Source organism: Enhydra lutris, unplaced genomic scaffold, assembly GCF_002288905.1.
Source record: "Enhydra lutris kenyoni isolate GAN:26980312 unplaced genomic scaffold, ASM228890v2 scaffoldscaffold16, whole genome shotgun sequence".
Taxonomy (NCBI): Eukaryota; Metazoa; Chordata; class Mammalia; order Carnivora; family Mustelidae; genus Enhydra; species Enhydra lutris.
In genome coordinates this window covers 9,720,779-9,781,507 of record NW_019154100.1, presented here as the reverse complement: position 1 = coordinate 9,781,507, position 60,729 = coordinate 9,720,779, and the positions used below count along the sequence as shown (strand labels likewise).

Below are 60,729 nucleotides of genomic sequence, written 5' to 3'. Positions count from 1 at the left end.
TACCCTTAACTTCCATCAAAGGGAGGATATATGAAAATGATCACATACCACTCAGCTAAAGAAAAATAAAATAGGTGTATATGGGCTAATGAAAGTCTGCAAGATATATTTTTAGGTTAAAAAAAAGCAACTTGAGAGAGAATTTATATAGATTTTATCCATGTGAAGACAGAGAGACAAAGACTGACATACAGAGATGCAGTCTATGTAAAATACATTTCTACGTATGTATATGAACTTTAAAGCAGTTTCTCCCGGGAAGTAAAAGTTGGAACTTTGGAAAGTACACAGAGATAATGGGTGTAATAGAGCAAAGGCCCGAGATAAATACTTCTACATTACACTTGTTCTAACTTTTGATTTTCTTTTACCATTACCCTGCATTATATTTATAACAATTAGCTTTAAAAAAAAAATCACTGAAAGTTTATATAATTACATTGTACTAGGAAGGAAGAATTCATCTGGTCCATTTCATCAGTCTGGAAAACACTAGACTTCACTCAAGAGATCTGAGATCTAGTTCCAGCTTTATTACAGTTAGAGCACCTCTCTGAATGACCCTTTAGTTTTCTTCCAGTCTACCTTTCATGATTTTAAGAAGGAGTAATGTAATATATAGAGTAATATATATTTTTAAATACACTCCATGCCCAGCATGGGGCTTGATGAGGGGCATGAACTCATTACCCTGAGAGCAAGACCTGAACAGAGATCAAGAGTTGGACACTTAATGGACTGAGCCACTCAGGTGCCCCCCCCCTTTTTTTTTTAAGATTTATGATTTTAGATAGTTTGAGTAACATTCCAAATCAGTGGTGAAGTGAAAAATGGCCAACTGAGGTATGTTGACCAGTTGGTAGCTAATACCTTGAATACTAAGCTGAAAAGTGTTTGGAAGGAAAGCAGGTGATTGATAAACAATTTGTGTCAAGGGTCTTAAAGAAGGGTGGGTCCGTTCACTCACACCAGATCAGGCACAGCTTGGCCAAACCGGTTCACTCAAAATCACTTAAGAGAGTTATTTGTCAGTGAAGAATTTTAACATATTAAAGTAAGTCTGTTAATGGTCTACTTGTGGAACTCTTGTTTCCATCTGCTTGTTTTTTTTTTTTTTTTTTTCATATCACTGCAGTGCTTCCTCTTAACCATATTCTGCCCACTTTCTAAAACAAAGGTCTCTGCCCATCTATGTGCTGCCTAGAGAGGCTCACTTCAGATTTAAAGACACATGCAGAATGAAAATGAAGGGACAGGAAAACATTTACCATGCAGATGGAAGTGAAAAGAAAGCTGGGGTAAGAATTCATATTGGACAAAATGGACTTTAAAACAAAGACTGTAATGAGCCAAAGAGGGACACTACAAAAAAATAAGAACAATCCAACAAAAGGCTATAACAATTGTAAATATTTATGCATGCAACATGTGAGAACCCAAGCACATAAAGCAACTATCAACAGATAATAAAGGAAGAAGTTAATAGTAATACAGTAATAGTAGGGACCTTAACGTCTCATTTACATCAAGAGATAGACCATCCAGACAGAAAATCAATAAGGAAAAAAGGGCTTTGAATGACACATTAAGACCAGATGGACCTAACAGATAAATTCAGAACACTGATGAAAGATATTGAAGATGACACAACAAATGGAACAATATTCCATATTCATGGATTGGAAGAACTAATATTGTTAAAATGTCCATACTACTTAAAGTAATCCACAGACTTGATGTAATCCCTATCAAAATATCCCTATCAAAACCAACATTTTTCACAGAACTAGAATAAATAATCCTAAAATGTGTATGAAAAAACAAAAGACAAATAGCCAAAAGACCCCAAATAGCCAAAGCCGTCTTGAAAAAGAAGAACAAAGCTGGAGGTATCACAATCCCAGATTTCACGGTTTACTTTAAAGCTACAGTAATCAAAATAGTATGGTACTGGCACAAAAACAGACACATAGATCAATGGAACAAAATAGAGAATCCAGAAATAAACCAATGTTTTATGGTCAATTAATCTACAACAATGGAGGTAAGAATATACAATAGGGATGCCTGGTGGCTGTCAGTTAAGCATCTGCCTTCTGCTCAGGTCATGACCCCAGGGTCCTGGGATCGAGTCCCATAGTGGGCTCCTTGCTTAGCAGGGAGGCTGCTTCTCCCTCTGTCACTCCCTCTGCTTATGCTCACTCTCTCTACCTCTGACAAATATATAAATAAAATATTGAAAAAAAGAATATTCAAGAGAAAAAAGACAGTTTCTTCAACAAATGGTGTTGGGAAAACCGGACAGCTACATGAAAAGAATTAAACCGAACCATTTTCTTACACCATACACAAACATAAACTCAAAGTGGATTAAAGACCTAAATGTGAGACATAAAATTCTTAGAAGAAAATATTAAGCAGTAATCTCTTTGACATCAGCCATAGAAACATTTTTCTAGATAGGTCTCCTCTGGCAAGGGAAACAAAAGCAAAATTAAACTACTGGGACTACACCAAAATAAAAAGCTATTGTACCACAAAGAAAACCATCAACAAAACAAAAATGCAGCCTACTGAATGGGAGATGTTGGCAAATGATGTATCTGATAAGGAGTTAATATCCAAAATACATAAGTAACTTATATAACCCAACACCAAAAAACCAAATAAACCAATTAAAAATGGGCATTAAGACTTTAATAGACATTTTTCCAAAGATGACACACAGATGGCCATCAAAAGATGCTCACTGGGTGCCTGGGTGGCTCAGTGGGTTAAGCCTCTGCCTTCAGCTCAGGTCATGATCTCAGGGTCGTGGGATCAAGTTCCACATCGGGCTCTCTGCTTGGCAGGGAGTCTGCTTCCTCCTCTCTCTCTGCCTGCCTCTCTGCCTACTTGTGATCTCTGTCAAATAAATAAATAAAAAAATCTTAAAAAAAAAAAGATGCTATCACTAATCATCAGGCAAATGCAAATTAAAACATCACTTTACACCTGTCAGAATGGCTAAAGTAAAACACACACACACACACACACACACACACACACAAATACACAGAATAACAAGCGGTAGCAAAGATGGGGAGAAAAATAAACCCTTGTATGCTGTTTGTGGGAATGCAAACTGGTGCAGCCATTGTAGAAAAAAGGCTCCTCAAAAAATGAAAACATTATTATGGAATGATCTAGTAATTCTACTACTGGGCCTTTACCAAAGAAAATGAAAACACTAATTTGAAAAGATAATATGTACCCCTATGTTTACTGCAGCATTATTTACAATAGCAAAGATATACAAACAACCCGAGTGTTTACTGATAGATGAGTGGATGAAGAAGAGGTGATATATATATACATATATATATGTGTGTGTGTGAAATGGAATATTGTGTGTGAAATGGAATATATAATATGTATTATTATATTATTATATTAATTATATTATTATATATGTATGTGATGGAATATTAGTCTTAAAAAATGAAATCTTGCATTTGTAGCAATACAGATGAACGTGGTATTATTTTTACTAATAAAAGTGAAATAAGTGAAATAAGTCAGGCAGAGAAAGACAAATAGGATACAATTTCACTCATATGTGGAATCTAAGACAAAAAAAGAAAAGAAGAGACAAACAAAATTAAAATAAATAAATAAATAAATACGGAGAACAAACTGGTGGTTGCAGAGAGGAAGTGGGTGGGGGGATAGGAGAAATAAAGGGTATAGAGTACACTAATCTTGATGAGAACTGAGAAATGTACAGAATTCTTCAATCACTATATTGCACACCTCAAACTACTATATATTAACTATACTTGAATAACAAAACAAAAAACAAAACAGTCTCAGTTATCTACATTAATCATTTTTGGATAAAAATGTCCACTACTTAGCAGTCCTCAAAGCAACCTTTTCTAGCTTTTTAAAATATACACAAACCAAAAAAATGAAAACTCACAATAACATCACCAACACACTACAATCTAGAAAGAAGTTTAACCAAGTGTAGGGCAGAAGGAGCTGGACTGAGAAAAAGCTGTGACGGCTGCTTCTCTGTATAACCAGTTGTAGCTCTGAAAAAAACGCACAAGTACTTTTACTGGGAAACCAATATAATGTAGTTCAGACAGTTGTCTTAATTTAGAGGTGGACTAAACAGTTGCTCTTACGAAATTCAGAAGAAAGCAGAGAAAGGAAACAATGGGAGAATATATGGAGAATGCACAGAAGAGTGTCATAGGCTAGAAAACAAATGTAGATGGGGAAGGAGTTTAAGTTCAGTGACAGTGAGACCTCTTGAAAGGAATCCCAATAGCAAAATGCTAAAAAAGAAGGTCCAGGTTCAAGCTCTTTTTCTTTGGGTGTATCACTTTACCCAAAGTGCAGTTTTCTGAAGGCCTGTGCAGACCCTCACTGGCTGCCATCTGTTTTAAAAGTGCAGCCCACATCACCAAGACATCTGAATGATACTCTTCCTCCTCCTTCTCACATCTGCTTGCTGAAAAGCAAGTTTCATTTCACTGTAACTGAGTACCATTTGTCAATCTAGATCCTCAAACTTCTCTCCTTTCTGATTAATTCTGGCCTTTCAAAATTGTCTAACTCTACCCTTTTACTGTTTCTCTAAAGTCAGTAATTTGGCAACTTCATTGCTCATCATTGCAGGCAAGTTGCACAATTTCGCTTACATTTCATACAATGTGACAGTGATTAATAAACAGAATCAGAAGTTTGGGAATCTTAGCGGGTTCCACTTAAAACAAGAACTGAATTTTGATGCCTACCATGTTTCCTTCCTCAATCTAAGATTCTATGATGCTGACTGATAAGCAAAGCAAAACAAAAGAAAATAACCTTACCAGGTGTGACAGAGAGGCTCAGATGGGATGATTTTGTGTTATTTTTAATGCCATAACTTAATTCCTTTATCTAAATGCTAATCGATTGTCCAAGCACAACCTTCTAGTGGCAGAATCAATTTCAATAATGATGCTGATAGCTGCAATATGATCAACTGAAGCTTCTGCCACTTGGTACAAAAGAAGTTGAAATGATAGGCAGCTCATTAATCATTTATCCCAGAGATGAATGTGTTCAGTTGCTGATATGGGGCTGTGGGTGAATGCTGCCAAAATGAGAAATGTCAATTGTCAGGCCTCATGCATAATAACAGTGGAGCTATTTTTAAGCTTCTTTGAAGATTAAAGTTATGCTCTTTTCCCCTACAGTTCCGTCACATATGCTTGGCAATTTTTTTCTATGAGAATTCATTTTCATTCTGCTCAGATGTCTCTGCTTCAGAAAATATATACCACTCAAAATCTAGCATGAGGTATTTGAAAAGTTATTTAGAAATCTGTAGAATTCCACACATCGGGAATGAACTCTAAAAGAATAGATAAGCACAAGAGGCAAACCAAGAGTTATTGAGTAACTTTTTGGCTATTTTTTTTCCCCATAGCATATTTTTTATCAGCAAGGATGATATATGATTTTAATTTCTCAGCTCCCCAGAAGGAACATATTCTATAACTGATATGCTTCTGAAGACAGAGATAACAGGATTCAATAAACTAGACTTAAAAAAGTATTTGTTTACTAAGTTAGGTGAACAATGTTACCAAAAGAATTGTCCTACTGAATGACCTGAAGAATCTGCCCCAGTTTATTAGTCTTCAATCTGTCTAATCCTTCCAGGGGAAAAAAATGTTCCCAGCTTGGAGTAGTATTCTTTTCTGGAAGCCAGCAGTATCTTAGCATTTGCTGAGAGAGTCATGCTCACTTTTCCAAGAGGAATTTTACATATTTCAGAACTCTATCCATCTTTAAAAAAAATGGTAATTTGTTTGAAGAGTCCCAACTGACCCTACATTCCATTTTTGAAGACTGGGAGGGAAAGATAAGATTTAAGATGCAAAAATGTATTACATTTAAAAGAGACACTGTTCTCACATCTATCAGGTTGCTGAATGTTTTGCTCCATTAATTACATATCTTCATCTATTTGGGGAACATTTATTTATCATAAAGATACATACCCCTAGTTTAGCTAACAAATATTAAGTGTAGCTGCTTAATACATAAAACAAATTTCCAAACTGATAGAGAAAATAATATACATAGTACAAGAACTTCGTACCATTCAAATTTTTACTATGAGATATTTATCAAATTACTTGCTGATAAAAAGGACAATACTAAAAAGGAGAGTTTCACATTTGACAGTGGCAACTTCTTAAACTGTCATCTGCAAAATATGTGGCTGCAATAAGCATGATTTTTGGCATTTGCTATTTCCGACTCCAGACTTTCTTGCATATACATGCATGCACATCCCCACCTCACACCTATGTTTGTATATGTAAATGAAATAAAAAGATGTACATCCAAATAAAAAGATGTAAGACCAATAGAGTTCTTGAGTTCTTACACAAATGTCTTTTCAAGTTTCCGAGACATTAATTTCTTCAAATGCTCCAGACTGCCCTGTCTTTATGACTTCATATTTTAAGAGCCCAACTAGTTAGATTCCTACATCTGAATTTGCAGTTATGAAATTATGTCAAGGCCACGTGCTCTTCATAAATTGTACTGAATTACCATTATTGTTGTTACCTCTGACACATCACAAAATTACATACATTATCAAACTATAAGAACTTAGAAAAAATGCAAGGTGTGTTTCCTTTCTATGTGCGGAACCAGCAGTTACAGTATCCTTGTTTTATTCCTGTTTATAACTTTAATCCTAAAGTTATGTTTTTAGTAGGCATTTCAAAACTTTGGACTATTAACAGATCAGTAAGAAAATTACATTTTTAAAAAATGCTGTATAGACAAACTCTACTTCATTAAATTATTTCTAACTAGACAACAGTTTTTGAAAGTCCAAAATTGGAAAACTAAGTAAACTTTTTTTTTTTTTTTGGCTTGTAGAAAGAGATATTAAAATGATAGTTTCCAGCAATGATAAATATTAACCTGAATAGATTTGCATCTGTTGAAAACTATGTTTATGTCTATCTCTTTCATTAGACATACAGCTCCTCCAAGGCAACTTATGGTGTCCATCAATCCTTTGAAATCATAACCTTTCACAGTGTCTGGTACACTGAGGCACACAAATTCTTGCTAGTTAGAAGCATGGACAAGCAGGTGGTTCAGAATTATCGCTTAAATATAGGTTATTTGTTAAATTACTGGATATGAGTAAAATGTACTCTACACTGAATTGGAAAATAACCAAGTTCTAAACATAGAGGATAGGTTTCCTACCACAGGCCCAGAGCCAAAAAAAGGAGTTAGGAAATTTCATGAGAAAGATCTAGGAAGGAAAATACTGAAATAGTTATTAATTATGTATCACTACCTCAGGGAAATCAGAATTATTTTATGGGTCTATTTCCCAATGTGTTAAACGGAGGGCAAAATGCACTATTTTCAAATATTATGAGAGAGAAATTAAGAGAAATGTCCACATCTTAATATTCCTAAATAATTACTATAAAATAGGAAATCTAGAAAAATGCTTTCTAACTAGATTTCAGTACTAATTTTCCTAATATCTTGTAGCAAGTTTCTTTACCTCACAGAATAATTCCCAACATTTGATTGTTCATTATCATAACAAGATACCACATTATGGGTAACTTTTATAAAAGTCAGTAGTGTGGGGGCGCCTGGGTGGCTCAGTGGGTTAAAGCCTCTGCCTTCAGCTCAGGTCATGATTCCAGGGTCCTGGGATCGAGCCCCATATGGGGCTCTCTGCTCCGCGGGGAGCCTGCTTCCTCCTCTCTCTCTGCCTGCCTCTCTGCCTACTTGTGATCTCTCTCTGTCAAAAAAAAAAAAAAAAAAAGTCAGTAGTGTGTGATATGCACATCCATTTATTTGTACATTTATCATTATTACAGGGAAACTAGGGGATACAGGTAAGTGTCACTTAAAATCTCACTCTTGAATGATGACCACTGTTAAAATATTTGTAAATATTCCAGTGTTCCATGCAAATATGTTTATATGCTATACATAACCTGCTTTTTCCTCCATTCATTAATATATCATGAATCTTCCTTTGTCAATAAAAATATCTATACTTTTTGAAGTTTGTTAGTATTCCACTGGAAATAACCATTTCTTTACTCTTATTTACTAGTATTTAGGTTTCCAAGTTTTCATTATAAACAATGCTGTGATGAATCACTTCCTAGAAACCTGCATTTTTGTGGACTCATCCGTCTCTCAGAAAATAATACCAATATACTGTGTCAAAGGGTCTGAACCTTTTTAAGGGTTTTGATACGTATTGCTCCCAAGTCTTCAAGGACTCCTGTACTGATATATACTCTCACTAGTCGTTATCTCAGCAAGCTTCTTTCCAACATCCATGAAAATGCGTATTATTCTTTTTAATCTACGCAGGCAGGTGAACAGTATCCTATTGTTTTAATCAGCATTAGTTACTGATTTAACATTTATTCTAATTGGCCATTTTAGTTTATTTTCTCTCTACAATTCCTGATCAATATTATCTATTGGTTGTGACTTTTCTTTATGGATTTGAGAATGCTCTTTATGAGTTAAGGGTATTTGTCATGCATGTTGTAGGTCATCAGTTTATTTGCCTTTAATTGTTAATGGCATTTTTGCCGCATGAAACTTTAAGGACTTGGAAAAGAAGCAAGGTGTGTCTCCTGCTTTCCTTTTCTGCATTGCTGTGTGCAAAACCAGTGCTAACAAAGGATCGTTGTTTTATTCTTGCCCATAAATAAGAAGGATTTTACTATTTCTCCACTAGGCACCATGCCAACTGTTTGAGAGTGATAGTGAAATAGGAGCGATATGACGGAGGAAAGACACTTCCTTTGCATAGTAACTGAATCTAAAAAACAAATTCAAACGCCTTTTACATCCAGTGAGCTATTAACATAGTTTTTCTCTTTTGATGTATTAGTACTAAATACAGTAAACCTTTCTTTGTCATAGTGGATTTTCTAATATACAACCCATAAACTAGTACACTTAAGTATAAAACAGTAATTAAAAGTACAGACTGGGAAGTCAGATGACTGGTAGCTCAATCTTTCTCCTGGTATTGGTTAGCTATGTAACACAGCACAGTGATGTCATGTCCCTACACCTCGACTGCCTCATGTACAGAATGGGAATGGGAATGGTATACCTGCCCCACAGGGCTACTGTGGGCATCAAATGGGATACTGTGCATGGTACTTGGCACATAATAAGCACCAACAGTAACTATTATTTTTTTTTTAAGATTTTATTTATTCATTTGACAGAGAGAGATCACAAGTAGGCGGAGAGGCAGGCAGAGAGAGAGGAGGAAGCAGGCTCCCCGCTGAGCAGAAAGCCCAATGCGGGGCTCGATCCCAGGACCCTGGCATCATGACCTGAGCCAAAGGCAGAGGCTTTAACCCACTGAGCCACCCAGGTGCCCCCAACAGTAACTATTATTAAAACACTGTTGGGCTTGATATTCATTTTACTTATGAATTTGCCATGTATATTCCCAAGTGAAATCAGTTCTTTGTTTTGGCAATCCATGTTATTTGGTATTTGGATTACATTAGCTTTTAGAACTTTTGGGAGGCTTTCTTTCTCTCCAGATACCTGGAAAAATGTATATTTTACAGAAACTAATATTTTTGTAAAGTACTGCTTTTTATAATCAGCCAAAAGATCTACAAAATTTTCAGGCAAGAGGGAGAACAAGCAGGTGATGTGATGGGAGAAGTTAGAGGGGTAGACAGATCAGCTGTCCAGGGAGCCCCAGCTCTGCTACAGCCATGTGGATCACAAGCACTTAATGTGAGGACGCTGAACTAAAACTAACATGTCTCTCCCAACTCTACGATGCCTCTGAGCGATGTTTGACATGTAGAACTAATTTGTGTCCAAGTTGTTTTACTTACAGCTATGCCAAGGGAGAAAAAACTCACAGGATGCTTCCTTTTTATTATTACTACTACCACTCCAACATTTTAACTGAAGATGAACACCTAGTGTAATGAAACTTAAAAAAAGGATTACATAGCAATAATGTTGGATATGTTCTCCTAGAAAAAGTAATGACCTGGATTTAAGAGTTGAGTATGGATACGAAAACCTCAAGTTTTCAAGAGTTACTATTCAACTGTCCAGATGCACTGAAAATTTAATTTTAATCCTTGTGTTCACTCCTCTATCACATTAAACTCCTAGATGGTTGTTTGGAGGATTTCAACATAAAGCAAAAAGTAAGTATTATTCTAAAATTAGGATAAACAAGGTAGTTAAGTCCTACCTCAAAAACAAAACAAAACAAAACAAACCCGTAATTTATCCAGATTTCGGAAAATAAGCTCTTGGGAAATTTTCACTCCTTGGACAAATGTAAATCCTTTGTTTAAATTATAACATATTCAATTAGAAAGTACTAACAGATGAACACCAATAAAGATTAAGGCAACAACTAATAACCACTACATTACTTATTATGTGATAGGGATATAGTACTTCCTGTTTATTTCATCACTTAACACTTCTTACCACCCTCTGAGGTATTTCTGTACCTTTTAACATATAAGGAAATTGAAGCCCACAAAGGTCAGATCACTTGGCCATTGTACTGGGGCTAAGATTACAATTTAAATTTCAAAGCCCATACTTCTAATATTTGCAGTCAAATCAGTAGCTGAAACTAAATGTGGCCATATAATTACATTCAGAACTTTATCCCTTCTAACTCTAATATCACCGACAATGGAAAATTACTTCTAAAATATACCATTTTAAAGAATAACCATTCTGGAAAGCATATTAAACTGAAAAAGAGCCTTAAAAATGTTACTTAGATGTCAAATTTGTCATCAAAATAAGTATTAATATTATTTTACTGGATTATTTGTAGAGGAGTCAAAGATAATTTCTAAATCAGACATGTGACTGCAACCCAAATTTATTCAATTTTTTAAAAAGTAATAAAAACACTTTTATCAAACACTTCTATTGAACATGTTTAGGTAAAACATCTTGAGTTCATAATCCCAAATATCAGACTAGTAATAAAAATGGAAAAATAATTTGAATCTATTTTCATGGTCCACATACACTGAAATGTGAAACAAAACAGACATCTTATACGACTATTTGGGCTTCAGAGAAAATATCAGGAGGCTAACACATAGGCATAAACAATCTTAAAAATGTCACCCTTTATGAATACAAACAAGCAGATTATATTCTAGACTTCGTTTTTATTATTTCCTAAATTATAAATATTTTAGATATAACCCTATTATAAATATAAATTCAATAATTTTATCAAACTTCAGCTAAGGAGAAATGAGAATGTATTATAATAGTCTGACATTACTTAAAGCTGAGTTTTCATATTTAGAACATAGAAAATTTGAAAGGAACACTTTAACTGAAGCAATTTTAAAAGTAAAGATAAAGGTTCTATTTTAGTAAAATGAAGTCAGGAAGATTCACTTAAAAGAAAACTGGAAAAAAGTCCTCTTTATAGCAATCTTTGTTAAAAAGAAAAAAAAAAATTCTAACTACTCCAAATTCTTTCAACTTAAAAGAAGACTGCCATCTAGGTGAGATGTTTACAGTAGATATGCAATAGATAGATACACAATGTTTTCCCTGAAAAGTGCTTTTCGCATCAGATCTCAAAGTAAAAATAAATTGAATCCACTTTTGCATTTAGGTCACACCTCAAACTAATGTAATTGATATTAATTCCACCGAGTAAAACTGCTAACACGAAAGCTCTTAAAATTATTTAGCTTAAGATATTTCTTTCTCCAAAATCTACACAATAATTTTTATGCTTCCTTTTATTTTATCTATAAATACAACTTCAACTATGAAATTCAGTTCAATACTCTATATATGTCAGGTAACAGAGAAGCATGCCACAAATCCTTTGTATTTCTCTCCTACTTAGCTGTGAAAAGGGAAAAGAATACAATTTTTAAACAAAGTTCCTGAATTGGCCCAAATATACTTACTTTTAGAAACGTACATTTAAAGCATAACTGTCTCCAAAGTGACCCTGTTCTCCCCAACAGCTCCCAGGTTACCTTCGAAAACAGAGTATTCCACACTACGAGGGAATCTGAGAGTAGGACACACTGATGCAGGTTCGGCTGAATGGTTAGTCCCCTATAATCTTGCATAGGCTTTGTGTTCAGGAAGATGCTCTGAGATGACGAGTGTAAGATGATGAATTAATGGGGAGAGAGAGCTTTGAAGACAAATGAAGACACTGGAAAACAAAAGGCTGAAAAACTGAAAATTTTATAACATGTTCCCCTGAAATGATACATAGTTCTCTCCTCAGAATAGAAGAATTATTAAGATACATTCTCAATTTTGGCTTTTCTTAGGAAGACAATAATGATCTGTGCTAAAAGATTTCTCATCTTGAAATGAAAGTGTATGAAGGAAAAGACTCCTTAACAAATATATACCAACCATACCTTGATGAAATTTATTGCAGTGTGGGGTAGAGGTTCTCCAATTCTAAAAGTAAAAAATTGGTCATTTTATTCTACTTTAAAAGGCATACAGATTTTACTGAAAAGATAGCCAATTTCAGCTTAGAAGATACAGGTTCAAGGTCTGTTCTTGGTTATTCCAGAAACTCTGCTTGCACAGTGTTCATAATTTCAACAAGCCCTATAAAACTCTTCCAAAATGAACTTTTCAACCTACTGAACAGAATTCATGCCCACACGCTGATGTTCACTTCAGCAGCATTTGTCTCTGTGAAGCACATCAAAATCACTCAAACATCAAATTGCTGATTTGATAGAATGATTTATTTTCCCATTACAGGAAAGTCATGAGTGACTTGCTCTGAGGTACGTTTTTGAGCTATGAAGGACATCTATTAGAAAGCTCCACACTTGAAGGTTTCTCTTTAGATGATAACATTTTATGGCTGGACAGTCTCTGCAGGTACCAGATTTCCTGTCGTATCCAACTGCATACATTTACAAGTGCATGCAGAAACGGGACACTCTGCATGGTCCCTAAAAAAAATAGGTCAAGTAACAGTTAAAAATCTAAATTAAGCATATACATACATACATTTACCTATATCCTATCTCTATGCAGAATGCAATGTTCAAAATGGTATTTGAAAAAATACAGGAATTAAAACCCAAAGACAAAAAGCATGAAGAGAATTAAATAAAAAATGACTGACAAACTGAATTGGGGAGAAAGTTACTGAAAGGTAAATAGCTTTACCTTTTATACATAACAAGATACCTGATCTACAGCTAGGAAAGGGACAGGGATGTGCTTGGAGTTTTAAATAAAACCAACATGACAAACTGGGCATAAAAGTTATAGCAACAAGGAGTAAAGGACCACCAGCACTACTTAAAATAGAACTAAATATGGCTTGAGTCTCTATTGCATGAAGTGCTTACTTACTATATAAGAAGTTTATTTAGATGATAACTGATACAGTTGTTTGATAAGTATACTCCATCAATTAATTTCTAATTTCAATTACATACTATGATAGGCTATTAGGATAGTTGTAAAAAAACAAAACTATAAACATATCCTCTCTCCAAATAAAGCTATTCAAACATTTAGCCCATACATAATATTTAAACTATTTCTTTTATATAAGTATTAATTTTATACTTTAAGATTACATAGGATATTTAATGACAGAAATGGTGACACCACCTTTGTTAACTCAAGTGACAGGAAAAAAAAATTTATTCTTTGGCTATATACACCTGAACTATTTAAAAGACCATCTGCTCTACCTCCTCCAACTCCAAGCCTATTAAAGAAGAAATGTACTGATTACCTGAACCAACTAAGCATATGACCAGCATGTCCACCATGCCTGCAATTGTGACACCATGTGAACCAGTTGTTAAATTGAGCTAATTTTTTATCCTTGCTCAAGTCTACTTTTTCATCTGATTTGGATCCTCCTATGGGTTAAAGAAAATTATCTTCATTAACTGTCAAAATATTTTATTCAAAGCTTCTTAAAAGGTATTTCTAAAACTACATCAAAATACAAATCACACATCATACTGAAATAGCAATGTTAATGCCATGATCTAGTTTAGTTTGAAAAACTACTGGATAACAGGAGTTTCCTTACATTTTTAAGTCAATAAAAAATGGAAAAATCTCAGTTATCAAATCCAATAAGAAGCAATCTGAATTAACAACCTTGGAAAAACAATCAGTTTAAAATCTTCCCACAGAGAAAATACCACGTCCAGTTTATAGCTGAGTTCTACCAAACCCTGAAGGAACAGGCAATTTTCATCTATAAAAACTTTTCCAAAAAACATTGGGAAAAATGCCCCAATGCACTTCCTAAGGCTGGCATAACTTGAATAACAAAAGCAGACAAAGAAAATATGAGAAAGGCAGATTATAGGCCAATCTCTCTCCTTGACACAGACATAAAAATCCAAAGGAAAACATGAGCAAACAGTATTATTTAGTAATTTTACTTCTAGGTACATACACTAGAGAAACTTTTATACATGCTAAAAGGATTCATATGCAGAAATGTTCACAACAATATTGTTCATAACATTAAAAATCTGGAAACAACCAAAGTGTCCACAACCATAGCAGAGTGGAAAAAACTGTGTTACAGCCCTGAATGGAATACCAAATACTGGGGTGCCTGGATGGCTCAGTCGTTAAGCATCTGCCTTTGGCTCAGGTCACAATCCCAGGGTCCTGGGATCAAGTCCTACATCGGACTCCCTGCTCAGTGGGAAGCCTGCTTCTCCCTCTCCCACTCCCCCAGCTTGTGTTCCCTCTCTCCATGTCTCTGTCAAATAAATAAATAAATAAAATCTTTTAAAAAAGGGGGGGATACCAAATACTAATGAAATATGAATAAACTACAGCTACGTTCATCAGCATCATTAAAAGTAAAAGAACCCAAAATCAATGTTGAGCAAAAAAAGGTAAGCCAAAGGATATATTCAATAAGATTCATTCATATGAAACTTAAAACACAGACAAAACTAAATATGTGATAGAACTATACAGATAATCAAGGAACCAAATAACACACAATTTAGGGCAGTAATTACCTCTGGGAAAGAGGAAAGAGGTAGTAGTAGGCAGGGAATAATGAGCAAAGGCACTGGTATAGCCAATGTCAATCTTAACCAGGACAGAGGCTTCATTGAGGTTTGATTTATCATAGTACCTGATATATATATTCCTGTCTGTATTACAGTTCACCAAGAAATTAAAGAAAAATGTATTATTACACATTCATGTTTATATGTGTGTATCTTCACATATATATTTACATAACTTTTAGTGCTCAAAAAATGCTCATTCTATTAATTATGGCTATCTTAATGTTTTCTTTTGTTCTAAAACAGACCAAATTAAAATAATTTAAGATCATATGTAATTAGGGACAGGAATAGAAAAATGAGTAAGTAAAAATATTAAGTTTAATTAAACAGTTGTATGCCTATTAACACATGATGCTGTGTTCAAAATTTTACCTAGCCCATTCCTGGTCATAATTTAATGACTACAAGGATAGTCTTACAAACAGCTTTTTTTAAAATACCCATCTGTTTTTGCTAATGATAGTGAAGGATTTATGGGTGATGGAAGATGTAATATGTATAGGTGGTTAAGACATAAATACACTGAAATTCTTATTAAAAGCTTCATAAAAATGATTCACAATGAAAGGGAAGAGGAAGAAAACCAACAGAAAGAAAATACAGACCTTTTAAAGAGGAACTATTTTATATTGTATAGAACTCATTAAGTGATTTTCACTTTGTTTTTGTAACTTCTAACACACGGAAAACAGACTGGATCAAGGACAGTTTACTCCTTATGTTTCTCTGATGAAGCTGAAAATATTAAGGTCTACCTGACTGCCACATCAAAAAGGCTTTTTAAAGATCAAAGAGCTTTAGCACATGATATATCTGATAAGGAGCTAATAACCAAAATATTATATAAAGAACTTATATAACTCAACAAAAGAAAACACACAATCCTATTAAAAAATGGACAATCTGAGTAGATGTTTTTCTGAAGACATACAAATGGCTCACAGACACACAAAAAGATATACATCACGAATCATCATGGAAATACAAGTCAACACCATAATGAGATATCACCTGACCCCTGTCAGAATGGGTAGAATCAAAAAGACAAGAAACAACACATGTTGGCAAGGATATGGAGAAAAAGGAACTCTTATGAAGTGTGGGGAATGCAAACAGAGCAGTCACTGTGGAAAACAATGTGAAGGTTCCTCAAGAAATTATAAACAGAATTACTATATGATTCAGTAATTCCAATATTGGGTATTTACTCAGAGAAAATGAAAACACTAACTCAAAAAGGTGTATGCACCCCTATGTTTATTGCAGCATTATTTACAATAGCCACGACATGGAAGCAACCTAAGTCTTCATCAATAGACAAATGGATAAGGAAAATGTGGTATACATATACAAGTAATATTACAAAGCCATAAAAAGGATGAGATTGTGTCATTGGAGACAACATGGATGGACCTAGAGGGTATCATGCTAAATGAAATTAGTCAGACTGAAAAGGACAAATACCATACAATTCCATTCGTAAATGGAATTTTAAAAAAATAGACAAAAAGCAGATCAGACCCATAAATACAGAGAACAAACTGACTGATGGTTGCCGGAGGGAAGATGTTGGGGGTTAAGCAAAATGGGTGAAGGGGAGAGGGAAATACAGGACTCCAATTACAGAATGAGTAAGTAACAAAAGGCAGAGCATAAGGAATACAGTCAATGATACTGTAATAGTGATGTAATAGGACAAATGGTAGCTACACTTGTGGTGAACAAGGCATAGTATATCAACTTGTCAAATTACTAAGATGTACACCTGAAACTTATGTAACATTGTGTGTCAACTATACTCAAAAAAGATTAAATAGTTTTAACTTTCATTTTTTTAATTTTAGATAGTTTTAACTTTTAAAAGATTCGTACTGAATTACAAAGGTAAGTGCTATAGAACAGTTGAAGGAAACTAGGGTTTCATGTAGTCAGTACCTACTACTATACTACTACTACTACTATTACTGGTACTACTACTACTACAAGTAAGAAGGAAACCAGTACATTATCTAACTCTAAAAAAGGAATCACTCCTTTATATTAAGGGCAGGAATTTTTGTCTGTTTTGTTCACTGTAACATTCCTAGCACTTAGAACAACAGGTGCTAGATACTTGTTGAATAAATAATGTATAAAATGCTAAATATGTTGGGCGCCTGGGTGGCTCAGTTGGTTAAGCAACTGCCTTCGGCTCAGGTCATGATCCTGAAGTCCTGGGATCAAGTTCCACTTCTGGCTCCCTGCTCAGGAGGGAGATTGCTTCTCCCACTGACCTCTCTCCTCTCATGCTCTCTCTCATTCTCTCTCTCTCAAATAAATAAATAAAATCTTTAAAAAAACAAAAATGAACAAAGATTTAAAATGCTAAATATTTATAACAAACATTATAGTTATAATTATTTATAAATAATTACAAACATTAATAATTATAAACATTATTTTCAATAGAATTCCAATCTTTAAAGCACAACTGAGTATAAAAATATGCAACCCTCAGTTAAATAAGCTTATGGAAATCCTGGCCATTAGGATCATGAACCATGATGGATGGATGACATCTCTAATTGCAGACAAAGAATGAGGGGGGTTTGTACACCTCAATCTTTAAACTGCTTCAAGCTAGCATTTTATTTCTATTAGGTCCTGTCTTATTTTGGAACTCAGAACCTTCTGATTTTATATATTAAAAAAGAATACGTTTATTACAGCTAACCATTGAAAAACGAGTTTGAACTGTGTGGATCTACTTGCGTGTGGATTTTCTGCAGTATGGTACTGTTAAATATATTTTCTTTTCCTTATGGTTTTCTTAACATTTTATTTTTCCTAGCTTACTTTACCACAAGAATATAGTATTTAAATACACAAAGTAGGGCGCCTGGGTGGCTCAGTGGGTTAAGCCGCTGCCTTCAGCTCAGGTCATGATCTCAGGGTCCTGGGATTGAGTCCCGCATCTGGCTCTCTGCTCAGCAGGGAGCCTGCTTCCCTCTCTCTCTCTGCCTGCTTCTCTGTCTACTTGTGATCTCTGTCAAATAAATAAATAAAATCTTTAAAAAAAAAATAAAAATAAATAAATACACAAAGTATACATGTTAATCAACTGTTTATGTTATTAGTAAGGCTTCCAGTAAACAGCAAACTACTAGTAGTTAAATTTTGGAGAGGTCAAGAGTTATACCTAGATTTCTGACTATTCAGAGGTTGGTGCCACCAATCCTCATGTTATTCAAGGGTAACTGTATTTCACAATTAACTCAGCTCAGCAATCCTTTAAAGATTATACACAGGTTTCCCCAATTTTCCTAATAAATTTATTTCCTGATAGTCTACTTTCCTAGGCCCTTGTCATACAGATGTACCTGGTAGTTCCCATACACTCTCTGTACTTACATTCACCAATCTCTACCCTAGTTCATGCCTTTTATTCCTTGTCCACACCTAGAAAGGCTTCTCTAAAATCTTCACTCCCAAACTTTTTTAAAGGACCTGCTTAAACAGCATCTTCTTTCTGAAGTTTTCCAGATCTCCTTCAAAAAGAAGTAACGTTTCCCTCTTTCAAATTTCCTGCTACTTTCTTTATACAATATTCCTTATTCACCTCAGGGAGCTAACCATGTTTCAGAATACAGAATGTTTGGGATTTTAGAGAAATAAAGAGCAAACATGACAATTCCAGGAAAGTCTGAGGCAGCATTCTGTAATCAATGGCCTTAATAGCCTCATGTCAATTCTGACCAGGTTTTTTGTTTGTTTTTGATCATAGGATTTTCAGATCTTTTTAGAGATTTTGGAATGGCAGGTTAGGGGATTCCAGACCACTATTTATTTTCTTAAACATATCATTTCTTATTTTATCCATGCTCACTTTATACTATAAGCTTCACAAGGATCTTTGATTCATCTCAGCATTTCAGTCTTATCTTAACAAGCATTCATATACACAAAAAATTATTACTGAAGCAAATTTCAATAAAATTTCTGAAGCAAATATGAAAAAATGTTAACACTTTATAAACCTGCGTATTGAATATTCATTCATTAACAGCCTCTATAACAGAGAGGTTGAAATGTTTTGCTTTTTCTTCAAATTTTAGAAAACTGATTTTCTCTTTTTTTTTTAACCTATTTCAAAAATAAAAAAGATTGAAAAGTTAATATCTAGCAAAAAAAGAATAGCACTCAGGCCACTATAGCTTCCTGGGGCTTATGGTCTGAAAGATGTATTGAATCCAACTATTTTTATGTATCCCAATACATAAAATATATATATATATATAACTTATTTATGCAATATTTTGTCTTGTTCTTTTCCTGTAGCAGATTTTTATTCCAAATTATTTTTTATATACTAGTATCAGGACCATAAAAGTGATCAACATGCAATATATAAAATGCAAATGAAAATCCTTGATTAAAATTTAAATGAAAACTAATATATAAATTTGAAAACATTACAAATTGCCTTTGTTAAAAAAGGGCATCAAACTTGAAAAATAATTATTCAGGCATAATTATATAATTATATATAATACACAGTATAGTATTATATTACAGTGTATAATATATATTATATAACAAATGTTCAGGTGTAATTATTCAGGTATCCAATGATACCAGCAAACCTCCTTCACAGATGTTAATATAATAAAACAAACTATTGATATGAACCAACTGCAGAATAGAATTATAAAATTTCATAAGTAAAAAGAATCTCCCTCTAACACCTTATATAAACAAGTGCTAAAGTAACCCTCAGTGTTACAGACTGAATGTCACAGAGCTAGAACTAATACAATAGGCATTCTCACACCATATCCAGTTCTTGATTATACCAGTATGCTAAATTCTCAAATGTTTTTAATTAAAATTTCTGCCACAGTGTAATTTTCAAGTTAAATAAATAACTCAAATATTTCTAGCCACTGGATACATTATATTCAATTATCTACTGTTCTCAGAATTTTTTTCTATATGTACCATAAGCAGTAAACAATAATCCTAATATTTCTAACCATTAAAAAAATACGTATATTCACTACATAACTGACAAATATAGCAAAAGCAGCACCAAAACTTGGAAGGTAAAGGCATGTGATTTCTAGACTAACACTTTCTGTACATATTCACAGGTAGATTTTGAAGATTAAAAAAGAGAATATGAAAGTGCTTTGAGAACCAAAAGCTCTTTATGCGTACAAGGTATTTGTTAATAAATGAGGGTGCAATGACTTTTAAACAAAAAACCTGAGGGATCTCCTCTTAGAAAAAGTGGTAAGAGGGACGCCTGGGTGGCTCAGTTGGTTAAGCAGCTGCCTTCGGCTCAGGTCATGATCCCAGCGTCCTGGGATCGAGTCCCACATCGGGCTCCTTGCTCATCAGGGAGCCTGCTTCTCCCTCTGCCTCTGCCTGCCATTCTGTCTGCCTGTGCTTACTCTCTCTCCCTCTCTCTCTCTCTGACAAATAAATAAATAAAATCTTTAAAAAAAAAAAAAAAAGTGGTAAGAAAATAGTGTAGTATAGGATTACTTCATATTTAAGATCTTTTCACAAACTTTAAATGGACTATCATTGTGAGGTTATTTGTGATATCATCAATACAGATTTTACTTTTAATGTATAGATTTTTACAAATTCCAGGAAATACAAAATCTCTGAGCCAGCAGAGTGGCTTATTCTTAGAAATAATATAAACCCAACCTTGTAAGTCTTCTATTGACAATATTAAATCAGTTATGTCGGAACAATTTCAGCTCAGAAAATATATTATAGAATTATGTCATACCGGGACAGCTAGAAACAGGTGTTCCCATATTAATGAGGCAAAGTGCACATCGAGGAAGGGGTTTTCGACAGCCAGGGCAACTTGTGACTTTAGATTTTGTTGGTGACCCACTGACACCATACTGACTAAAACCTCTGCCCTGATGAGGCACAGTTGAACAGCTGTAGGAGATCGACTTGCCACAAAAATTGCAACTCACAAACACCTATACAACAAATAAAAGGAGGAGTAAGAATAATGCAAACTTTATAAATAAAATTCAAAGTCTGATCCTAACAAACTATTCTTAAATAATTTTTAAGGTTTACTTTATATTATAAAATAATTTGTTATCTGCTAAATTTGACTAGCTTTCATCTAGGATTTCCACTTAGCAGTGACATTGAGTACTTCTTCTCTGTTACCTCAGTTTAGTTATATCCTTTCTAACACGACTGACATCTGTAGAAAAACTTGGAAACATTAGATAACAACATTTTAGAAATAACAAAGACTTTAGAATTCACATTGGAATATTACAAAATAACCCAGTGTAAGTTCTGATCCAAAGTTCAATGATTACATCTCCTCGACAAAATTTTCTTATAAAGAAAGCATTCATTTCCTAAGACAAAAAGGAGTTAAGGATCCTATAATGTCAAACAGCTAGAATTTTAGAATAATACTAATAGAAAATGTTCATTTTGCTTTTATATTAAATTCCTGGGCTCTTAAACACATACAGATTAATAACAAATATTATCATGTAACGCTATTTTACGAAAACTCAGGTTGTTTTAAAATAATCACTAATTCCTCAACTTTCTAAAACAAGAAAACAGCACCATCCAGTGCTCACATTGAGGATATACTCGGTATTTAACGTCCAAATTTAGATACAGTGATCTCATGTTGTGTTTCATGTGATAACTGAGCTCATGTTTTTTAAATAGTAAAACAATTTCCATATTTAATTAGACAGTTAGTTAGTTAGAGAAAAAAACCAAATCCTGTCTTATTACACCTAAATAATGCAGAAAATTTTAATATATAAATGGAATTTATAAGATAGTATAATAGTTTGGATTTGGAAAGGGCTTGGAATAAACTAGAAAAGAACTCTAGGATTGATTTGGTTTGCCGAAGACCCTCTAGGCCTGCTGTTGTTTGCTCTAGCTCAGACTCAAGTGCAAGCCACTGAGATGACTGTTAGGAAGTGGCAGGACTGAAAAAAAAAGATGGTCAAGGATGGAATGACGTCTGGGATAAATAAAGACATTAACAGCTACTCATAACCAAAAGGATGAGCTCATAATAATTTATTAAATTGAGCTCTAAATTTACCCAATATAACATGCTGTGAACACTTCTCTTTGAGCTACATTAAACATATGTTACAATTTGATTCTCTCCAAAATAATGTATTTACTTACCTGTGCTAAAGGCTTAGAACTGGGATCCAACTTACTCCTATGAATATCAAACTCAGCTCGTTTGTGCCAAAACCTCCAGGCATCTAATAAATTTCTATAATTCTCAATCCAGTACTGAACTCTTTCATCTTTAAGAACATCTAAAGGAGAACCCTAAAAAAGAAAATATGAATTAATACAGTTGTTTAAAAACTTTCTGGCTAAGCCACAGGATTCCAGGTAACATATGAGTATGAGTCACACAGAAGAAATAGGCTCCCTTTTTGCCAAAAGCTGATGAGGGTAAAGATAAAATAATGAAGGTAAAAGATAAAATCATGAGGGTAAAGATAAAATAATTGATGGAAGCTTCTTTAATTTCTTTAAACTGGCCTCTACTAATGACCTAAATATGTACTATATATATTATCATTAATCCTGGCCAGGAAAGTGTAATTCTCTTTCCCTTATTTATTTATTTTTTAATATATATTTTTTAAGATTTTATTTATTTATTTGTCAGAGAGAGAGAGAGCGAGAGAGAGAGAGTGCGTGAGCGAGCACAGGCAGGCAGAGTGGCAGCAGAAGCAGAGGGAGAAGCAGGCTCCCTGCCGAGCAAGGAGCCCAATGTGGGACTCGATCCCAGGATGCTGGGATCATGACCTGAGCCGAAGGCAGCGCTTAACTGCCTGAGCCACCCAGGCGTCCCTCTTTCCCTTATTTAAATTAAGGACCCAAGAGTAAACGATTCACTTTCCTACTTGAATACAACAAAAAGTAATGTGAATACTTTGTCCCCAAAATTAAAAACCCTGCATTCATAAAATCTGGTTACTATTTAATAAAAATGCATACCAAAATTACTTCATCACATTTAAAATAATACTGAACCTCATCCTTTGTGTCTAGCATGTACTGTGAATGGAGATGCTCTTTTTGTATACATATTTATCTGAAAGTTAAACCTGTTTATTCTCTCTTTTGCCCTCAATTAAAACATATATTTATTACCTTAAAAATTAAAATAAAAACAAAAGCAAAAAACAACCCCAAAACCAAACCAAAAATGTTCTTTCATTTTCCTATCCCTAGGCCACAATGAAAAGCAACAATTTCTTTACCTTAAGCTTACTTTAGATTTCTTCTCAATAAGAACTTTAATTTCTTGCCAGTAAGGCTCTTCCTAAAGGTGTATTTTCCCTGGCAGCTGGGACATTTCACATTTCACCTGCACTTGCTTTGGGTTTTCATAGAATGCTTTTAGCCCTGTCCAAGATATCTTCCTTAAGTTCACATGATAAAAAAAGTAGAGAAAGTCTCAACTCCCAATGATGTCATGGGCATCAATCTGAAGCCCAGTTTTAGGGAACCAGACAGAAAAGTAAAATGTTAGAGAAAACTTAATGTATACCACTTACGGAAAAAGGGAAGAAACCTGTAATAGCTAACAGACAATCTATCTTTAGACATTCTATCAAAACAGAAGCTTATCTTTCCCCTATTAATTAGGTATTCATTTCTGTTATCAGAGGTAAATCAAGCTAAAAGAACATGTGGAAAACTCATAGCTGATAATTTCACCTCTTAAAAAAATAAACATCTCTTCTAGTTCTGATAATGACCAACTAGCCAGAACTAAGTACTGAAGTGGAATATAACCCCCAGTTTAAAAATTCACAGAAAAAAAGAGGAAATCTTCATATCCCACTCTTTCTCCTTCCATGGCAGTAAGGATAAACTCAGAAAGAATTTGGTCAATTCATATTTGATAAATCTTCTCTAGATCTGCCCCTAAATAAACCTAAAATTAAGCTGCAACAAAATCTACAGAGGAAAACAGTTCAGAGATTAAGATTGGAAAGGCTTGGGAAATAACTTGGGCTGCCCATAGATCCACAGTAACAAAACTTTAAGACCAAAGTGAGCAGCAAGTAACTGAACTTCCAAAAGCATTAACCAACATTCTTCAGAAAAAGGTAAAAGAACCTAGATCTCTATAATGTACTATACATAACATCCAATATTCAAATGAAAAACTATGAGATACAAACAGGTAAATATAGTTGATAGTCAAGGAAAAAAGGCAGTCAACAGAAACTAAGCCTAAAATAGCCCATGTTAGAGTTAGCAGGTAAAATCCTGAATGCAGCTATTGACATATGCTCAATTAGTGTGCAGATAGGGATCTGAGTGAAAAATGTAAACTATAAAAAAAAAAACTGAGATTCTAAAACTAAATTGTACAAGAGCTGAAATTAAGAATGTGCTGAGGGGCGCGTGGGTGGCTCAGTGGGTTAAAGCCTCTGCCTTTGGCTCAGGTCATGATCTCAGGGTTCTGGGATTGAGCCCCACATCGGGCTCTCTGCTCGGTGGGGAGCCCGCTTCCCTCTCACTCTCTGCCTGCCTCTCTGCCTACCTGTGATCTCTCTGTCAAATAAATAAATAAAATCTTAAAAAAAAAAAAAGAATGCGCTGAAAAACTTAACGTCATATGATGTAAGAGTCAATGAACAAATCAACAGCATTTAACCAATTTGAAGAACAGAGGAAAAAAGGATGGAAAGAAAATGAACAAAACCTCAGATACCTATGAACACTATTAAATGGTTTAATATATATGTAATATGAGCCCAAAAAAGAGAAGAGAATGAGATTGAAACAGAAAATATATATATAAAGAAATAATACACCCAAACTTTGCAAAACTAATGAAAAACACTGACTTGCAGATCCAAGAAGCTCCGTGAACCACAAACAGGGCAGAAAGAAGTACAACTAGGCCTTGAGGGTAAACTGCTGAAAATCAAAAGCAGCCAAAGGTAAAATGAAACATTACATAGGGAGACAATAATTATAATAGCTGACTTCTCTCCATAAACAATATAAGGCCACTTGCACTCTGTAGCCACATATCCACAGTTTGATTTAATAGATGCAACCTCATTTCAGTAAGAAAAAAATGATATATTTTATTATAGAATGGGCAGTGGCCTGGTAAGTTGCTAGGTTTATACTGTGGTTCATGGATCAGGATCTACATTTATTCATAAGAAGGTAGGGTTGGAGGGGGCATTTTACTATGTTTACCCAGTACAGAGCATGCTATCAAGTGTTTGAAAGGAAGGGGATAGGAAAGAGGATACCATGAAAGGATAAGATTAGCTGGAGGTCTATAGGAAATCTCAGGGAAATGTTCTAAATTTTCACCATATTTCTATCAAAAATAAAGAAGGGAACCTTTGCCAGAAATCTCTTTTTAACTGCTGAACAGTAAGAACTAAGAGTAAATTGATGAACTGGTTACCCCAATTCATAAAAAGGGAAAATGAGAGTGAAGAGAATTGTGGTATAACTTGCTTTCTGCACTTCAAGTGAGACTTAGTTCAGATCAGGGAAAGGTAATCTCTTTTGTAGAAGGTAAAGTTTTGTGAACTGGGCAAATTAGAGAGAGGTTCCTCTGCTCTGTTTGAGCTTTATATAAGTTTAAAATAACAATTCCCAAAATGAAAGGAAAAACTGGATAACCCAGTGCAGGAGGCTGATGGACAGTAAGAGAATGTAGAAGTCTGCTACAGCTCAACTGTTAAGGTTGAAGTTAAATGCCTTCTAATCCAAAGCAATCTACACATTTAGTGCATTCCCTATCAAAATACCATCAGCATTTTTCACAGAGCTAGAACAGACAATCCTAAAATTTGTATGGAACCCAAAAGACGCTTAATAGACAAAACAATTCTGAAAAAGAAAAACAAAACAGGAAGCATTACGATTCTAGATTTCAAACTATATTACAAAGCAGTCATCATCAAGACAGTATGGTACCGGCACAAAAACAGACACATAGATCAATGGAACAGAAAAGAAAATCCAAAATTGAACCCACAATTATATGGTCAACTAATCTTCAACAAAGCGGGAAAGAATATCCAATGGAAAAAAGACAATTTCTTTAACAAATCGTGTCTGGATAGCAATATAGAGAAGAATGAAACTGGACCACTTTCTTATACGATACACAAAAAAACAATTCAAAATGGATAAAAGACCTAAATGTAAGACCATCAAAATCCTAGAGGAAAACACAGGCAGAAACCTCTGACCTCAGCCACAGCAACTTCTTACTAGACATGTCTCCTGAGGCAAGGGAAACAAAACCAAAGATACATGGGACTTCATCAAGATAAAAAGTTTCTGCACAGCAAATGAAACAATCAACAAAACTAAAAGGCAGCCTACTGAATGGGAGAAGATATTTGCAAATGCCTTATCAGATAAAGGGTTGGTATCCAAAATCTACAAAGAACTTAACAAACTTGATCCCCAAAAAACAAATAATCCAGTTAAGAAATAGGCAGAAAACATGAATAGACACTTAAAAAAAAAAAAAAATCCAGATGGCTAAAAGACACATGAAAAGATGCTCAACATCACACAGCATCACGGAAATACAAATCAAAACCACAATGAAATACTATCTCATACCTGTCAGGATGGCTAAAATTAACAACACAAGAAATCAGAGGTGTTGGTGAGGATGAGGAGAAAGGGGAACCCGCTTGCACTGCTGGTAGGAATGCAAACTGATACAGCCACTCTGGAGAACAGTATCGAGGTTCCCCCGAAAGTTAAAAATAGAACTACCGTATGATCCAGCAATTGCACTACTAGGTATTTACCCAAAGAATACAAAAATACAGATTCAAAGGGACACATGCACCCCAATGTCTATAGCAGCAATTCCACAATGGCTCAACTATGGAAGAGAGCCCAAATGTCCATTGACTGATGAATGAAGATGTGGTCTTTACAATGGAACATTACTCAACCATCAAAAGAATGAAACTGTGTCACTTGCCATGACATGGATGGAGCTAGAGTGTTTTATGTCAAGTGAAATAAGTCAGCCAGAGAAAGACAAATGCCATATGATCTCACTTATATGGGGAATTTATGAAAGAAAACAGATGAACATGTGGGAATGGAAAAAAGAAAAAAAGGAGAGAGGGAAACAAGCTGTAAGAGACTCTTAAAGGTAGAGAAATGAGGGTTGATGGAGGGAGGTGGGTGGGGGATGTGTATTAAGGAGGGCACTTGTTAAGATGAGCACTGGGTGTCGTACGTAAGTGATGAATCACTGAATTCTGCTCTAGAAACCAATATTGTACTGTATGTTAATTACCTAAATTTAAATTTAAAAAATTAAATTAAATGCTTTCTAGAGATCCTAAGGAAGCAAAAGGCATACCCACTCAATGAAGGAAGAAAGTGGTTAACCACTGTTTTTCTTTAAGTTGCTGCCACACTGCACTAACCTGTAACATGCAGTAACTTGCTGTTTGGACATCTCCAGTTCTATCAACATAACTCTCCATTAAGTCCACTCCATCTTTAGTAAGGCCTGTAAGCAGTATTCCTTCCAAATTTCCAGCCTCTTTCATTTCGTTGGTCAACTTTTCAATATATCTATTTAACTGGAAAATTCAAAGTGATTTTTCTGAAGCAAACTGTTTCACTACATACTCTGTACTTCAAAACTTATACTTTAGAAATAGTTTCATATTTATAGAAAACATTTTAAAACACAGCCCTTGCAAAAAAGATCTCTTAAGAAGTCTGTATCTATCATAAATTACAATGCAGTATCTGTGATTATTTAAAATATTTTTTAAAAAGGCATTTATTATATTTTATTATTCTATAAAATAAGTATAGAGGGTTGACTATTTAAATTTAAAGAGAACTGTCTCTCAGTATTCGCAAAGTTCTTGCTATTAAAAGAATCACAGAATTTGAGATGAATGGGAACTTGAAGATTATCAAAAAAAATCACCTCTTGGTAAGGTCTCTGACTTCATCGGACCCCAACCTCTAGCCAAGAGTCCTCAGTGTTCCCCCAGCACTTCCTCATTATTACAGCACTTAGCACCTTGTAATACTGGTTGTTTCTGGGCATTCCTTTCTCACTATACACACAGAATACACATTCAATACTTTTACTGAATTAAGAAATGAAGGAATTCTTTTATAGCATTGCAAAGGGGTGAGTTCAATGCCTTTATCTGTACACCACAAGCAGAAATAAACTAAAATATTAAGTCAGGATTCTTAAATAATTCTGGTTATGATACACAAGTCTACAGTATCTTGATCTAATAAATTATTACTTCACTTTTTTAGAAGAAATTTATATATAAATGTTACATATACATATTTGTACATAAAGATTAGTTGCTTAATCAAGTCAGAGGAACTATTAATTACTTCAAATACAAAATTAGTTTTTACCTGACTATCACTAAGGAATTTACAAGCAAATGCCACTCTGTCACGTACGGCAACTTTATTTTCATACTGAAAAGAAGAACAAGAAATTACTTGTAGATGCTATGAGTTTTAAATTCTTGAAGACTACTTTACATACTTAATACACAATTTCATTTTCAAAAGTATTAGTAACGTTATTGTGTATTATACTGGCAGAGCCACTGGTTGCCTAAGATGCCTTTCTTAATGTACCCCTCTAAAAACTCAGTGCTCAAGTTATTCTTGCAAAGTAAAAATCTACATCTTAAATACTGACCAATTCAGTTTAAAAACACTCCAGTTCAGTCTTATGTAACTGCAACAAAAAATATAAGCAGTGATTTATGTAATTATTTATGTATCAACAGATTTAGATGCCTTCCATCACAGAAATTAACTTTGAGGAAACTGAGAAAATCTTTTCTGGGATGCTAAGTTAATCAGCAAATCTAAGAAATCTGTGAATTATCAGTGAATATACCAGTGTGAACATACCAATACAGAATTTGGAAAAACTGTTAACGCATGTCTGTAAATAGAAAGTTTAAGTCTTGAAATAGACCCTTATAGACACAACTTTTGTGGCCACAGTAAAATACAGTTAAATGGGTGGTTTGCAACAAAATTTTCAGAGGTACTGTGATTAAATTTTGTAGACCTTTCAATATTGTAAAACAGTATTTTGAATTTCTATAAATGTAGAACAGTAATTAATTTTGTGGTAAGTAGTCAACAGTCTTAAGGTGGAAAAAAGATCATATTTCCATTGAAGTCATTCTATGAAATAGAGTCTCCCTACTTTAAATGTAAGATCACTTCAGTTGGTACCTATCCTAGCATGTTTTCTCAATTATAAAATATGGTTCTGCCCTTAAGAGGAAACATGTTTGATACAAATTAGATTTAACTCTTTAGGTTCAGGCAGAGGTGTTACTATTTTGTTGGGGAAAGGGTTATAAGTATTAGCTCAGAAAATATTAGCTATATAGAAAATATTAGAAATAATAGCTGTAAAAATACAGCTCAGAAAACTAAAACCCAAAAAAGTTAACTAGCCAGCTGAAGTAACTAAACTGGAGCAAGGACTCAAACCTTCAATCTTCTGATTTCCCAAATGGGTACTTTTCATTAGATTACTACAACTTAACAATTTTTAACAAAGGATATGTTAATTATAATTATTTACATAATGTATAATTAGGTACACTCTCAAGGCAGTTTAAAAATATGAACTTCCTACTCAAGGTAAGATATACCTTACCTAATAACCCAAATTCAGGTATAAGAAAATGAGGGTATTTATAGTAGGTCATTTAATTTAAAATACAGAAATTTAGTATTTAAAGAATACTTTTCTATCAATTTAAAATTTGAACCACTTCTTTTTCTAGTCTTCACCATACTTTACTACTTCCTGAAAATAATTTTATTCCTTCAAAATGCAACACTTAAAGTCTTCCATTTAACAAAAGAGTAATAACAGTAAAAACAAAAACACAACATACTCTTGGATATTAATTTGAAGTGGTTAGAAAGTTCAACAGTTCATTTACTAAAAGACAAAATAAACTAAGGAATTGTTAAAATGGACACTAATAACATTTATTAAAATCTTCATTAAGATATCTCAATAAAATACATTTTTTATAAATTCTTAGGGACTGACACTTAAATCCATTATTCAAGCAATGTGTCTTTTATATTAAGTGCTATAATGGCAAACACAAATAAATTTCATGTTAGAAAGGTCTTCTCCGTGGTAGAAAGAGGTCCAACAATGCAAAGAAAGTTGTAGTACTAACATGAAGCTTAAAACCCAATAACTGAAACTTACATCTCATTTTATTCTTCCTTACCCCACTTTGTGATAAAGAACCTATCTGGTGATGTGCTTATAGGTGGTTAAAGCAGGAGAGGCAAAGCAATGAAAGACCAAATGAAAAAAAAAAATGAAATAGTTCACTGTAAGTAGCATGATCATACATCTTCCACACTGGTACATGTCTGAGAATACAAATACTAACTTGGATAAAATATATAGTCATTCTGATCATAACTGATCATGTATTTGTTTACTTAACTAAAACCCAAATATTTACTTTTAAAAAATTACAGTTCAATATAAAAGTTACGCTTATATAGTTGTAGAACTCTAGAGCTGCTCTTAAGCTAAAGGATAAATCCTATGCTGTTTATATCTGTATATTATATTGTTCAAACTATTTAAAAAATCAAATTTATTATCAGCTAACTGTAAAATGACATTCAAGAAGAGCTGCTCAAAAATATTTAAGACACTTTCTTTTAATGCAAAATACATAAAAATATAACAATATTTTATGCAATAGACACTTGAAAATTTTAACAAGGTTAGGTAAAAACTCCTAACTTATAAGGAGTCTTCTCAAACAGAAATTAGCTTACCAATACTCCATCATAAGATCCTGTCTCACTTGTCAGAAATGCAAACATGACACACAGATATGGGTTATTTAATTGTAGTCGTAGAGTACTGCACATTTCTCTCCAAAGGGAGTTTTTCTCATCCGTATATCCCGATAAAGCCATTGCCACAACATTGAGATTCAGATCACCTGCACATTAAAAACAGTCGGCTGGTCAAAGTGAGCAAAAGCTCAATACCTCCTCTTCCAGTTCTAAACCATAAACAAAGATCAGAGGGTGACATTTACCTACAGAAAAATAAGCGCACTAGAATTAAGGGTTTTGATCCAGATTGGAAAACTTGGTAAGGACCACAAGCAAAAATTTCCATTCTTATAAAACTTGTTCATATTGCTAACCCTGTGCAAGACAAGCACATCTTTAAATTTTCAAGTTCTCATTCCAGGCAGTTCCTATACAGTGTTATTGTTTAGGGCCTAAATGAAGAGAAGTGAAGCCATACCACCAGAGTCACCGTCAGCCTTATTAAGTTCATTTATGTTGACATATTTCAAAGCAATGGCAGTAAATAATACAGTATTTCAGTGCTATAACTTTCAAAATTATTTTGTTTTCCTATTCCTAAGTATATAATGCTCATACTTAAGCATATGTTCTGAAAACCAGTATTTCAGCATTCTTTTAATAGTTTAACATTACTAATTCTTCTAGGACAAAATTAACTATCAGCATTACCAGAGCATTGTATGTGGACACATTTGCAACAAAGTATTTGTTATCAATAGTTTTTTAAACATCGGTTCTTAGCAGTTTATATAGTCACTGATAAACTGCTAACCTGACAGTTAGCCCTATGGACTGGCTAGCCTCCTAACATAAGTTCACTTCAAGAAAAACTGATTTTACTTTTAACTTTTACTCTTAAGTATTTTGTACATTTATTATAATAGTTTTCTTATTCTGTTCCTGGATCCTAATCATTTTCTTTCTTTCCCAAATAAAAACAGCATTTCCCACTTTCTTATTAAATAGCCTTGTTCTTCATTTCTATAAACACTTTCCCCAAGTTGCTTTGTGCTTGCTTCCTCTGCTTATTCTACTAAATTGGATTAAAGTCTGTTAAGATTAACAACCACCACCACCACCACAAAATAGTATCTTCCTAATTCCTGCTCAAAACAATTTGTGTCCAAGTGGAAGGAAGACTGGATTCAGGGAAATCTTCTCTTTAATCCTTAAAGTTACTGAAATCACTGGAAAGAGAACTTTCCCCTACTGATAGTATAGGTGTTCAAATCTAAAACTGGATTTTCCAGGTATACATGACAGGGAAGTATCATGTCCCCAGGTCATAGCAAAATTATAATTAGAAATAGCTTTAAATATCAAACTCTTTTTTCATCACCACATTATCTTCTATTGTATTCTCAAATGGGGAAGACTTACATTAGAGTAAAAGTGAAAGAAAAAAGGCCAATCTGGGCAAAACATTAGCTTTTTCAACTTTTTTACTGCAAGTAAATACATTACAGTTAATTTCGTGTTTTTCTGTATGGTACAACAGAATTGTAACGGTTTCAAAATGGACCAGCAAGTAAGAATTAAGTATTCTGAATACCAGAAATAATTTGCTAGGTGCATTAAAAATCAATAGCTACATACATCTTAGTTATTTTTAAGTGAAATATTCCTGATAAGAAAAAAAAAAAAACCACCTGAATTTCTGGATTGAATTCATTTGCCTGAGTATTCTCTTGCAAAAAATGTCAGAGTAAAAACTTTATTACATTTCATTGTTTCTTTCTTTTAAAAAAATATCAAATGGAAACTATGTTTAAATCACCAGACTCAAGTAGAAGCATTTTTGCAGCTCAAAATATGATTTTTATAAAACTCTGTATTAGTCTAACTAAAAGTGTCATTTAGTTTCCTAAAAGCCAACCAATAACCATCCAAAAGACAAAGTAAAAATACTCTCAAATATTTGCCATAAGAATGCTTGCAAACGGGGACGCCTGGGTGGCTCAGTTGGTTGAGCAGCTGCCTTCGGCCCAGGTCATGATCCCAGCGTCCTGGGATTGAGTCCCACATCAGACTCCTCGCTTGGCAGGGAGCCTGCTTCTCCCTTCTGCCTCTGCCTGCCATTCTGTCTGCCTGTGCTCGCTCTCTCTCCCTCTCTCGCTCTGACAAATAAATAAATAAAATCTTAAAAAAAAAAAAAAAAGAATGCTTGCAAACGAACAACAAAAGAATGCTTGCAAATTGAAGTAGTCCTATCTTCAAGAAAATACATTTTTAAAAAAATGTGAATGTCTTTTAAAGAAAAAGCATTAAAACAGATGCATTTGAGCATTCACTGTAATATTATTAGAATGGTACTGAAGACACATTTTGTCTTTAGACACATTATGTTCTTTACAGACATAAACCAAGGCACAAACAAAAGGGATTGGGCTAATACTTTAATAGATACAGTTATGTGTTCTCTTTCAAAAGAATTTACACAAATATACTGACTAAATACTTGAAAGTTATCAGTGTCTTCTCTTCAAAGGACTCTATGAACTACGATTATCCTTGACTATAACCTAATACCTTTTTCTGAAGATGCCCCTTCATTCAGGATTTGGATTGCTCGTCGAATATCCAAGTTGAACAATGCCACAGCAGCAGCTCTCTCCCACTCCCCTTCTTGTACAAGGGAATTCAAAAATGGCCCTACATCCACATCCATTCCTTTCTTTATCCACCCACAAAGCTGTAAAGCTAAGATTCTCTCTTCATTTAAATTTTGAATATCACTTTGCTTATCCAAACTGCTCCAATTATGTCTGCTGCTTTCCACCATTCCTAAAAAGAGAAGTATTTTTATATTAGTTGCTTATTATTTTTTGAAATATATTTAGAAAATAAGTACATTTTAGACAGATTATCTCAATGTCGTATTCTGGATATTTGACTTAACTACAAATTCATGACAGCATAAATGTAAAATATGCCACAAACAAAACATACTTTACATGTTGTTAAGTTAAATAGTTCCTTGAGTATCAAAAAAGAGCTACAGGAAGAAAGATTAATGTTTGATAACAGTAAGTTTGACTCCCTGCTTCAGAGCACTTCCCTGACCACCAAATCTAAGAGTGCCATTTTTTACTATCTGATGTGAAACCGTTTCTTCCATTTCCTATAGATCTAATGTAAGCTCCCATATTTCATTAATTTTCAGACTTATCTCTTCTCCTGCTAGAACATATGCTCCAAAAGGGCAAGCATCTTGTTTCTATTTGAGAGGTTATCCCCAGTGCTTAAGACCCAATACACTCTCTCTCTCCATCTTCTGTTTTTTCTTTGTATGCATATATATGAAAAAATGAAATAAATATAAAAGTACTTCAAAAGTTTAAATACTAAAGCTAATACACAATGGCAATGATTTAAGGTTTCTTCCTCTTCGCTAAGTCAGAAGACATTATATTCTCATTCTCTTTTTGTAAGGAATCTAATTCATCCAGCATTAGATTGCAATCAAGGTGGATGATCCTAATGGTACTAAATTAAGGTAAAACAAAGATGAAACTTGACTCAATTACACTCAAATTCTTAAATGTTCTACAAAGTTTTACCATCAAAACTGTCATTGTAGAATTATGTGTTGTTATTTTAACAAAAAGGATTTTCAGAATAAACTAAGTTATGAATTAGGTAGCAACAAGGTCCAACATTACAAACATCTTTTATTCGGAATTAACTTATAGTAATTCTACAGTAATTATACCTTTACAAATAACTAGATCAATAATAAATAGGTTTTAAGAAATAATTCAACTTGTCTATGGTAGGTAGGATTGTATAATGGGCTTCATGATTCTTGCCCTCTAGGAACCACACCCTTCATAATCCTCTTCCCTTGAGTACAGGTGAAATCTGTGACTTGCTTCTAAATAATACAAGATTGTACAAGCAAAAGCATTTTGGAGATATAATCAATAAGGTTGTTATTCCATTGACTCTTACTTAAACAAAGGGAAATTCCACTGTGTGGCCCTGCCATAACCAGGTGACACCTTTAAAAGAGTCTGGAGGAATGAGAGAGAGTCTCCAGCTGGACTGGAAGTAAAAGCTTTGTTTTGAGACAGCTATGTGGCAAGGAAGCATGCAGCCTCTACGAGGGCAGCCCCTGGTAACAGGCAGCAAGGACACTTCTGTCCCACAACTCAAAGAACCGATTCTGTCAACAACCATATGAGCTAGGAAGAGTACTCACATCTTCATTTTAGCAATGTGAGACCCCGAGCAAAGGATCCAGTGAAGGTATGCCAAGATTCCAGACCATGGAAATGATGATAATAAATGCATTAATATAAAACTAATATACTGCCCAAAGTTGACTTTAACTATACTCATCGGATCAAGGATTAAATAAATGAACACAAGCAAAATTGAGAAAATATTAAAAACTGAATCGGGCACCTAGGTAGCTCAGTCAGTTAAGCATCCAACTCTTGATTTCAGCTCAGGTCACGATCTCAGGGTTGTGAGATCCAGACTGGCTTTGGACTCCATGCTCAGCATGGAGTCTACTTAAGCTTCTCTCTCTCCCTCTGCCCCCTACCACATGCATGCTCTCTCTCTCCCTCTCTAAATAAAATCTTTTAAAAAACCCAATTGAATCAGTTGTCATTTACAAATCAAATACACACATATATAAATAATGCAAAGCATTATTTCTTAAAGTCCATTTATTCTAAATACATGGGTAGAGTAAAATTAGTACATAGCCAAAGTCTAAACTCACCAAACCTAATTCACCCTTTCATTTATTTATTGATATTTTTATTTATTTATTTGAGAGAGAGAGAGAGACAGAGAGAGATCACAAGTAGGCAGAGAGGAAGGCAGAGAAAGAGGGGGAAGCAGGCTCCCTGCTGAGCAGAGAGCCCGATGTGGGGCTCAATCCCAGGACCCTGAGATCATGACCTGAGCCAAAGGCAGAGGCTTTAACCCACTGAGCCACCCTGGTGCCCCTAATTCACACTTTTAAATAAGTTGTTTCATTATATGATGTTAGGCTACAGCAAAGGCCTACAATATTATTCATGTTAGGACATATTTTAAGCTATATATCACTGCTTTATGAAAAGTTTCAAGATGAGTTATTTGTAAAATTCTGGAAATTTAATAAACAGTTAAATAATTATACTTGAAAGTACTTATTTTTAACCCTACTGTTGGAAACTCTTGCCATTTAGGTCAAGGGCTCAGGAGGAGACTTCTGAAGTTTTCTCTCCTTAAGAGAACCACCTGCCCTTTGAAAAGAGGAAGCAAGTTGCTCTGTTTGCAACCATGAGGAAAGTTAGTCAAGAAAAATCACTTTTAGCTTACGAAAGTGAAATTTTAAGAACTATTAGAAAATTCTGAATAATGATTAAGTTAAAACATGTATGTTAAAAAATAAATATTACTTTTCTGAATAACAAATTTAAATTTAGATAGAATGTACGTATTACATTTCAAATAGAACAGGTTGTCAATGTATCATAAGGTATTTATTTTCGTATCTCCCCTATAAATTTTGGATTCAATGCTGAGGATAATAAAAGGTAAAAATAACAATTTTAAACAGCTGAACAAAAAGCAGCATTTTCAAACAAGTCCTCTTAATTTAATAAGATTCCAGTTTCTTAAGAGTTTTTATTTTACATAAAGTGTGTCATGGAATAAAGAGCAATACATATGACTCCAAAGAGTTCATTACTAAGAGATGGAAAAATATCCTGTAAGTGAAATGCCTGGATATTGTGTCATGTATTTTGGTTGTCTAGAGGCAACTTCTTATAGCTTTTCAGGTTAATCAGGGTTATCAAACAAGCAATATGATATTGTGCATTTCTAAGTGCATAGTCATTATTTTTAACATGTGGGAATTTTAAAATACACGATTTTAACTACCTCTGAAAAAAATTAAAATTTACGCATGTTATGCAGTACTAAAGTGACAAAACTGTATCCCTTAAATTTGAGATTGCACTACATATAAATAATAGAATTGACATTTTATTGACAGGTGTGAGAGAAACAAGTTCATGGGAAAATTAAAAAACACTTTTTAAAAAATTGGTTTCAAATACTACACCAATCAGACACTATGCTATCTGTAGATATTAATTTGTTGCATTTTTACATCTATATAACAAAGCAGTACAATTATACAGTGTATATAAGAACACTTTGTTGTTAAAAACATGAAGTCCTACCTATTCGGTCTATTAAAGTGTTCTGAATAGACAAGTTCTCTAGATCAGAATTTATCCCTGAAGTATAAAAATATTTTCATCCTATCGGATGGAAGGCTGACCAACATTTATTATGCAATTTTTTGCCATCCTAAAAGGAAAAAAACTGTAATACTAACAACATTATGAACACTTTTCCACAAGACTGTACAAGACATTCCCTTAGAGCATGCATTCTCATCCTGGTTGACTTTAATACTTGGTCCACCCAATAAACTAGTCTCTCTGTTCCTTTGCTGCCTTATCTCCAGTGGTTCACACCTCCAAGATTTCACCCACTCCTTTCATAGACATACTCCAAACTGGTCCTCCTTCAAAAGAACCACTTTCTTACCACAACTTCATAGCCTTCCAGAAATCTCACTTCTAAATTTTTCAAACTCACAATCTCTTGGTCCCTCATATTTTTATCTATCAGTCTTCTGTCATTTCCCTCCCAAAGATCAGCAAATGAATCATTCTCTTCCCAGTGTCCTAATTTTCTCAGCCCACTGTCCTTTATTTTATCTTCTGGTAAAACAACATTGCTCCACAATCCTCCCATATTTCTGAAGCCAACTCTGGCTCCTCTTCTCAGTTTCTCCTCCCTATATCCTTCCTGGTCCTTCTCAATAAGCAAACCCACTACACTGAAAAAAGAGGAGCCATCAGGGGGAAGCTCCTCAGCCTCCAGTCATTGAACCCTATACAATCTGCATACTTTTCCCCTTCCCCTCTGGCTGGTATGGAGAATTGTACATTCTCCTATTTAATGCTAGTCTTTTCACCTGTGCTCTGGATCCCATTCTCTCATATTCCTAGGAATTTTGCTCTTCACTACTCCCTTTTTTCTGCATCTCAACCTCTTTGTATGGGCTTCCTCACATCAGCATTTAAGCTTGCTTAAATCAATCCTATGTTAATAACAAAAACAAAGAAACACAAAAACCCTTATGACTCCAGATCCACTTGCTGCTTTTACTATATATTCTTTGTCCTCCTTCATTTAGTCAAATTTCTTGGAAGAATTATTTAAAATGGATGACTTTACTTCTTCAACCTACTCTAAACTTCTTGCCTACTGCACATCTCCACCTAACTATCTCAAATTCAACTTTCTCCAAAACAAACTTTTTTCCTTCTCAAAAGCCCTCTTCCTATGTTAACCCTACATAATTAACTGGTACTGGTATTAACCCACTTTCTGAAGCTATATATATATGTATGTGTGCTGTTTTTCACTCTTCCTTCCCCTCCATCTCCTGTATTCAATCATTACATTTTGTCACACTCTAATTATCCACATTTTTCTAACTCCTCTGCCACTAACCTTGATAGGAACACCTTCATGTCTTGCCTAATTACTGCGGCTTTTATTTTAAAAATATTTTATTTATTCATTTGATAGAGAGAAAGATGTTCAAGCGCACAAGCAGGGGAGAGGGGCAAAGAGAGAAGGAGAAGCAGACTCACCATTGAGCGGGGAGCCTGCCTAGGGGCTCGATCCCAGGACCCCAAGATCACTACCTGAGCCGAAGGCAGACACTTAACTGACTGAGCAACCCAGGTGCCCTTAATTACTGTGGCTTTTATCTGAGGTCCCTGTTTGAGCCTCTCCAATTCATTCCATACATAGCAACAGATCTAAAACACAAATCTAATTCTATTAATACTCTTTAAAATCTTTCCTTGTTTTCCCTTTGCTACAGGATAAATCTCCCTAAATTCTTACCATGATTTCTGAGTCCTGAGTTACTTACCCCACTGCTTACCTTTCTAGTCTCCATTCTTCCCTCATTTCCTTTCTCACACTTGTTCCAGCAATACTAAAATGTGCTATGCTCCCTCTTCTCTGGGTTAATTGCATATGCGGCTCCCTGTCTGGACCTTCCTTGCCTTTGTTTTTACTCCTCCAGGGAACCTTCTTTAATCCTTACACACAGATTAGGATTCTTCTATACATAATTGTTAGTTCTTCCTCATGGTAAATTGCCTAGTTACTTGTCCATATTCTGAACTAGAATGTAAACCTCCCAAGAACATGGGTAATATCCACCTTCTTCATTCTCTATGAGGGAAGAGACTTAGATTGTTGACAGTTATATATTATTCCAAGGACAATTCTTAGCACATAATAAGCAAATAATAAATATTGGCTGAATAAATAAATTTACCTCATTATTGTAAGAATTCAATAATGTAACATGGGGAAAGCAACTAGCATGACATCTAATACACAGTATGCACTCAGTATATATTATTTATCACCAAAGTTAAAATTTCACTGTGTGCTATATAACACAGTGAGCAAGATGGCTCAATGAGTTGACTACATGTTCAATCATAAGAGAGACAATTAAAGAAGTATGGCCAGATAAAAAACTGAGTGACACGTGTGCCATCTTTGACAGTTATTTCTCTACTTTTCACTTTGGGACTGTAGAAATAAAAGTATCAAAACCAAAACAAACAAAAAGCTGAAAGTCTAGCAATGAGGAAATCTTTCTAATGTAGTTTTTTAATCTGGGTAAAGACTACTCTTAAGTCAAAACATTCAGTTTCTCTCTACTACAGCAGAATTATAAAAATATTCTATTTGTCCTCTTGCTTTTCCTCAGAGGCAGTTTGTAGGTTTGCCCCTAAAATATACCAAAATACAACAAAAACAATAATACACCTCAGAATAACTGAGAACATAATGTGGCCTGACCTGCTATATAGCAAAAATACTAAAAATTCTATAAACTGTTTAAATCTTTGCAGTGGCAATTTTGAAGTCATGAGCAGGCTCATTTATAGGGATATTACAGTGTATCTGCCCTTTTACTTACATTAATAAAATGGAAGTTTCTAATTGGACCCATGTATTTTATTTCTAATAAGTTTATTTATAATAAAATTCACTTTTTTGGTGGAGAACTAGTGAGAAAATACCAAAATGAAATCTATCAAATAGTGTCTACTGTAGCAATGTGGAACAAGGTAATAATGCAAAAGTCCTTCAAATTTTTTAAAAATAATATTAACAGTTCAATTGAAATACTTAACCTATTCTTATTAAATTAGTATTTTTTATATTTTGTATTATTTGTATAGTATTTATGAAAATCCTATTAAAGACCAAGTTGAATTTATTACTTGAACTGCCACTCTTTGACTAAATATAAACTACTTTCCTAGCAGCTTGACTTGGGCCCAAATTTGACTGCTTTCAAAAGCTAGATACTGAGGGGCACCTGGGTGGCTCAGTGGGTTAAGCCACTGCCTTCGGCTCAGGTCATGATCCCAGGGTCCTGGGATTGAGCCCCACATCGGGCTCTCTGCTCAGCGGGAAGCCTGCCTCCCCCGCTCTCTCTACCTGCCTCTCTGCCTACTTGTGATCTCTGTCTGTCAAATAAATAAATAAATAAAATCTTTAAAAAAAAAAAAAAAAAGCTAGATACTGAATCCTAGGTTGGGGAAAGGATTATAGTAAAATGCACAATTCCACTTCAATAAAAAACAGTTAAGAATAACTGCTCAGTGAAAAACTAAGTTTGGGGACGCCTGGGTGGCTCAGTTGGTTAAGCAGCTGCCTTCGGCTCAGGTCATGATCCCAGCGTCCTGGGATCGAGTCCCGCATCAGGCTCCTTGCTCATCAGGGAGCCTGCTTCTCCCTCTGCCTCTGCCTGCCATTCTGTCTGCCTGTGCTTGCTCTCTCTCCCTCTCTCTCTCTGATAAAACAATTAAATAAAATCTTTTTAAAAAAAAAAACACCACAAAGAAAAACTAAGTTTGGCTCTTTTGTCATATTTATTCTTAAATAGTTGGTCAATTTCAACCCTGCATTAACTCATACATTCATTTAATCATCAAGGACTCTTTCAGGTAAGGCTCTGTCAGGTAAGGCCATACTTCATGACATAGTTACCCAGACCTTGCCATTAAATAGCTAAGTGAAAGCATTTAGGCATCACAATAAAGAGAGATCTCCTTCAATTATGTCATTTTATTTAGCTTTTATAAAAGCAAAATACTGTGATATAACCCAAACAGCCAGGATCCTATAAATCATCTAATGTAAAACCTCTCAAAGTGGGTCTTCAAAAAAAAAAAAAAAAACCAGCAGTGAATAAATGAATAGATTAGAAAGACTGTATCACTTCAATGAGTCAAGACCCCCGAAGAAGAATTTTGGATATAAAATACGCATTTAACGATTCACTAAAGTATCTAACCAGAAACCCTCCAAAACAACAAAAAAAATTTAGGCACATCTATTCTGAAGTAATTAAATAATGGGGATAAAGGGAGAAAAATAAGAGTACAAAAATTATACTTTAGAAAATAAAATATAGAATTTTCTTACCCAAAGATGATTTTACAATTGATTTAATTCCTGCATAAACCAATGATCCTTTGTTTCCTGGAGATTTCTGATCCATATCTTCTGTATACTGCTTCATAAGTATTTAAATGCATAGGAAATATTAATGATGATGCAAAATAACATATTTCAAAGCTAAATTTATTTTGATTTGGAGTGAATTCATAATAGGTATCAGCCAAAGTGAGATGGTCCTACTTTATTGCAGATAAACTTCTCTTCCTTCTACACAATCTATAAAGCAGTATTTCAAGTTCAACAGTTTTAAATAATTTTACTTTGCAATTTTAGCATTATGTAACTTTTATTTGCATATAAAACATTCAGAATAAAATTTAGACTGATCTTTCAGCAAACTTTAAGAACAGTTTTACCTGATTCATCTCATGAAATTCATAATAAAAGGATATAGTGCAGGGTATACCAGAGGGACTTGAGCTGTGGGTCTTCATTTCCAGCTAAAATATGGTTTCTCCACACCTGTTCTGTATCAAGTCCGTACCTGGATAAAGCCCGAAGGCGCATCTTTGTTGCTATATCTTTTTCTAAAGAATTATCATTTTCTTCTTCTGCACATTCATACAAATGACGACCACAAGCCCACATTAAAGATGTAATTGGGCTCCAGGCAAGAGATATCCTTTCAAAAACAGTGAAGTCAGACATTGTTCGGTTGGGAGTTACAACTATCATTCTATTTTGACTTGTTGGATGCCAAGCAAAGGAAGCAATGTAATTGTCGCAAGGTTGCACACTTCTTTCAATTATTGTGGGTTCAGTTTCATCTCCAATGGGAGTGGGTGTGTGCTGCATATCATATAATCTAATAATGTTACTATCCCTTGTCAAAGTGGCCAGCAAACCAGTCCTAGTTGGACACCATGCTACTTTTGTTAAGGGCTTTGGTTGCTCAGTCAAAGTCAAAACTGGCTTCTCAAATTTCCTTAGATCCCATATGGCAACCTGACCTTCATAGAAGGAAGCAACACGATCATGGAAGTAGGGGTCTACTGTCACCCCCTGAACAGCTTTTGTATTTACAAACATCTTTTGGCTTGTATTCCGAAGATCAAATATGGCTAAGTTACGATGCATACCAGCAAGGAGAAGTTTCTGGTCTCGTGGAAGCCAACAAAGAGAGAGACAAGCATCATTTTGTCCTAATTCATAAAGAGGTTTTGTTACTAATAATGTTGTTTCAGTTTCACCTGCTGAAAGTCTCACTTTCTCCATGGGAACTATATCAGGAGTATATTTGCTGCAAATATCCCAAATCAGCACTGAAAAATCAGCTCTGTGTTTATCAAGCCCAGCAGCAAGCCAGTTACTATCCAATGGATTCCATGCAAGTGTATTACATTGTCGTGCATGTTTTGGAACAAATTCTTTTCCTATCAAATCTTTGAATTTTGAGTTATGATCCTGACCAAGACTTGTAAGTACAACTCGACCATTTGCTTGTCCAACTGCTAGAAGACATTCAGGATCATAATTGAGATACCAGGCAACACATTTCATATACGGTGTATCTGAATTTATTGATAGTAATGTAGCCGCAGAGTCTTCAGATAAACGTAAAGATCCAGCTTTGAGTTCTGAATTCACAGTAGATTCCACATGATAAAGGCTCAGTTCAGAGTCACATACAACAAATCTATCCACCTGGTGAGGTGCCCACAATATATCAGGTTTGGTACCACTCATGTTTATTGATGTGCTCAAAGAGTCCAGTCAGGTCCATTCATTGAAAATCTGTTTAAAAATAAAGTTTTAAAATCTTAACAAAATACATCTGTAAGATGAATAAACAATTCAGAAAATCAGGAAATCCTCTATTCGATACTCTCTTTCAATATATTTCTTCTAACTGCTATGAATTCATGACAATATTTATTGATTAAAAAGGGAAAAAGAACTTCCCCCCAATAAGATGAGGTGGTGAGATTCTGAGAAATACATTTTGGCCTTACTTCCCATGATCAATTATTTTAATTGCACTGTTATTAGTAACTTCATTAACCTTAGGGCTAACAGAACTTCAGTACAGTGAGCAAATTAATAAGCATCATCTCTTTGAAGGGTGTAAAACTTTAAAGGGTTATGAAACATGTTTTTTTGTGTGTGTTGTTTTTTTTAAGATTTATTTATTTATTTATTTGACAGAGCTGGCACAAGTTGGGGAGTGGCAGGCAGAGTGAGAAGCAGACCCTCTGCTCAGCAGGGAGCCCAATGTGGGACCCGATCCCAGCATACTGGGATCATGATCTGAGCTGAAGGCAGACACTTAACCTACTGAGCCACACAGGCGTCCCATGAATCATGTTTTTAAGCAACAGTTTACACCAAAACTATTCAATAGAACTTTCGGCAGTGACAGAAATGTTCTCTGGCTATACTGTCTAGTAGGGTAACTACTAGCCACATGTGGCTAACCAAGCACAAGAAATGTAACTAGTACAAATTTTAAATCTTATTTACTTTTCATTTATTTTTAATATAAATAGCCACATGTGGCCCCCAAAACAGACAATGAAGATTTAAAGTACAATGCCGCTATTAAGACAGAGGTCTCTTCCTCAAGTTTCAAGAATAAGCAGCAGCCCTGTATGGCAGAATAAACAATAACATGGACTGAACAGAGTTAACTTCTATTCCTAGCTCTGACATATATTAGCTATACACCACAGAAGGACCTTTGTGATTAGTGGTCCTTTTGTTTTCTCACCTACATAACTGAAGAGTTGGTTTAGAGTACTGTTTCCCAAACTTCATTCATGTACCACCTATTTTTATTCAATATTTTTATTTAAAGTGACTATTTTTAAAATCAGAAAATTGATTTTAATTTCATCATGAAGTCCATGAATCACAGGTAAGGTATGCTTAATATTTTTTCTAAAACACATTAAAATAAATATGTAACTATTAAAATGCTTATTATGTTTTTTAGAAGGTTTTATTTATTTGTGAGAGAGACAGAGAACATGAGAGGTGGGGAGGGACAGATGGAGAGGGAGAAGCAGGCTCCCCACTGAGCAGGGAGCCCAACATGGTGCTCTATCCCAGGGCCTGAGGTGTCATGATCTGAGCCAAAGGCAGACACTTAACTTACTGAGCCACCCAGGTGCCGCTGAAATGCTTCATATGTTACTTATATTGGAATTTTAAAAAAAGGCTTGATTATGTTTTACCTAAAATCATCCTGTTACGACCAGTAGTACACACACTGCATTTGGGAAACTGAATTAAGTGATCATTAAAGGCTCTTCCAGTTTTCAATTCTATGAACTTTGATTAATAATGACAGGGAATTTTGGAAAGATGATAATTATTTAAACATAAACTAAAAATAACTATGTTAAAAATGGTATTTTAGGGGCGCCTGGGTGGCTCTTTTGGTTAAAGTGACTAACTCTTGGTTTTGGCTCAGGCCATGATCTCATGGGTCATGAGATCAAGCCCCTCTTCAGGCTCCACACTGCCTGGGACATCTGCTTGAAGATTCTCTCCCTCTGCCCCTCACCATACTCACACGTATGCCCATGCACATACTGTCTCTCAAATAAATACTTTTTTTTTTTTTTTTAAGAAATGCTATTTTAAGAGCAAAAGCTACTTAACAAAAATTTAAATGTCTGTTTCTAACCAATTCTGGCTAGAGGTTAAAGTCTGGATTTAAAAAGGCGAAAAGTATTTGGAATCTTCATGGCAATTAGAATCCGTAGAGCCATGCTGTCAGTTCTTAAAAGGTGAAGCTATGATTCATTCACCCCCGATCCCCTATACCAGATGTAGAGCCAGGCACAGACTCATAATACAGATACACTAAATAAAATCAGCTCAAACATACTTGCTTTACTTTTTGACCTTGTAAAACTTTCAGTCAGGAATTGTCAGGAATTATCAGTCTAGAATTCAATATACTCATGCAATTTTGCAGTCAAATGCTCTACCACTGAGCTACACCCCTCACTCGTACAATTTTGTTGACTGAGAAAGACCTCTAAGAATTCTTACACTGGGGGGTGCCTGGGTGGCTCAGTTGGTTAAGCGACTGCCTTCGGCTCAGGTCATGATCCTGGAGTCCCAGGATCAAATCCCACATCGGGCTCCCTGCTTGGCAGGGAGTCTGCTTCTCGACCCTCCCCCTTCTCATGCTGTCTCTCACTCTCTCATTCTTGCTCTCTCTCAAATAAATAAATAAAATCTTTAAAAAAAAAGAATTCTTACACTGATTTATTTCCTTACTTAAGAGGTCTGATGCACAAGATCATCATTTCTATTACATTTCTACTAGACCCTCAATTTCTCACTTCTTTGCCATTTTAAGCTTGCCTTCCCCAAGCCTAGATCAACCCAATTATTTACTCTTCTTTCCTCCACTCAGGCTGCCAAGTCTCACAGCTCTGAGGACTGATTCTGTAAGAAATTAAAGTATGCAACATGCTTAGCCTATGGTGTTGATTTAGCAATTCTTTTACTCATCTGTATATTCAGGCCTTTATGAAATTCATCTTTATGTAATACAACTTGTACATACAGGGACCTTTCTAAAACGCAAAATTAGCCAGGTTATACAATGCCTACTTAAAATCCTCTAATGGTTTCCAACTGCTCTTAGTAGAGAGTTCCAAATATTCAATATAACCTATAAAATCCTAAATGCTTTGGTCTCTACCAACCGCTTTGGCATCAAGGCACACCATTTTCCTCCCTGTTGTGTTCTAGCTACACTGTTCTTCTTTTTGGTTCCTAGAATGTAATCTTCCTCTGCCCCCCCATCACCACTACTTTGCAAATGCTGTTTTCTCTCAATGGAGCATTCTTCCCTCCCTTCTAGGCCAAGTTAACACATGCTTGACCATCTCTCAACCATCATGGTCTGAGGCTGACATCAAATATCCCCTATCCCCTTCCTGGTCTGTCAGTTTATTTAGATAGTACCTTTAGTGAACAGTATTCCTTCCTTTGAACACCCTGTCTCTCCTAAATTATAAAAGCTGTAAGAGCAAGAAAAGTATCTTTGCTTTCCATTTATACCTCCAATACCCAGCCTAGGGCTAAGCACTTAGTAGATACTTAATAATTATTTACTAAATGCTCCATCTGACATTTCTTACACTGCTCTATCCAAGTTTTACCAATCTCCTCATTCTTCCATGCCTTATCCTTCCTAGTAGAGACTGGCTTCAACCAAGAATGAAGTACCCACTGTCAGGGTTCCAATGATGGGCAAGAGCCCACAGTGAGCCACCCTAAGGGAGGCTCACTCTTATACCTGTCTTTCATTTATTCTGTAATATTTACTGAGCATAGTGTATGTGGTAGAAACTGTTCTAAATGCTAAGAACATGGTAGTGAACAGAGAAAGACAAGCTCCCTGGTTGCTATAATCTAAATTGCCCCCCCCCCAAATTCAGGTTGAAGCCCTAATCCCCAATGTGACAGTATTACAGACCCTTTAAGGGGGTGATTAGAGTTAAATGAGGTGATGAAGATAGAGTGCTAATCTGACAGAAATGGTGCACTTATAAAAAGAGGAAGAGACAATAGAGTTCTCTCCCCACCATGAGAACCCAGGGAGAATATGTACAAGCTATGTACAAGCCAAGAAAAGAACTTTCACCAGAACCAGATCACAATGGAATCCTGATTTTGGACTTCCAACCTTTGAGAATTGTGAGAAAATAAATTTCTGTTAATTTAAGCCACCTACTCTGTGGTCTTTTACTATGGCAGTCCAAGCAGACTAGTAAACTAATCTAGTAAAGACTGATTCTAATGCTGATATTCAATTTTAAAGAGAATTTAAAAAATTCATGAATGAGAAGAGGCACCTCATGCAATAGGACACAGCTAAGACAACAAAAAGAAGGAACAGATACTGCCAAGTAAGGATGCACACTCATGTCTTCACAGAGGAAACCTCCTAAATGGAGGTATCTGGAGATCTGGCCTATCTTCTTATCAAAAGATAAACACTCAAATAATCACACTTTCAATATAGGCCTCCATCCTATTATCATATTCTTTACATGGATGATCTATAAGAAAATTGGTGGCATGTGGAAAAATCCACCATAAAAAAAATCAAGTGGAGGACTATCAGCATTTCTCCTGATTGTAATTATGTTTGTACAATATTTGTATTACCAGCCACAAAATCTGATTACAGTAATTCATACAGAATCACAAAACTGGAGAGAGACTGGCATGCCCTTCACATTTCATAAAGGAGTAAAGTGAACTAGGTGATTTAGTTCTTGTCCAACACCTCCCAAATGCCATCCTAGATTACTGCAGAAAAATCACCTACATGATTTGCAAGGTCCAGTGCAAAATGAAAATACAGGCCCCTGTATTTGGGCTTTATATGATGGCATAGGTTGCAAAACACAAAGCTGGCCCTGAATAGAGAGGTACATCCATAAACACCCTTTTAAGAAATGTCTTTCTTTACAGTCCAACACACAATACAGATGGATCTTGGCTCATGAACACAGATGATGAGGAATATGGTGAAGAGCAAAGAAAACAACCTGGAGTCAGAGGAACTCCAAACACTCACAGGCTAGACTCAACTAAGTCTGTTAATACACCACGACTATAAAATAAGAGTAAGAACCCACCCTACTTCCATCTCACAAAGTTGTGAGAAACTGAGTTATTCGCATCACACAGCTATTGGTATCACTATGATTTCCTTAAGCAGCCCTGAATTAATGTTCTCAAATGCTGGAGACACTGGAAAGTGGGAGGAGTAGGGGTGAAATCTGCAATAATTACAGCTTACATTTTATATCCTCACCTTCAAGTGTAACAAGAGTTCACTTCCCATCAAAGGTTTCTGAGCAAAGGAAAGCCATGCTGATTCTGTATTCTTCACCAGAGTATCTGTGGCAGCACTGTCTGACAGAAATACTGCGTTAGCCATGATTTAAAAGTTTCTAGTAGCCACATTGAAAAAGAGATGAAATTAAACAATGTTATTTTATTCAACCAAACATATTAAAAAATACCCTTTTCCACATGTAACTGATGTAAAAAAATATTGAGAATTTTTTTTCTTTGGTGCCAAGTCTTGTAAATTCAATGTGTATTTTACATTTATAGCACATCTCAACCCCGTGGGGCTACTGGACAGTGAAGATCCATAATACTAAGTATACAAGGTACCCGACTACTCAACTTTCACATCCTTTTGTTGTTGTCTTCTACTTTTCTATGACAGTAACAACAGTACTTTAAAAGAAATTTTCAGCCTCACCATCTTCAAGGAGAGGCACTGCATAAATTTCCTTTAAAATTATAGATATACTTGCTCCCCCCCTCCCTCTCTGCCTGCCTCGTGTTCTCTCTGTCAAATAAATAAAATCTTTTCAAAAGATAAAATAAAAATGTAGCTATACAAAAGGCCTGCAAATGCAGTCATTTGCTAAGCAATTTAGCAATGCTCGTGGCACACGGGAAAGGCTTTATTCATCCTTACACGGAATATGCATTGGCCATACAAGCAGAAAGCACAGCTAACGCGGTGACAGGCCCTTCAGGAAATAGTAGTAGAGTACAGCTAGAGAGCGTGGCTCGTTGCTATTGCTGGAAGTCAGGAACCTGAGGACCACTCCCACGCTCGACACCTGGCTGGGCCTCCCGTCCAACGCCAGGACACCGGGTTCCGCACGAACTCTCCGCGCGTGTAGCTGCAGCGCGGACCCAGCGCCCCCGAGGGGTTCCGCCCGCAGCTCCAAGGCTGCCTGCTAGGCCCGGCCCGCGGCCCGACGCGGTTATCCCACAGCGCGAAACGCTACGACCCGCGCCACCGCTCCGAGGAGGCCCTCGCGTCGGCCCCGGCCCGGGCCTTTTAACTGGGCTTCCCGGGGCCCCTCACGGCGGCCCCCGCACTCCCGAGCCCGCGCATGGGGGGCCTCCGCGTCGGGAATGCTTAGACGCTACCGGAGCCACAACTCACTGACCTGAAGAGGCAGCGTGGCCGTCACACAGCCACTTCCGGCCTGGTTACCGCCCCTCCCTCCGTGGGAGTCCGCACGAGGGAAAGATGGCGGCCGCGGCGGAGGGGCCGGCAATCTGGGCCACCCGGCCGGGACCCAACACCCCAACACCGCGCGCCTCCGGGACGCGCGGACGCGTCTCGGCCTTGGAAGAGGAGTTCCCCGCCCGTGAGCCCCGCCTTTCGGTCGCCCGGGAGTAGCACCGCCCAGGGGCGGGGCCACTGCCCTGGTGGCCCCGCCTTCCGCCCCCAGCGCTCCGGTGCACCCCCGGTGGCCCCGCCCCTGCGGCCAGCGGGAGGTATCCCGGGCACGCGCACCTGCGGGAGGTTTCCCGGGCAAGGCTTGTCGGAAATGCGTTGTCTCTGGCACTGCAGACGCTTTACCTCATTCGATCACTTTAAATTTCCATTAACAATTTATTGCAGGCCATCGATGTAGTAGAAATTCCAGGGTATGTGGTTCACGATTTATTCATTCCTTTGCTCATTCCACAAACACATCTTGAGTGCCTGTTGGGTACCTAGCAACTTGCTGGAATGCTGGGGACACTGGAGTGAACGATAAAGACGCGGTACCGGCAGAAAACAGTGATGCCTTGTTAGGACTAATCCAGTGCTCCACCGGAGGGGCGCCCCCTTAGTGTTGGGAGGTCAGGAACGCTTTCTTGTGAACCACTAGGCTGACGCCAAGAAGGATGAATACGGTATTAGATGGGAAAGGGAACAGCGGAGGAGGTTGGGAGAGAAGAGCCTTCCAAGGCAGAGGAAGATCAAGGGCAGGTTGAGGAGGGATTGCATCTCAAAGGGGAAGCTGTGAAGTATGGATGGATGAGCAGGGGAAGTGGGGAGCGATCAAGATGCTCTATCAGAAAGGCATTTGGAAACGAGCCTGGTGAGTCTGGGTGGACTTTTTCCTAAAGGCAATGGTGCAGTCATGGAAGGTTTTTAACTAGGCAGGTAGTGTGATCAGTTTTTCAGGAAGAAAAGGGAAGGGCAAGGTAAGTATCCCAGCGAGAGGTCATGGTAATCCGAGCTACCATTTGGTATGTGGTATGGAGAGTGGGGGGTGGGTGGTGGTGTGTGTGGAGAAGATTTAGAAGATGGAATAAACAGAGCTTGACGATTGACTTAAGAGAGTGAAAGAGAAAGAGGATTCTAGGGTTTTGGTTCCCATAATTCCCATAATTCCCATCTTTGGAAAAGTGGAGCCCGAAGAAAGTGCTGTACTGCAGGGAGATACCAGAAGATTCATCACTTCATACACTATCTTCCCAAGCTTCTCAATGGTTCAGGCCCTGGCCCCAAATTTCTAGATCAATACAAGTCTCTTCCTTATCTGTTCTACCATATACATAGTCTGTCCTCAGGAGATGACTTTGCTTCCTACTTCAGAAAGAATTTAAGTTACTAGGTAGGAATTCCCCACAGCCTCCTACTATTTTGTCTTTCCTGTCGCCAACATCATCATTCATTCCCATTCTCACCTTCTTCTACTTGACACGGAGGAAGAGGAGGGACCCTATATGTTTCTCATCTTCTGGGACCTTGCATGGTTGATTTCTCCTTTTCTGTGTGTCTTAAACCTCTCCATTTCTACTGCTTGTTTACCTTCAATGTATGCTCAAGTCACTCTCATTTTCCTTCTCAAAGGAGAAGGCCATGCTGGTTCTCTCTCATCCTACATCCTCCTATTTTCCCCTGAATTTACTCTTCCCAGGCCTTCATGCCACCTCTTCTCCGAAACTGCTCTTAACTTGCCTATAGTTGTCTTCCCCTTCTCGAATATATGCTCCACATCACCAGTTTTCATTCCATTATACCACCACCCCTCAGTGTTAGGAAGGCACTCGGTGACCCAGTTAGAGAGGAGAATTCCTTTAAAGGCCTCCCTTTCAGCTAGGGGAAGCTATATCAAAAAGTTGTGAGCAATGAGATATGAACAGAAACAGATCCTGTCCCTTAAAAGAGAAGCTGCTTGTCATTTACTTCCTCTTCCTCCTTCCAGCTGTCTGGAAAATGGCAAAAAGAAACATGGTATAGAAATGGAGGCCATGTATTATGGGAGACAAAACTGCCCCATCAGTCCAAGCCCCAGTCTAATTGAGAAGGCTGAGCTGCCTCTTCCCCTGGATCAACCATAGACTTCTGGGCCATTACACGAGAGAAGATAAACTGTGTTCTTTTAAAAATTGCTCTTTGTTGGGACCTAGAACACCTTGGCCTGTTCTCTAATACACAGGGACTCTGTCTGTTTTATTCTCTGCTTAATCTCCGGAACCTAAAACAGCGCATAGCACAGGTATGTGCTCAATAAAAATTTGTTGGATGAATCCTAAAACAATTGTCTTTCTTGACACTCTCCTCCAGCGAATATATTTTCCTCTCCTTCCTTTTCCATCTAAGCTTTGGTGAAAGTGTATTCTTCTCATGGCGTCACAAGTTCCTTGCACTCCAGAGTCCCTTGAGCAATAAGTGACACTTTTCTCAGTCTCCTTGGAAATCCATTCCCCTTCTGCACTAAACAGTGTTCCTTGTTAGTGAACCTAGATTCCGTAGAAGAGAAGCTCCTTGCCATTCACTTCCTCTTCTCCCTTCCCCATGTCTGCAAAATGGCAGACAGCATTTTCCTTGTGAGTAGTGAGCTTTTAGTATAGAACTCTGGATTTCCTATAGCTCCTGCTACATAATATGTATTAAAAAATAGTTACTGAGTGGAAGAGTATATTCTACTTTTTAGAAGATTAAACTGTGTCAGAGAATTTAACACACTGCTCTGAGGTTACACTACTTGTCTTTATCAAACATGCATTTTGTAATGGATGCCAGAGTTGTGTAGTTCAGTCTCATGGTTTTTTGTTTTGTTTTGTTTTTTAATTTAAACTTGTGTGTCATTAACAAGATATTGCTCTTTCTAAGTTCCTTCACGTATGTTGTAGTGATCCAGAATAAGATGTTTGTTGTGGTTTAAAAATCAATAAAGGACAGACAACAGCTGAAGAACTGCTATTTCCTTCTTATTTACTGCTGCCCTTAGCAGTAGCTCAGTTTCTATTGGAACATTCTGTAGAGTCTGACTGGCTGATCCGAACTCCCTTTATTTCCACCAAATCAGTCTGCACAAAATCAGTGTAACCATGAGAGCAAGTTTTGCTTTTAAGCATCAAGGAGAAATTAGGGCCCTGGAAAAATGTTTTATGGCTTAGGTAATCTTTTTACAAAGGTTGGGGTGAGAAGATCTGAGATATCTTAAGATAGTAGTGGTCTTCAAAAAGTATTCAAGCATACTCCCAAATTAGTTTTGTAAATAAGTATACTTATTCATATATTTTGGGGGAATACATCTAACATTGTTGTAATAAATTTACATAGTTCCAAGGATATGATTTTTAATAATTTTAAATACTTAAATTGTAAACAAATCTATTGCATCACACTTTAAATGTAGTTCTTGAAATTTAGATACTTTAGCAAGAGTTTCTTACAATCATTCATTTAAAATTTTTGTGACTAAGCTATTCTTTAATTATAGGAAATTTCATGTTATTCTATTTTTCTTCTTGATCTTGTATTTCAACTTTACTTTCTCCCTGAAGTATCTATTTGTTTGATAATAAACAATTACATAGCATTTGCTATTCCCAGATGCTTTACAACATTGGCTCATTTAATACTGTCTTGGGTTGGGTGCCCTGGAAACATATTTCAAGATGGAGATTGAAAGAAGGATACTTACGAGGGATGGTTGGGATCAACACCAGTGAGAGGAAGGAAGAAGATGCAGCACAGGGCAGAGGGAGGAGCTGAGGTGTGATTCATTACCAACAAAGGCCTCAGCCAATCCATGAGGAACTTTGCAACTGGATTGGCCCTCCCAAGTTGTCTTGGGTTGGGACAAGGGATTCAGGACTTCATACTACCCCACTGATGTGGCTAGGTCACTAATGTGACCTGTCCCTCGAAAAACAAGTGGCTTTGAGTGAGGCCGTTTTCTCTGCCAAGACAGTCCCCAAAGATGGCTGACAGCTGCAGGCCATCTGCTGACAACTTTCCCAGCAGCTGAAGGACTAAACCATTCATTACTGAAGGGGGACACTGTGGAGGTACATCATGGACTTCACGTCTTCATCAGTTTTATGAGGATGATACTATTATTTTTCCCCTTTTACAAATGAGAAAATTGAGGCACAGAAGTGATAAATAAATTGCCCAAGATCTCGCTTTTTTTTTTTTTTTCTTTTTAGAGAGGGAGTGGGGCAGGGGCATAGGGAGGAATGAGGGGACAGGCAAAGAGAGTGGGAGAGAGAATCTCCCTTTTTTTTTTTTTTTTTAGATTTTATTTATTTACTTAAGAGAGAGAGAGAGAGCAAGCACAGGCAGGGGGAGGAGCAGATGGAGGAAGAGGGAGGAGCAGACTCCAGGCTGAGTAGAGAGCTCGGTGTGGGGCTCTGTCCCAGGATCCCAGGATCCTGAGCTGAAGGCAGCTGCTTAACTGACTGAGCCACCAGGTGCCCCAGAGGGAGAGTATCTTAAGCAGGCTCCACAGCCAACGTGGAGTCCAATGCTGGGCTCTCTCTCCCAATCCTGAGATCATGACCTGAGCCAAAATCAAAAGTCGGATTGAACAACTGCTTAACCGGCTGAACCACCCAGACGCCCCGCCCAAGATACCTACCTCTTAAGTGGTGGAGCTAGGTTAGGAACGCTGACAATGTGACCCCAGCATTGTGCTTGTAACTATTGAATGGTAGCCACTTGATGTAGTTTTAAGTGTTATTAAAATGATCTTTTAAACAGGAGTTGGCAAACTTGTTTTGTGAAGGGCCAGATGGTAAATATTCCCAGCCTTTCAGGTTTTACTGCCTTGATCACCACTCCTCCCTTCTGCTGTCCTATTGCAAAACCGGTCGTCGACAGAACATACACAAAGGAAAACTTTGTTTCTAGAAATAGGTGGCAGGTTGGATTATTGGCTAAACTCTGTTTTAGAAAAAAAGCATTTAAAGATACAGGAAACACTCGTGTTTTATGTTATAGGAATAAAATAGTACCGAAAGGAATAAACATCATAATTCTAACCTTATTTTTCAAAGATGGGAAGGAATAACGGTGCTATTTTCTTAGTAGTTTCCTATGTGTGGTAGGTTTAAAAGTGATCATTATTTTCTTCATTACATTCTATGTTTTCTAAAATAAAAATGTAAAAAATTTTAATGAGGAAAAAAGCCCAATGAGTATTATTTTAAAGAGTATAGTTGGAGGAATTGGGATGCTTAATTCCGTAATGATAGACAGACACATCATAATCCTGTACCTATGGAGTTAAGGCAGAAATAATAGGGTTTAAGCAGCATCCTAAATGCTTCAGTAACTGGAACCGTTGTAGGATGCTAACATTTCCTGCTTTGCTCATTCCTTCTTCACAGGGTCTCTTCCATTTGTGGGTAACTTGGTGTTATGGATGAATGCGTGTGTTCCCTCCCTCCCAAATTGATATGTTGAAATCCTACCACCCTATGTGATGATATGAAGAGATGGGGCCTCATATCTTATCATGTGGTAAGAGCACACGACCTCCGCCCTCATGAGTGGGAGTAATGCCCTCATAAAAGGGACCCCAGAGAGCTATTGCAACCCTTTCCTGCTATGCATGTGGACATAATGAAGTCGGCAGTCTGAAATCCAGAAGAGGGAGCTCATCAGGACTCCACCATGCTGGCACCCTGATCTCAGACTTCCAGCCTCCAGAACTACGAGAAATAAATGCCTGTTGTTTACAAGCCGTGCCGTCTATGGTAATTTGTTATAGCAGCCTGAACTGACTACGAAACTTGGCTCATCCTTTCTGATGAGTGCTGAAGAAGTAAATCAGCAGTCATCAAAATACTATCAGAACAGCACTGTTAATCCTAGTGAAACACAGGCTGTCTTGCTGCCTGGTCTCCTCTTCTCCGTGGATGGGATTTGAAAAAATTACATTTGGGCTTTTGAAACAGACGATGTGGCTAAATTCTGCTAATCTCTCTGTTCCCACAGCCATTGCCCCAGTTTCGGTCTTAATTACCGCTCACCCACACAGCAGTCTCCCAACTGGCCTTTGATTCCCCTGTTCCTACCTTTTCCCTCTAAACCATCTCCTCTGTGTGGCCAGATTGATCTTCCAGAGCACATCTCAAATGACCCTCTTAGGTACGACCCTTCTTTGGTTCATGTTCCCTACAGACCAACAATCAAACTCCTCAGCCTGCAGTTAAGATGTCAATGCTGTAAGTCTTAACAGTCAATGAGAAAGAAAACTTATGTTTTTAATGGATTGAATTAATTTTAGAATTACTTAAACCTGACAAAGCCCAAAGCAGTTGTAAAGATAGGCTTCTCTTGGTAATAAGATGAGAAAAAGATTCCTAGAACCATCGCTGGAACTTAGATATCTAACTATGAAGGTGATACATTCAGAATCCGTGCTGTTTTGAGCCAAAGACCAGGTCCCAGAAAAACCAAAGCATATCTGATTGGCCTGGTTAATAATTTGGAAAGCTTCTAATGTAATGTGCAATGTGTGACTACAAAATCTTCACATGGATAATGGATTTGATTCTCATGTCCAAGATCTTGGACCATCAGCAGTTTATTTGAGAAGCTAAGCCTGACTTTGTTAGTAAGTATAATTGCAACCCCAGGAAGACATTCAAGATGTAAGAAATCAGAGGCAGAAAGAGAATCAGAGTTAGAATTAGGATAGAAGTGATAAGGAAAAAAATTTACTTCCTAAGGTCTAACCCTTTTGGAACTTTTGAATCAGTCAGTTCTACAATTGCACCGTGGAGTGTATTTTATCTAAAAACATTTTTTTAAAGATTTTATTTATTTATTTGACAGAGAGAGATCACAAGTAGGCAGAGAGGCAGGCAGAGAGAGAGGGGGAAGCAGGCTCCCCACGGAGCAGAGAGCCCGATATGGGGCTCAATCCCAAAACTCCCAGATCATGACCTGAGCTGAAGGCAGAGGCTTTAACCCACTGAGCCACCCAGGCGCCCCAACTGAAAAACATTTAGAGAAATCTGCTACTCTAAATTTGAGAAGAAGTATTTAGTTTGCAACAATGTTTATGAGTTTGAGGAAGTCTAGCTTATTAAATTAACACATTTTCAAAGTACTCATTGTATAAATGAAGTAAAATATATATTAATGATTTAAAGATTAATGAATAACATAAAATGGTGGATATTCCTCTCCATGTAACATGCACAAAACTTCTGGAATATAAAAAAGAAAGTTATCAACATGAGGATGTCCCCATTCTAGTCCAATATGTTTTCCCACTTGATCCCTTAACCCATGCACAATAATATACTGTAATAATGCTATTACCTATTATATTGCAATATACTTAAATGGTTTGTGAATTTCTCGAGGCTGGGATACGTGTTACAGTCATCATTGTTCTCCTCATTAGTTGTTGAATCAAAGTAAGGAATGCACGATAAAAAATTACACAAATATATGAATGCTTCCATTCCAGCTCAAAATTTCAAATATTATTGTGAGAACAACATTGAAGGAAATGTTTTAAAATACAGGTACTCCTACCATGCACAACTGTTTTCATTTCTCTGTTCCTCTTTCAGGATTTATCCATGCTCATATAAGATATTTGTTTGAGTAATAAGAGATTAAAAATAGAACTGGCCATGTCTAACAATGGGCCAAAGCCCCACTAGACTGGAACAGGACAATAGGTGATGAATATTCCCATGTTCCAAAGTGAGAAGCTACTATCTGCGGAGCTAAAACAGACTTTGTAGCCTGAAGACCCCAAGCGTTCCTGGAGGGGGTTCTGAACTGAAGTATCTAAGACGGATTTCTTTGGAGAAATTCATTTCCAGAGTCTTTTTTTTTTTTTCTTCATTTCCAGAGAGTCTTACTCCTAATCCCCTAGGAGACATCTAAGGGCACTGCTGTCCTGAAGGGCTTGATCTGTGTAAATGGGAACAGAGACGTGGGCAGAGACCTTGTTGGTCTGCTGTCTGAGCCATGCCTGAAAACTTGGAAGGCCAGCTGGTTGTTTTGAAGGTCAAAAGGTGAGAGGTGCATCTGTTGGGAAAACTTCACTCCTGGGGTTTGTCAGGATAAACGATGTGGCATGCCCTGTGGACAGGATGAGGGCCACAAGGATGAGAGGCAGCACAGCATAGTCAAATAAGATTTTCTGGCAGACTGAGTTGACTGAGCTGAGAGACCCTGGTGGTGTTCCATTGGTAAGAGGCTGGGGTCAGAGAAGGTGGAGTTGGACATCTGCCAGAGAAGAGACCTGGCTGGCTTTAAAAAAAAAAAAAAACATGGGATGAGACCTCCCCAGGGACACAGTCTCCAAAGAACGAGGGAGAGCTCCAAGATGGAGAAAGAGATCACTTTAATACATTTCAAAACCAGAACAAGGCAGTTTACTTAAGTCATTCTTTCCTGCTGGTCTACCTGGAAGAGTCAGACACTTCTTCATGAGTGTGCGAAAGGAAGAGTGGCCCTTTTCCCACTGCAGGAAATTCCAGCCTGAAGGAAGCCCCAGCTGCGGAGGGGAGAATCTTTGAGCTCACAGTCCTGGCTGCTACGTGGGAATAGACATTTTGATGGTAGGAAACACATAGTTTTTATGATTAAGTGTGAAAAAAGTGATTTTTATGTTCAGAATCATAGGCAGTTAAGAATTTTAATGATAGTAGACAAGCTCCCACACTGTGTCTTTCCACAAAGATCCACAAGGTGGTGCCAAAATATCTTTTTTCAACCAATAGTTCCTGGGGCCCCAGGGTCAGTCCTAATTTGATTACTTGGCATTTCTTGAATTTAGTCAATTAACATAACGGAAATTATATGATTAAGTAAAAATTACTTACATTAAAAATTGTATGCATGTAATTTCAGAAGCTATAGTTCTGGATATAAACAATAATGATTATAATAAGGACCTTATATTTGTGTAGAGTTTTATGTTATTAAAATATTTCTCATATCCCAAGATAGAAAAAATATTAATTCACCCCAGGTTTCTTTCACTGTAAACTTTGTCCATGAATAGTTTACTTTTAGTAAAGAATTTGTAAAAGGTCAGAAGAAACAAACTATTGCCCAGGAGAAACTATATAATTTAGATGTAACTCAAAAAACAGATGACTCTCTTACCTCAATTAGGGACAATGTTGTATAAACCAGAGTTGTAATGGGTTGATATAATGTAGGATAATAAGTTACTTAATGTTCTTAAAAACATTTTAGTTCCAGAAATTTGATAGTTATTTAAAAAATTTCTTTTGGATATTCTTATTAAATCCCAAATGGACTGACTAGAACATTCAAACGATTATTGAGTTTCTGAAACTTATTCACACAGATGATGATATCTTCTTATATTACCGGCTATATTTTGATCAGTTATCAATAATATGCACCATTGACCACAGATATCTGTGTAATAATCCCCAGCTACCGAGGCAAACCAACCTAAACCTAGAGGAGAAATTTCTTCAACTCAGGGTTCTAGCAATTGGTGTACATTGCCTTTGATGGCCCAGGCATTACAGTGAGATGTGAGACTCTTGATGTGCAGGAATTTTGCCCGTGATAATCTTCCTGAGACATTTGCCCCTAAAGTAAATCCGTTTTTTTCAAGCATAAATTGTTGGCCATAGAGCAGCCTCCTTTTTCTCTTGCTGTGCCACAAGCCCAGATGGTGTAAAGGCCAAGAATCTTCCTGGGGGCTTTAGGGTTAAGGAAAGATGCCCAGCTGCCTCACGAAGATAAACTCTATTCCCACACTGATTCATGGCATGGCCTTTGGGTGGGCCTTAACATCGGCCCTCTAGTTTCTTATCTGCAAAATGGAAGAATCAAACAAAAGTATTGTCTAAGCTTTCTTTCAGTTCTGAGATTCCATTCTTTGCCCCCGATATAAGAGAAGCTTAAATACCATCTGGTGGGGAAATCAATTCACCCAAATACAGTACAACACTTTCTAATACCTGAAAGTAAATTCAACTGAATGAAAAATAGAAAATATTTTCCCTATTAAAACAAGAGTTTGGTCAAGGCTCATAGAGATCCAACCTTTCCTTTCTGGTGGACTCTGCATGAAAAGGTTAAGACTGCCCTATCCACTGACTAAAAGGGATAATTTAAAAAAGAAAAAGCCCGAACATTCAAATTTCTTTAAAGAAACGTTTTAGTGATCCTAAGATCGGTACAGTGAGCTGTCACTGTGGTGCAGGCCATTGCATGTTGCATTTGGGATACGATTATTCAAGCTGGGGACCAAACGACAAATAACGAAGCAAGACAGGCAGTAAACAATACAAACACAAGTGAGAGAGGGAAGTGGAACGATCAGCTCAATCAGAATTTGGCTAGGGGAGGTGTCCTGTAGTCATGCTGCTCCAGACTGAAGCAATGCCACAGTGCCAACCTTTTATGATCAATGACGATTTTCACTCCCTCTTGTCTTTGAATGTTCTCAGTCCTTCCCTTAGTTGATAAATAGGGCCAAATCCAATTTGGCGGTCTTCTCATTTTCTGATGAATGAGGAGAGAGAAGGTCCAAGTCATTCTGTTGGAGCCAAGAAGGGTGGTAAATACAGAACTTTGGAGCTTTGGGGAAGATGTTAGAAATTCTTTAAAAAAAAAAAAATCTACTGTATTAAGATTTTATACTGAAAAAAATATATAAGAGGACCTTTAATGACAGATATTTTCCAAGTTGGGTAAAAAAGGTCTTTGACTTCTTTCACAGTTGATAACGTTCTTTTCTACTTGGGTCGGCAGTGAGAAAGGGGGCCAAAATTGGGAGGGGAGTGTGAAACATTGTCTTCTACCTTGGTCTTGATCCAGGTGTATAACTTCCATTCAAGTTCGAGCTGATATGTTACTAGCATTTTAGTATTAAATACTAGTATTTTTATAGTATTATTACTTTTTTTAAATTTTTATTATTTTATAAACATATATTTTTATCCCCAGGGGTACAGGTCTGTGAATCGCCAGGTT

The 60,729-nt window shown here is 36.3% G+C and overlaps 1 protein-coding gene across 2 annotated transcripts; it reads right to left on the bottom strand.

The window, feature by feature from the left end:
* Positions 1-11,880: 11,880 nt before the first annotated feature.
* On the bottom strand, positions 11,881-49,469 carry LOC111147182 (meiosis regulator for oocyte development). Of its 2 annotated transcripts, XM_022503071.1 has the most exons (12): positions 49,180-49,469; positions 48,499-48,595; positions 42,101-43,442; positions 41,673-41,771; positions 33,645-33,899; positions 31,068-31,237; positions 28,626-28,691; positions 27,653-27,811; positions 22,362-22,514; positions 20,950-21,154; positions 13,847-13,976; positions 11,998-13,046 (listed from the first exon to the last, which is right to left on the bottom strand). In XM_022503071.1, the coding sequence occupies exons 3-12, from the start codon at positions 43,392-43,394 to the stop codon at positions 12,950-12,952; spliced, it is 2,628 nt and encodes an 875-aa protein (XP_022358779.1). In that variant the 5' UTR covers positions 43,395-43,442; positions 48,499-48,595; positions 49,180-49,469; the 3' UTR covers positions 11,998-12,949. The 2 variants fall into 2 exon arrangements, with proteins under 2 accessions (XP_022358780.1, XP_022358779.1); XM_022503072.1 differs by lacking the exon at positions 49,180-49,469 and having other exon boundaries at positions 11,881-13,046; positions 48,499-48,926.
* Between the last annotated feature and the right edge of the window lie 11,260 nt (positions 49,470-60,729).

Coding starts and splice junctions, on each gene's coding strand:
- LOC111147182 (XM_022503071.1), bottom strand. CDS start 43,394: ATGAGTGGTACCAAACCTGATATATTGTGGGCACCTCACCAGGTGGAT. Junction 33,900..41,672: donor AATTGTAAAATCATCTTTGG/GTAAGAAAATTC, acceptor TTCTCTTTTTAG/GAATGGTGGAAAGCAGCAGA. Junction 13,977..20,949: donor ACCTGTTTCTAGCTGTCCCG/GTATGACATAAT, acceptor TTTAACCCATAG/GAGGATCCAAATCAGATGAA.